The sequence below is a fragment of the Macrotis lagotis genome, chromosome 6 (genome assembly GCF_037893015.1).
Source record: "Macrotis lagotis isolate mMagLag1 chromosome 6, bilby.v1.9.chrom.fasta, whole genome shotgun sequence".
Taxonomy (NCBI): Eukaryota; Metazoa; Chordata; class Mammalia; order Peramelemorphia; family Peramelidae; genus Macrotis; species Macrotis lagotis.
This window is the reverse complement of record NC_133663.1, coordinates 26353176-26425264: the sequence shown is the minus strand read 5'-3', so window position 1 is coordinate 26425264 and position 72089 is coordinate 26353176.

Here is a 72089-nt window from a genome sequence, read left to right as displayed (position 1 = left end):
GAAACTTCATTCTGACTATGGTTACATTAAGAAGTGGAAATGTCAAATTAAATAATTCATTTTTTGATCATATCAAATTTGAGAATGCTAATTTTTCCTTATGTAGCCCCAATAGTTACTTTATGATTTGTACTTAGCCACGTATAATTCACATTCAGAGATTGGGTTCATAGTGGAAATGATTACAAAATGTTCATATAACTCTCTTGGTCCACACACGCTCTTATTGGTGTGTCTATTTTGATTCTAGTGAATCGGGGGATGTAATTAGTTAAAAGAACAGTATTCACTGAAATGACAGAGTACGTTTCTTATTATTACATGCCCCCAATACAGTGTTAATGGGATGGTAGGAGGGAAATGTAAATCTCAGAGTTCTGGGGGTGAAGCCAAGATGGTGACACAAAGCTAGGAAGTACATGGAACTTTTTCTTAACTCAAGATATCATGGAGGAACTATGTCAAAACATGTCAAAATGAGAGTTTAAGCTGGGGTAGGGGAGAGGCTCTTTGCCACTTTGTGGCACAGGTATAGGCTCAACAAGCTAGCAGTTCAGAAGACAAGCAGTCAGGGTCCCAACCACACATCAGAAGACAAAGTCTGAGCCCCAGGAATATTGGGACAACAGACTGAATTCTGTTGATCTACCCTAATGCAGGAAACAAACTTTTATTTCCAAAAATAAAATAGACAAGCAGTAAGGCAAGGGACCAGATCCCTGGGCCCAGCACAAAAGCCTAGAGCTATAGCCTTTTTAAATTTAATTCATTTTTTTCATCCATATGCACATGTATAATTTTAAGTTACATAATTTCCTTCCACCCTCCCTTCCCAACCCTTCCCCTCAGCAGCAAACCATCAGGTTAGCATTGTACATAAATATTTTTGATAAATATGTTTGCAGATTAGGATTTTCAGTATAAGGAATTATGATTAAGGGAAAGAGATACATAAGAGATAATTTTTATAAAGTGTTCATCAGATTCAGAAGGGTTGGTTTTTTCTTTCCTTTTTTTGGCTTTGTTTTGCTTTTTTTCTTCCTCTGGAGGGGGATAACATTTATCATAGACAATCTAATATGGTTGTCCTCGCTCTCTGAACTACTGAGAGGAACTGCTTCCATAAAGGTTGTTCATCTCATAATGTTGTTGTAAATGTGCATATTGTTCTCTTGGTTTTGCCCCCTTTGCTCAGCATCAGACCCTCCATGTCATTCCATGCTTCTCTAGATTTCGACCATTTATGGTTGCTATAGTACAACAATATTTCATAATATTCATGCATCATAGCTAGTTTAGCCATTCCCAAATTGATGGACATCACCTCAGTTTCCAATTCTTTGCCACTAAAAATGAGCTGCTATGAATATTTTGGATCAAGTGGGACTTTTTCCATTTTTTATGATTTCTTCTGGATGTGGGCCTAGAGTAGTAATTTTTTGATCAAAGGGAATGAACATTTTTTTTTTGCTTTTTGGGTATAGTTCGATATAGCTCCCCAGAATGGTTGGATTCATTCACAATTCGACCAGCAATGTATCAATGTCCTAAATCCCCTAACATATCCAACATTGCTCATTTTGCCTTTTTCCTATTTTGATCAATGTGATAGGTGAAAAGTGATAGCTCATTGTTATTTTAATTTGCATTTTTCTAATCCATAATTAATTGGAGCACTTTAATATGATTAGATATAACTTTAATTTTTGCTGCTTTCCAGAAAAGTTGGATAAGTTCACAACTCTACCAACAATGTATTAGTGTCTCAGATTTCCCACATGACCATTTATCATTTGAAGAATGACTTATCAATTTGATGTAATTCCCTATTATTTTAGAAATTGTCTGAAGATGGTTTCCCAGATTTCTGCTTTCCTTCTAATTTGGGCTGCACTGAGATTATTAGTGCAATTTTTTTAAATTTAATGTAGTCAAAATCATTCATTTTACATTTTATAATGTACTGTAACTTAACTGTGACCTTTTGTCATAGGACTAGTGCTCAACTATGAAAATGAGAATAAAAAATTAAAACAAATCTGTAGAAAATCCAAAAAGTTAGTATTCTGGAGGGACAAAAATACATCCATGTCAGAAGAGGGAAACAATGACAAAATGAATGCATGTAAAGCTTCAAAAGGGTTTTCAAATTGATCTCAAATTAAAAGAAAAAACTCATCAAAGAGGCCCAAAAGGATTTTAAAAATAATAGAGAAAAAGAAGAAAAATGGAAAAAAGAAATGAGTTATAGGAAAAATTATTTAAAAATTCATTGAAAAAAGCAAAAACATTAAAAGTAAAATTGGTCAAATGGATAAATAAATAAAATCTTTTAAAAGTTAAAATGAACCAGAAAATGAATTAATTCCTCAAAAAAATAAAATTTACCAGGAATATAACTTATCAAATAAAACTAACCAAATGAAAATGGAAAAGGATTCATGCAAAAGCAAAATTATCTAACTATAAAAGGAAACACAAAAACTAATTGAAAAATAATACCCTACTGCAAAGCCATGACAGAAAATTGCAATATATTTCAGGAAATTGTCATGGAAAACGTCCCTAATATCTAAGCACAAGAAAACAAAATAGTTCTTGAAAGAATACATTATTCACCTCCAAAAAGTGATCCTAGAAAATAAACTCCAAGTAATATTGTAGAAAATTTCAGGTAAAGCAGAAAATACCACATGTTCCAAAAAGAAGTAGTTTAAAGACCAGAGAGAGGCAATCAGGATTATACAGGATTTACTCATTTCAGCAATAAAGGGTCATTAGGACCTGGAATACAAAATGTGGAGGGAAAATGAACTTGAATGACAGCCAAGAACCAACTACTCTGCAAAATTCAGCATATTCTTTGGGGGAAACAGATGAATTTTCAATGAAATAGAAGACTTTCAAACTTACTTAGCAAAAAAGACCCGAATTGAACAGAAAATTTCTTCTTCAAATATAAGACTCAAAAGATATGTAAAAAGGTAAATGGGAAGGAAAAATTTGTTAAAGACTTTGGAAAAAAATGTTAGCCAATAAGACAAATTTGATCATTACATTTCTTTTATGACATTTGAAAGGAACATAAGTAGACAGAGAGTGTGGGTATAAATTGATCATGATCTGATGATTTATTGTAACTCATAGGGGTTGAATTTCTACTGGAATTGCTGAAGGAAGAGTACTTGTAAGGAGGGAACAGGTATGAATTGATTATGATGCATTGATGTTTATGAATCTTGAGACTCATAGATCTATTTTTTTATCCTTTTAAAGATTTTATTTATTTTGAGTTAAAGTTTTCCCCCTAATTTTGCTTCCTCCCTCCCTCCCACAGAAAGCAATTTTTCAGTCTTTACATTGTTTCCATGGTATACATTGATCCAAATTGAATGTGATGAGAGAGAAATCATATCCTAAAGGAAGAAGCATAAAGTATAAGAGAGAGCAATATTACATAATAAAAGATCAGTTTTTTCCCCTAAATTAAAGCTAATAGTCCTTGGTCTTTCTTCATACTACACAGTTTTTTCTCTGGATACAGATAATATTCTCCATTGCAGACAGTCCCAAAGTATCCGTGATTGTTACACTGAGGGAATGGGCAAGTCCATCAAGGTTGATCATCATCCCCATTTTGCTGTTAGGGTATGCAGTGATTTTCTGGTTCTGCTCATCTAACTCAGCATCAGTTCCTGCAAATCCCTCCAGGCTTCCCTGAATTCCCATCCTTCCTGGTTTCTAATAAAACAAAGTTTTCCATGACATACATATACCACAGTTTGTTAAGCCATTCCCCAATTGAAGGACATTTACTTGATTTTGAATTCTTTTCCACCAGAAACAGGACTGCTATGCATATTTTTGTAAAAGTGATGTTTTTACCATTTTTCATCATCTCTTCAGGGTATAGACCCAGTAGTAATATTGCTGTATTAAAGGGTATGCTCATTTTTGGACGTAGTTCCAAGCTGCTCTCCAGAAAGGTTGTATGAGTTCATAGCTCCACCAATAATGTGTTAGTGTCCCAGATTTCCCACAGCCCTTTGAGCATTGATCATTGTCTTTCCTGGCCATATTGGTCAGTCTGAGAGGTATGAGGTGGTTCCTCAGAGATACTTTAATTTGCATTTCTGTAATAAGTAATGATTTAGAGCAATTTTTCATATGACTATGGGTAACTTGATTTCCTCATCTGTAAATTGCCTTTGCATATCCTTTGACCATTTGTCAATTTTGGGATGAGACTCATATTTCTATCAGGAAAGTTGAAAGCATTATACAGTGACAAAGGGTTTGGTTATAAGCTGGGTATAAACAATTATAAAGTAAAAAAATGATCGTACCAGGAGAAAATGGTGTAGACATTAGAGGATAATGTCTACCACACTAAGGCAACAGACCTGTTAGAGTAGAGGGAAAAGTAGGGAGAGCGTAAATACTTAGAAAATCTTATTTCTGACAGATGTGGCTCAAAGAGGCAAAGATATACAATCCCAATTGGGTTTAAAAATTCATCCAACCCTATAGGAAAGTAGGAAGAAACAGAGGAAAGGACAGAGTGAGTCAGGTAGCAGTCAAAAGCAAAGCAGTGGTGAGGGGGGCTAAGGGGAAAAGAGAAAGAAAAGTATAAATAGGAGGAAGATAGGAGGGAGGGAAAGAAAATGTTTTGTGCAAATAAAATCAATGCAAGCAAGATTAGAAGGAATACAGAAACTGGGAAACAGTTTTCACAGCTAGTATTCCTGATAAAGGACTCATTTATAAAATATACAGAGAACTAAATCATATTTATGAAAAAATACATCTTTCCCCAATTAATGAATGGTCAAAGAGTACAAACAGGACATTTTCAGATAAGAAATTAAAGTTATCTATTGACATATAAAAACTGCTCCAAATCATCATGCAACTCTGAGATGCCACCTCATATGTATCAGATTGGCGAAAATTGCAAAAATTTTAAAATAAAGAAATGATCAGTATAGGATAGGATGTGGAAAAACGTGGACACTAAAGCTCTTTTTGTGGAGTTGTGACCTGAGTCAACTAATCTGAAGATCAGGGAACTATGCCCAAAGAGCAATAAAATTAATTAGGCTTGCATTTTTATCCAGCAAGGTAACTATTAGTTCTTTATCCCAAAGAAATTATAAAAAATAACAAGAAGTCTCCATATAAACATATTGAAAGGTTTGGAAATTGAGGAATGCCTCTTAGGTGAGGAATGGTTGAAAAAGACATGGTTTACAAATCTTGAGGAATACTATTGTTCTGTGAAGAAGGTGATGGACTTTGGAAAAAACTCAGAAAGACTGAAATGAACTGTTGCTGAATGAAGTAAGTAGAATCAGGAGATCGTTGTTCACATTAATAGCAATACTGTGAGATGATCACCTATGAAGGAACAAATCCCTTTAGCAGTTTAGTGATCAAATTAAACCTGAGAGATTCATTATGGAAAATGTCATTTATATTCACAAAAACATACTATATACCTCTCTAATATTGCTGCATTTCACCAGACCGAAAAGGAAAATGTGAAGAGAGAATAAGAAATACTTCCTTCTCAATAATTGTCTCTTTTCCACTGACTCCACAGCTCTGCTTTTCTTCTTTTAAATCTCACTAAAACAATCCAGGATTAAGGATAATATATTTGTTCATTCAATCAAACCATATGCAAATAGAAAATATGAATTCTGAAAGGTGCACATTCTTGATTCCCTTGATTTCCTTTGCTTGTCTTTTATATCCAGAAAATGCAGTCGCTAGACCTCTGAAAAAGGATTTCTATATATCTCTTTTTCTCTGTTATCTGCCTCTTCCATCCTATAATTTCACCATGTAGAGTGGAGATATTCCATTGTTCATATATTATCTGATCAATCTTCCTGCTTTAACTATATCTCAGCAAAATGTTCAATAAAGAATCTCATGGTATTTTTCTTTAAAAAGTTAGGAGATTGTGCTCTTGATGATGATAAAATGTGATAGATTAAATTTGTATGTCATTACACAAAAAAGCAGACTTTAATGGTTCACTGCTTGGAAAAAGGGGGACTCATTTCCATGGAATGGGGTGATTTAAATCAAAAGATTGCACATTGAAATTTTGTCTTGTTTATATCTTCTCATGATATGGATTACAATCCCAGCAATATCCTGAGGACATACTCTCCTTTTTCAATGTTATTTTTAAAATGTTACTCGCATAAGTGAACAGTGAAAGACAAAATTTCCATCAATGAAATTAAATGCTACAACCCCTTTGTTGTCCGTTCTCTCTAAATGCTTTCTGCGGCAAATTCTATTAAAGATCAGATACAAATTTATCACAGGAAAAATCATTATTTTTTCAAGGACAAAGCACGCTTTATTAGTTATTTTAATATCATGCCATTCAGAAAGCTGCTAATTGGCTTTAATTATCATTCTCCAAATCGCAAACTATTACTAATAAAATGGCATCCTCTCACACCTTTAATAAGCTACCCCAGTTGGTTACTCTATAACCTAATTTATGGAGATATTATGAAGTTTAATTGAGATCTGTGAGGCATTTCAAGTTTCCCTAACAAAAACATAACATTAATACACTTTATAGTTAAAAGAATGGAACTACTTAAGGAATACAGAAACTCTGATTATGCAGATATAGTCATTTTTTTTTTAGTTTTTTCAAGGCAATAGAGTTAAGTGGCTTGCCCAAGGCCACACAGCTAAGGTTATTATTATGTGACTGAGGCCAGATTTGAACTCAGGTACTCCTGACTCCAGGGCCGGAGGTCTATGCACTGTGCCACCTAGTTGCCCCAGATATGGTCATTTAAATAGCCTGTAGCAACAAGGAAACAAGTGAGTGATATGAAAGTAAGAACTAGAGATTTATGAATTACAAAATATCCTGAATTCTTGACTCACTGAACCACTCACTTTACTTTGGATTATAAGGATTCTATGATACTTGGAGGAGGATTAATGTGTAAACTGATACAAAAAAAAAGAATTAAGAAGATTAAAAATGAATTGAGCACAGATTAGTAGAGAGTTTGAATATCCAAAATTGATTTGCAAGGCAACTTCATAAAAAAAAAGTTTTAGATATATTTGTTACTCTTCAATTCATATTAATAGATTAGAAATCAACTCATCAGATCTCCTATAATTGAATATAAATTCAATTAAAAGTATTCTATTCTAGGGGAGTCATAGAAAATGTGACACAGGAAATTATCTTTTTAGTTTTATAAGAAGACAGAGGCAGATTTTGTTATAGATTGATAGCCTTAGAATCATGAAAACATGGATTCAAATCCAATCTCTGACATTTACTAGTTGTGTGTCCCCAGCCAAGTCATTTAATTTCTTGCAATTCAGCCACTTTTCTTGGACTTAGTTAATATAATAATGGATATGATATGCAAAAAGACAATTTTAAGGCCTAATGTAAGGCAGGGAGAAATTGGAGTTATCTAAATGTGAAGTGGGCTCAGAACCACATTACAAAGGCGGGTTGGACTAGTCTTGTCATTTACATTTTTTCTGGACAACGCAAAATTCCCAGAGTTTTCTTGTCACCATAGGAAGCCATTTATCACATTTCAATGAAAATTGAAGTTTTTGGGGTGGCTAGGGGGCACAGTGGATAAAGCATCAGCCCTGGAGTCAGGAGTACCCAGGTTCAAATCTGGTCTCAGACACTTAATAATTACCTAGCTGTGTGGCCTTGGGCAAGCCACTTAACCCCATTTGCCTTGCAAAAAAAACTAAAAAAAAAATTGAAGTTTCATAACTCTGCTGTTGAATTATTTTCCTGATATAATGGGAATGTTGGATAGATAAAAGCTACAACAACAGATCTTAGATAATGTATTATGTTGCTCTCTGTCAGTCATCTGGAGCTCATTTGATGTTACAAAATCATAGAAAAAAAAGCTTTTAGAAAACTTATCTATAAGAAAGCTCTCTCATGCTAGTGTCTTAAAAGGTGCCACCCATATAGCCAAGACCATGACTTGCTTGATAGATTAAAAAAATTATTCTCCCATGCATGCTTAGAATCACTCTCTACTTGCTAGCAACATTTTCATATTAAAGGTTAGTTTTACTAAACATCTTTGTTATTTAGCTATTTCAGTTATGTTAACCCTCTTAATTCCCCTATTTGGGGGATTTCCAGGCAAAGATACTAAAGTGGTTTCCCTTCTCCAGTTCATTTTAGAAATTAGAAAACTGAGGTAAATAGGCTTTAATGACTTATCCAAGGTCATACAGCTAGTATTTGAACACTGAATTGAATTCAGTTCTTGACTCTAGGCCTAATATTCTTTCATTTCACCACTTAAAAATTAGGGAAAAGAAAAACTGAATTATTTAAATTACCAGTCATTAACTCCCGCGATGTACATAAATACCTAGATTTTATGTTTGGAAATCTCTTACAGAAATCCAGTATTTTAATAATTTCCTAGTTTAATAAATACATTATTCTTTTATTCATAAACAATGCTGACATATCACAGCAAAGAACAAAAAGAATAAGACAAAGTTCAATATAGTCATATGTTACCTTCTAGATATTCATTTATTTCCTACTTTTACAGAAATTTAAAAATATGCATGTTATAATCTTGAAAAAATCCCGAATAGATTGTGAATGGAAATTGAAGTATAGAAACATTCAATCCTTTTTTTTTGGCTTTAAGGATCAAATCAAGTGTTAATTGAGTATATTAAACATTGAAAATGGGGGAAGCTAGGTGGAGCAGTGGATAGAGCACCTGCCCTGGAGTCAGGAGTACCTGAGTTCAAATCTGGCCTCAGACACTTAATAATTACCTAGCTGTGTGACCTAGGGCAAGCCACTTAACCCCATTGTCATGCACAAAAAAACTAAAAAACTAAAAAAATTGAAAATGAATTTCTGTTCAGAAGGGTTTTGTTCTAGCCTTCTGGATAAAGTTTTATTTCTTTTGTCACTGTTTTTAGTAAAGAACCTGGTGCAACACATCAAGAATTACATTTGCAATAAGGCACCTTTGCGTTTGAAATCCTGATAGTTGAGATTCTTTTATAGATACATCATTCTTTTTGAGTCTTTGTATCCTCATCAATATGATTCTGATTATAAATAACAATTACCTCCCAGGACTGGTTTTTGAGGATCAAATGAGATATGATTAAATATAAAGTTAAAGATTTTATAAATATAAAAGTTTTACATAAACACTAGATACTCTCATATGTCAAAACTTTCATGATATGATGGGTCAAGAAATATCCTTGTTTTGAGTCCAAGTTCTAACACAGCAACTAGTCATCCTGAGAAAGTCACTTTAATCTCTTATTAACAAAGGTGAGTTTCAAATAATATAGATTGCAAATTTGTTTTGATCTGAACTGTTGATTTCTTTCTTAGAGAGTTGTTAGAATAATGAGGTCATAACTAAGCTCAATCCCACTTCCAAAAGGAAATGGAGAGGGTTGCATTTCCATCATTTTCCTCTGAATCTTGGAGAGAAAATTAGGTGAAATCATGAAACTAAGAAAAGCAGAACCATCATTATATAAAGAACAGAAGTTATCTTTGAAAGGGGATACACAAGTTAAAACTATAATTCCATGAAAGGGTTTCCCATTGTTAAATACTGTCCATCAAAAATTGAACATTGCAGCTCACAAATGATGAGCTTAGATATTTTGAAAAGGATTATCTGAAGCTCAAATGAGCAGGAAATTCTTTCAACTCAAAGAGGCCCAACCTACTGTCTCTGAAAATTGTCTTTCCCTGTAAGATTATCATAGTGCAAACCTTCCGGTTGATGGTATTTATTGACTATGCTGATATTAGTTCCTATTTATAGATACATTCTCTAAGATAGAATCAGATTGGGGTATATGACAGAAAGTCACTTTGCTTATGAGAACTTTGTTGTCTTAAACTTTAGTTCCTTATTTTGATTTATTTATTGTGGGACTTGGGAGATTTTGCTTTTTGACATCACTTTCCCATTTGAATGACTGAGGAATACCAATGACCTATAACAAAAAAAAAAAACATATTCAACATAGTGATGCACCTAATAACCAGTAGAGATTGCTTTAAAAAGAAAGAAAGAAAAAAGTTTCAGAGAGTAAGAAGAATGAGAAAGAGGAGTTTGCAGAATTTTTCCTCCTATATCTTGGCAAAAATATTAGTAAATCAAGAGGAGTTGCTTCCATCAAGTTTGTTTATCTCATAATGTTGTGTGTACAATGTTCTCTTGGCTCTATTCCTTTCACTCAGTATCACATCCCATAATTCATTCCATGCTTCTCTAGAGTCTGACAATTTATGGCTTCTTAGAGAAGAGTAATATTCCATAGTATTCATGTATTATACTTGTTTAGCCATTCCTCAATTGATGGACATCCCCTAAATTTCAAATTCTTAGCCACTAAAAAAATATCTGCCATGAATATTTTGGGACATGTAGCACTTTTACCATGTTTTATAATTTCTTCTGGATATAGACCTAGAATTGGAATTGCTGAGTCAAAGGGTATGAGCAGCTTTGTACTACATTCCTTTTAATCTTATTTGCAGAGGTTTTGTTTGTGCAAAGGCTTTTTTAATTTAATGTAATGAAAATTATCCAGTTTGATTTTTATAATGTTCTCCATCCTGTATTTGGTCATAAACTGCTCCCACTTTCCATAGATCTGACAGGTAAACTACTCCTTATTCTCCTAATTGGCTCATAATATCACATTTTTTTGTCTAAACCATGCATCCATTTCAACCTTTTCTTGGTATAGGGTGTGAGATGTTATCTATTCCTAGTTTTTGCCCACAATATCTTCCAATTTTCCCAACAGTTTTTCATTAAAGAATGAGTTTTTATTCTAGTAGCTGGAATCTTTGGGTTTAGCCAACAGTTTACTGCTATAGTCACTTACTGTTGTCTCTTTTGCTCCTAATCTGTTTATTGATTCACCACTTTTTTATTAGTACCAAAAAGGTTTTATGATTGCTATTTTAAAATATAATTTTAAATCTGGAATCTCTAGGCTGTGTTTCTTTGCATTTTTTCCATTAAATCCCTTGATATTCTTGACATTTTTTTCTCCATATGCATTTAGTTACCATTTTTTCTAGTGCACTAAAGTAATTTTTTTGTAATTTTGATTGGTAGGGCACTAAACAGATAATTTAATTTTGGTAGAATTGTCATTTTTATTATACTAACTTGTGTGGGGAGCGACATGAGCCCCCACTACTTTGGTGAGAAACTGAACAGAGATAAGACACAGACAGGCGGGCGATGCAAGAGAGCAATCCATTTATTGCCCAGAGAATCAGAATATTTAAAGATAAATACTGCAAAAAGTACGTAATCAAAAATGCAAGCTTGTGAGAATAGTACCATTTGATCTGGTCACCGACCTCTGAGCACTATTTCCCCACATCCTGGGTATAGGATATGTGTTGTCTAACTCAGTACTGGTCTCTATACCTGCATTACTGTGTATAATATTTTCAGGCATATTTTCTTCTCAAGTTGAATACTCCCTCTGTTCTCAGGGTCCTTATTTAACATTGCATAAATCTTCAGGATTCATTGAGAACTGTAACAGGTTATCTCAGAGCATGTGTCACAAATACAGTTATCACCTAAGACATGGCCCAGCGTGCAGATTCACCCTCCTGCCCCAATCCTCACAAACTTGGCCTACCCATGACCTTTGCCCAATTATTAAGATTTGATTATATTTGCGTGAAAAATGTCTTATAGTTGTTTTCACAAAGTTTCTGAGTCTTCCTTGACAGGTAGACTCCCAAGTAGTTTATGTTTTCTGTATTTATTTTAAATGGCATTTCTCTTTCCATCTCTTGCTGCTAATTCTTGTTAGTAATACATAGAAATGCTGAGGAATTATGAAAGTTTACTTTTTATCCTGTGATTGCTAAAGTTGCTAATTGTTTAGATGACTCTCTAAGATTCTTTAGTTATACTGAGAGTTTTGTTTCTGGATAACTTATTCTAATTCCTTCAATTTCCTTTTCTTCTCTTATTGCTAAAGCTAACATTTCTAATGCAATAGTGAATAATAGTGATGAGAAATAGGCATACTTGCTTCACCCCCTGATCTTAATGGGAATATTTCTAGCTCATGTCCATTACATACAATGTTTGTTGATGGTTTTATATAGATACTATTTATCATTTTAAGGACCATTCCATTAATTGCTATGCTCTCTAGTACTTTTTAGTAGGAATGATTGCTGTATTTGGGCAAAAGCGTTTTCCACATCTATTGACATGATCATATACTTTCTGATAGGTGTCTTATTGATATAGTCAATTTCACCAATAATTTTTCTAATATTGTACCAATTCTGCATTGATTCAATTAGTAGAGATAACTCGCTGCAATTGTTTTGCTAATATTTTACTTAAAATGTTTGCATCCATATTCTTTAGAGAAATTATTCAACAAATTTGTTTCTCTTTTTTCGTTCTTCCTGGTTTAGGAATCAACATCATATTGGTGTCATGGAAAGAATTTGGAAAACCTTTCTCTTCAGCAATTTTTTTTCAGATTGTTTATATTGAATTGGGACTAATTGTTCCTTGAATGTCTTGCAGAATTCACTTGTGAATCCATCTGACCCTGGACATTTTGTCTTAGGGAGTTTATTGATGGCTTGTGGAATTTATGTTTCTGAGATAGGGTTAAGTATTTAAATTTCCTCTGTTTTTAACCTGGGTATTTTATATTTTTGTAAATATTCATCCATTTAGATTATCAAATTTACTTGCATACAGTTTGGAAAAATAGTTCCAAATTATTACTTTAATTTCTTCATCTTTGGTGTTGGATACACTGCTTTATTTTTAATATTAGTAATTTAGTTTTGTTTCTTTGTTTTTTAAAATTAGCTAAAGGTTTATCTATTTCATTGTTTTTCGTAAAACCAACTCTCAGTTTTATTACTTCCTTTTCTAGTTTTTGATTTTATTAATTTCATCTCTAATTTTCAGAATTTCCAATATGATATTCAGATGGGGATATTTAATTTGTTTGTTCTCTAACTTTTTTAGTTGAAAGCTCAGTTCATTGATCTCCACTTTCTCTATTTTATTCATGCAAGCATTTAGAAATATAATATTTCCCCTGATGAGTGCTTTGGCTGTATCCCAAAGGTTCTGGTGTGTTGTCTGTTTACTGTCATTATCTTGCATGAAATCATTAATTTTTTCTATAATTTGTTGTTTGATCCACTCCTTCTTCAAAATTGTGTTATTTAGGTTCCATTTAGTTTTATGTCTTTCTCTTCACGATCCCTTATTATATGTCATTTTTATTGCATCATGATCTGAAAAGGATACATTCAGTATTTCTACCTTTCTGCATTTGATCATGATGTTTTCATACACTAATTGATGCCCCAATTCATAAGCCTTTTTTGTACTGCAGAAAAAAAAGGTTATATTCCTAGTTATCTTCAATCAATTTTTTTTCCAGAGGTGCATCATATCTAAGATTTTCTGACATATTCACTTCCTTAATTTCCTTCTTTTTTATTTCATGGTCAGATTTATCTAATTCTGAGAGAATGAAGTTTTGGTCTCCCACCAATAAAGCTTTGCTTTCCGTGTCTTTCAGTAACTCCAGGAATTTGGATGCTACACTGCTTGATGCATGCATGCTTAGTATTGAAATTTCTTCATTGTCTATGGTACCTTTTTAGAAAGATGTCATTTCCTTTCTTATCTCTTTTAATGAGATCTATTTTTTCAACTGCTCTGTCTGAGATAAGGATTGTGGGAATAAGTTATTTCACATAAAAGAGACAAGAAAACCTTTTTCAGTCGAGTGGAAGAGGCTAGAGGTGAGAGGCAATGAGGGAGTCTTACCCTCATTGGAATTGGGTCAACGAGGGAAGAACATAAACACTTCATTGGGTGTAGAACTCTATCTTACCCTAGAGTAAATTAGGAAAGGAAAGGGATAAGAGAAACGGGGTGGGGAGTAGCTAGTGATAGAAGGGAGGGACACTTGTGGGAGGGAATGGCCAGATGTAAAACACTTTTCAGGAGAAATAGGGTGAAAAAAGAGATGGAATAGAATTAATGGGGCTAGGGGCCACTGGACCAAGGGATATGGAGTTAGCAATAGGAACTTCGGGGAAAATATTAATACCTCATTTCTCAGACATGGACAACTGGGTCAAACTTGTAGAAAAATAAGAGCCATTTTCTATTTGATATATGGTCAAAAGAGATGGACAGTATTGAGATGAAATTATTAATGCTATTTAAATCATTAAAACAATGTCTTAACTCACAATTGATAGGATAAATATGAGCTGGAACTACATTATATAACTATTGGATTGGCTATTAGGGCAGAAAGAGAAAAAGACAAATATAAAAGGGTTCTATGCAAAATGAGATACTCATTCACTGTTGGAAGAATTGTGTAAGGATTCAACATTTTTAGAGCAATTTGGAACTATGCCCACAGGACTATAAAACTACCCTTTGACCTAGCAGTGCTATTATCAGGTCAATATTCCAGAGAAGATGGAAAAATGGAAGGAAAAGGACCTCTCTATATAAATATATTTATAGTCACAATTTTCTGGTGACAAGTAATTGGAAATTGGGGGGATGCACATCAATTGGGAAATGACTGAAAAAATTGTGATATGTGATTTAGATGACATGCTATTCTGTTATAAGAAATAATGAATAAAATGCTCTTGGTAAAAACAAAAATAAAACCAAAAATTTACTTGAGCAAGTGCAATAGGGAATGTACTATTTACAAAATAGTAGCAATGCTGTAGGATCATCAGCTGTAAATGATTACCCTTTTCTCAGCAATGTGACCCATGAGAAGTCTGAAGGACTTATCATAAAGAATATATCTGTCCCAAAGGCAGAGTTGTCTGAATACAGATTGAACCATTCTTTTTTTTTTCTTTTTATTATTATTTTTTCTAGAGGTTTCTCTTTTTATGGAGAGGAGTGGCTATGTTTGCTTTTACAGCATGATTCTTGCAGTAATGTTACTATGTCTATACCTTTTGAACCTATATAAAATAGTTATCTTTGCCAGTGAATGGGATTAGGTGGGAAGAAGGGGAAGAATTTTGGACTCAAGGTTCTTTATTGTTATTTTGTTCTATTTTTCCAGTTAATATGCTATGAAAGTTTTTCACCATTCATCCACATGAATATTTGTAAATTGCATATTTTTCCCAACCACCCTTTCCACCCTTCTCCCCTCAGCAGCAAGCAGTATGGAAAAAGTTTTATAATTACATTTATGTTCAGTATTTTTACATATTAATCTTTTTTTGTGTATGAGGAATTAGAACTAAGGGAAGAGAAAGAAAACCACCAGAAGAAAACATAAGATAAGTTATTTTTAAAAAAAAGTGAACAAGAGAAGCTAGGTAGCATAGTAGATAAAGCACTGGCCCTGGAGTCAAGAAGACCTAAGTTCAAACCCAGCCTTAAACACTTAATAATTACCAAGCTGTGTGACCTTTGCAAGTCACATAACCCCCATTGCCTTAAATAAATATTTTTTTTGAAAAAGTGAACATAGCATCCATTCAGATTCTGTGGGACTTTTTTCTTCCCTCAGGAAGTAGATAGTATTGTCTTTTAACAAGTCTCTCCTAGCTCTCTGAACTGCTAAGAGACTCTGCATCCCTCAGTGTTGATCAACTCACACTATTGCTGTTAATGTATACAATGTTCTCTTGGTTCTGCTCCCTTTGCTCAGCATCAGTTCAGGTAATTCTTTCCATGCCTCTCTAAAGTCAGACTATTCATGATTTCTTATAGAGTACAATAGTACTCTATAACATTTGTTTATCATAACTTGTTCAGTCATTCCCAAATAAAGGACATTCCTTTAATTTCTAATTATTTTTTTAATTATTTATATATTTAAGGTAATTGGGTTAAGTGACTTGTCCAGGGTCACACAGTACCAGTTATTAAGTGGCTGAGGCCAAATTTGAACTCAGTTCCTCCTGACTCCAGGACTGCTACTCTATATCCACTGCACCACTTAGCTGCCCTCCAATTTCCAATTTTTTACCACTACAAAAAAAAATTATAATATTTGTGAACATGTGGGACTTTTCCAATTTTTTATGATTTCTTTTGAATATAAGCTAGTATTTGTATTGTTGATTCAAAAGTTATGATGAGTTTTATTATTCTTTGGGCACAGTTCCATATTGCTCTCAGTATGGTTAAATTAGTTCACAACTTCACCAGCAGAGCTTCAATGTCCCAATCTTCCCCATAATCTCTCCAACATTGATCATTTTACCTGTTTTTCATCTTAGCCAATCTGATAGGTATGAGATGATATCTCATTTCAATTTGCATTTCTCTAATCAACAATGATTAGGGGCATTTTTTATATGGATATATATATATATATATATATATATATATATATATATATATAACTTTAATTTCTTCATTTGGAATTTGCCTATTCATATCCTTTGATCATTCTTCAAATAGGAAAGACTAGTATCCTTGTTAATTTGATTTAATTCTCTATATATTTTAGAAATCAGACCTTTATTAGAACCATTATGAAATTTTTTCCCAGATTTCTGTTTTCCTTCTAATCTTGACTGCATTTGGTCTTATTAGTGCAATTTTTTTAAATTTCATTTTTTTAAAATCATCCATTTTGCAGATAACAAGGTACATTATTTCTTCTTTGATTTTAAATTTCACCCCTTTATCTAGATCTGGCAGATAAAGTATTTCTGTTCTCTTAATTGGTCTTAAGTCTAAATCCTGTACCCATGTTGATATTAATTTTGGTATAGTGTGAAATGTGTGTGTATTCCTAGTTTTTGCCACATTATTTTCCAGTTTCCAACAATTTTTGTCAAATACCGAGTTCTTATCCTAGAAGCTAATGTCTTTGGATTTGTGAAATAGATTGTTATAGTCATTTGCCACAGTTTCTTTTGAACCTCTCCTAATCCACTGATCCATTACTCCATTTCTTAACCAGTACCAGACAATTTTCATGACTACCACCTGATAATATGACTTTAGATCTGGTGCAGCTGGGCTACCTACCTTTGTCTTTTTTATTTCATCTATTAACTTGATAATGTTGATCTTTTGTTGTCCCAGTTCATTTTGTTACTATTTTTGTGGCTCTGTAAAAATAGCTCTTTAGTAATTTGATAGTTATGATACTGAATACGTAATTTAATTTGGGTTCAATTGTCATTTTCATTATATATTAGCTCAGTTTAATCCTGAGGAACATTTTTTCTAATTATTTAGATCTTATTTTATATGAGTGAAAAATATTTTGTAATTCTATTTATTGGTTTTCTGGATTTGTTGTGAAAGGTAGTTTCCAAAGTATTTTAAGGTGTCTATAATTTATTTAAATGGAATTTCTCTATCTCTCATCCTTGAACTATGCTGTTCATATATAAAAATGCTGATGATTTATGTGGGTTAATTTTGTATCCTGCTACTTTGCTGAAGTTGTTTATTGCTTCAAGTAGAGTTTTACTTCATTTCACAGGTTCACTAAGTATACCATCATATCGTCTTCAAAGAGTGAAAGTTTTGCTTCCTCATTGCTAATTCTATTTCCCTCAATTTCTCTCTTTTCTTATTTCTAAAGTTAACAGCTCTAATACTAAATTGGAAAATAATGGTAATATGAATTCTTGTTTCACCTTCATCTCACTGGAAATTCTACTAGATTATTCCTATTATATATATATATATATATATATATATATATATATATATATATATATATGTATATAATGTTAGCCATGGTTTTTTGATATATTTCTCTTATTATTTTAAGAAAAACTTCATTTTTTTCCTGTACTCTCAAGTATTTTAAATAGGAAAGGATGCTGTATTTTTCAGCATCTATTGATATAATCATGCATTATCTGTTGCTTTTGTAATGTTTTGTTCAGTTATGTTGAGTGTTTTACTAATTTTGAACCATCCCTGCCTACCTGCTATAAATCCTTCCTGATTATGTTGTATTATATGAGTATGAATCACTTTACTAAAATTTTATTTGATATTGTTGCATCAGTGTTCAATAGGACAATTGACTCATAATTTTTGTCTGTTTTGGCTATTCATGGTATAGGTATTCACACCATATTAGTGCCATACAATGGATTCAGGAGAACTTCTATTTTGAAGTAGTTTATGTAGAATTGGAATTAATATTTTTCCTTAAATATTTGGTAGACTTCACTTGTAAATTCATCTGAACCTGGAAATGTTTTCTTAGGGAATTTATTGATGGTTTCTCCAATATGATTTGTGAAATGGGGTTATTTATGTACTTCATTTTCTTTTCTGTTAATTTGGGTAGTTTATGGCTTTGAAAATATCCATTTCACTCAGATTGACACATTTATTGGCATACAATTGGGCAAAAATAGCTACAAATTATCTCTTTAGTATCCTTCCCTTTGGTGGTAAGTTTACCTTTTTCATTGTTGATTCTGTCAATTTAGATTTTTACGTTCTTGTTTTTAGCAGATTACCCAAAGGTTTATAAATTTCACTGGGTTTTTTCAGAAATACAACTCTTAGATTTATTTATTAGGTCAATGGTTTTCTTGCTTTCAATTTTATTAATCTCTCCTATGATTTTCAGAATTTCTAATTTGATATTTAATTGGGGATCTTTAATTTCTTCCTTTTTTAGTTTTTTTTTAAGTTACATGACCACTTCCTTGGTCACTTCTTTCTCTATTTTATTCATATAAACATTTAGAGATTTAAAATTTTCCCTAAAACCTGCTTTGGCTGTATCTCATAAATTTTGGTATGATGTTTCATTGTTGTGATTTTCTTGGATGAAATGATTGATTAATTCTATGATTTGTCATTTTATCCACTCATTTTAAAATTAGGTTGCTTAGTTTCCAATTAATTTTTGGTTTATCTTTCCATGGCCCTTTATTACATGTATTTTTTACTGCATTATCATCTAAAAAGCATGCATTTATTTTTTTTATTTTGTCATTTGATTGTAAGGTTTTTATGCCCTGGTACATAGTCAGTTTTAATAGAGGTGCCATATTCAGAGAAAAATGTTATTGTTTTCTATCCCCATTCAATTAACTCCAGAGATCTAGCGTATCTAAGATTTCCAATGTTTTATTCACCTCCTTAACTTCTGTCTTGTTTATTTTATGGCTATATTTATCTAATTTGAAGAGAGGGAGGCTGAAGTCCCCCAGTATTATACTTTTACTCTTCCTGTCTTTGTAATTCATTCAGCTCCCCTTGTAGGAATTTAGAAGCCATACCGCTTGGTATTTAATAATTATATAGCTTCATTGCCTATCGTGCCTTTTAAAACGATGAATTTCCTTCCTTATCACTATTAATGAGATCTATTTTTGGTTTTGCTGTGTCTGAGATCAGGATTGCTCTCTAGATTTTTTTTTTACTTCCACTGAAGCATAGTATATTTTGCTCTAACCTCCTTCCTTTATAGTTTGTATCTCTCTGCTTCAGATATGTTTCTTGTAAATAACATATTGCAGAATTCTTGTTTTTTATTCTATTCTGTTATCTGTTTCTATGTTTGGAAGTTCTCCGGTATGGGAGAATTCATCCCATTCACATTTACAATTTAGACTACCAAATCTGTATTTCTCTCCATTCTATCTTTCCTCATTTATACTTTTTTCTTTCCTCTTATTTCTCACACTTTAATTTCTTGTAAATTTTAGTTTTAACATTTACTTTTACCTTCCCATTCCCTTTCTTCAGTCCCTTCTTCCCCTTTCTTTCCCTTCCCTCCCTATTTCCTATAATTTTTAAACCCATTTGGCAATGAATGTTATTCTCTCCTGGGGCCAAATCTATTGAGAGTAAATTTACTAAATGTTCACGCTCTCCTTTCTTTTCTTCTACTATAAGTTTTTTGTGCCTCTTTACCGCTATTATTGATCCATTAATTTGTAGTCTTCTCCTTGTATAGTCCTTTTTATGTCTTTATTGTTTTAACTTTGTCTTGTCCCTACAACCTTTTTGTCAAAATATATTCCTATTATCTGTCCTGTTAAAAGTACAATTTAATCCATGCTTGATATTGCTTGATTGAATGATAAGCAACAATGCACTTCTCAAGAATCATAAATAACATCAAATTGTAATTGTCTGAAACCTTACCCTTTTTTTCAATTATACTCCATTGAAACTCAATTCTCATGAGCATCATGAAAAGCAAAATCTTTGCATGAACTATTAATATCTCCCCTCTCCCCCAACTGTAGCTAAAGCATCAAGCAAAGCAAGTTGCTTCACAATCTTTGCTTGTCCAGACCCTTTAAATACATTTTCTCCCATTTTCCCTTTACCACTCCAACCATAAGGCTATGTTAGTTAAAATATGGATTAAGGCCCACTACTCTAAGCATCCTATAAAACCCTACTTAATTAAAGAATCTAGAAAAGTAATGTCATTTCAAGATTTTATTTTGTTTAGAGTCTGGAAGTTCTCTCCCTCTCTTTTTTCTCTCTAGGAAATACCATTCATAATCAACACTACTTCATGTCTCATTTACAACCTTATCCTCAAAGTACAATCCCTTCATTATATTCAACCCTTTAACTATCTGAAGAGAAATACAATTCTCAAGAGTTACAAGCATTATCTTTCCTTATAGGGATGCATACCATTTAAATTCTTGTCTAGCATTTTCCCCCTTTCCATTTAACTTTTATTAATGCACCTTGAAGACCAAATTTTAAGTTCAATTCTGACCTTTCTTGTAACCCAAAGTCCTTTGCCCTCCAGAATATCACATTTCAGGTCCTGCGATCCTTTTATATTGAAGCTAAGACATGCTGTGTAATTCTGATTATGTCTCCTTTGTTTTTAAATTGTTTCTTTTTGATTGTTTGCAGTACTTTCTTCTTTAGTTGAAAATTCTGGAATTTGACTTCGATATTTTTTTGTAATTTAAATTCTAGGTGTCTTTCCAGAGGTATTCTATGCATTATTTCAAGAACTATTTTGTCTTCTTGATCTAGTATATTAGGGCAATTTTCCATGATCATTTCCTGAAGATTATTTTCCAAGCTCCTTTTTTTTTTGTTCTAGGCTTTGTGGTAGAACAGTAATTCACAAATCATTTCTCTTGGAGCTATTTTACAGGTCATTTATTTTTCAGCAAAAGCACTTTGTATTTTCTCCATTTTTCCCCAGCCTTTTGCTGTTCTGTGATGGAATCTTAGTGTCTCACAGAGTCATTAGTTTCTATTTCTTCAGTTTTAATTTTTATTTTCTTCAGTTATCTCTTGTGTTTCCTTTTCCAATTCTTTTTTAAATGAAATGTTTTCCTTTTCTAGCTTGTTAATTTTACTTTTTGATGAGTTTCATTACTTTTCCAATTGATCAATCTTATATCTTGATGAGTTATATTCTTTTTTGCAGTTGGTTATTTTTATGTATTTTTGATAGTTCAGCTCTGCCCCTGGGCTATAGGGACTATAGTTCAGAGCTTTTTGAGCTGGAGCTGGGGTCTGATCCTTGGTTTTTCAATTGCCACCGTATTACCTCGGTAGAGATTTATTTCTTCCTTTTGGTTTAGGCTTGGCTTATGTAGTGGTTGGTACCCTACTCACTCCTGTCTGTTGCCCCAATGTTCCCAGGTTTCAGACTATGTCTAGGATTGGGACCATCCCTGCTGGACTACTATCTAGTTGTTGGGATCTGGACTCTACTGTGGCTTGAAGTCTCTCTTGGCTATTCTGTTGTCCCACCAAGCTGGGCTATAATTCCTTTATTTCCCTTGAAATAACCTACCTTCATTGTAGATTCTCCATGATGTCTAGCGTTAAGAATTTGTTTTGCCCTTTTTTTTGGTGGGATTTGTAGCTTTAATGTCTGTGTAGTGACTTCATCTAAAGTTGTATATGGACAAAGAATGCTAGCTGCATACTGCTATCTTGATTCTGCCTTAGAAACCCTGAAACTCAAGGGTTTAAAACTAAAATGTGGTAATTTGTTTTTTCATGAAACAGGGCAAGAATAAAATTAAAAAATCACCAAAATATTGGAGACCCCTGGAGACCACTATTTGCTCTTTCCTTAGACTATTTCTTGATGGCAGAGCAGTTAATAAAAATAAAGTGTTCAGGAAATGGGAAATTCCTTTCACTTCCTCCTGGAACATGTCAGGTTAATGAAGTTAGATCTTATGTATAGAAAATCTCCTTTATTGTCATAGACGGAGTCATATTTTCATAACTGAATGTTATTAATTCTTCTTATTCTAGAAGGGTAAGGAAAACAAATTCATTAAAAGGCAAATCTTATTTGTCTTTGTTTTGCAACAATTTTGTCTTTTTTTATATTTAATTTTGTGTCTTGCCAATTTAGCTGTTTTTTAAAAAGCATAATAGATAATGGGTGAACAGAAATGCCAGGTCTCCTAAGGTACATACAATTATTTCTAAGGGTCAGACTAATCATGCTTTCCTTCCACTCTCCAACATGAATAGCTAATTCTCACTAAACCAGATATCTAGATAGCAAATATAGTTCAAAATCTCTAAAAGATGAAAGTCACATATTCCAGTAGGGTTTATTCAAAAAGATATTAAAATAAGCCTTTATGAATGCAAGTATAGGGAAGGTGAACTCTGACAAGACTTCTGTGGATTCTTCCATTGAATATTCCAGTTCCTAGTTTTCCTCTAACGTTTGATGCACTGCATCTTTGATGCAATGTTAGTCATGAGGCACATCTTTATCAACAATTCAGTTTGAGGTAGAATTTCTCTTCCTAAGAGGAAGAAGTTTCAAAATCTTTTATTAGTAAGCTTCACATAACAAAATAACCTTGAAAAGTTGAGTTAAGTAATTTGCCAAAATATATGTAAATTAGTCGGGATGCAGCAAATACTGAACTAATCATTGCTTTTTATATTAGCAACTCTGCTGTGACATATTAGCCTTCATAAAGGTGCAAGATAAATGTGACCCCTGAAGGATGCGGTAGGGAAGCTATAATAAACAGGTTTCCAAATTTAGTCTACGTTTTATAGGTAGTCCCAAGTGTTCTTGGGAGGTTTTTTTTTTAATTCAGGATTGGCAGCTTGCCCATTTCAGATACGAGCTATCATCTTATTTCTTTTCTCACCATCTTGATAAACCTTGAGTAGAACCTCACCTTGAAAATTATATCTAAGTTCCTCAATTTAATCTCATATTCTTCTAAACTGCATGAAGTTTTACTTCTGAATTTATCACTCAATTTTATACATTCTCTATACAGTTGACCCTGCTTGATTTACTGTGAAAACTTTTTTCTTTTTTCGTTAATATTCATCCTTATTGATTTCTCTTTAGCTTTGATAACATTTTTAAGATATCTCTTCATGATGAATCTATTTCCTCTCTGTTACAGTATTTCCTACTCTTGTTCTCCTACCTGTCTCACTGTTTCCCCTTTGTCTTATTTATTAGATCTTAATCCAAGTCACTATCAGTCATTGTGGGAATTTGATAAGGTTATTTTCCCTAACTTCTTTTAAGATTCAGTTGAAATGAGACCTTTGGTGAGAGCCATACTGTTTTTGCCTCCCATTCTCAATGGCTAATGCTTTCCCATTTCATATTGCTTTCAGCTATTCTCTCTTTATAAAATATGTTCCTAGTCATTTACATATTATCTCCCTCGTTATAATGTACATTCCTCTAAGGCAATGTCTATTATTTTTGTGGGGCTGAGTGAGTTGGAGAGAAAATTTATTTGTAGACTTAATATTTCCCATCATGCCTGGCATGTAGTAAATGCATAATAAATACATATTTATTTGATGAAGTGAATGCCCTGCCTGTACTTCTCTTTTCCCTTAGAGACCTGCTCATTTCAGGACCTTTTCAGTTCCCAAGAGTTCAAAACTCATCTCTATGAAGATGATTGACCAATCTCTTCATTTAACTGCATTTTTTTCTCCGAAAGTCAAACTCCACATCACTCAATTTTCAAGACCTAAGATCCGATGTCTTTCTATATCTCAACCATTACATATTCAGCCTAAAATGCATTGTATTTTAGCTCAAAAACTATACTTTTTTCAACTTTTCAATTAAATTCATTATGATACCCTTCTACTAGACACTAAATTTATCAAGTGTCACATTATTTTCTGATATGGGAGGATTCTTGACATATATGTATATATATATATATATATATATATATATATATATATATTCTTTATGATAAAATAGTGTTACAATGCATTCATACCTAACAATGATTTTAAATGGCAAACAGTCCCTGGTCCCATTGTTTCTTTCCAGTTTAATGAAAATGAAGTTCATGAGAGCTCCTTTATTGTAAATCTTACACCTCATCCTTCACTTAGAAAGCTGAAATTTCAAAAGATTTTAAGCTTCAGCCTTCCACTGTGCTTCCTTTTATATTTTTAGTGCCAAAATCCATAGTTTGCCACTTTTTGTTCTCTTGATTATCTTTAGAGAAGCTAGGGCATCAAAGGAATGATAGCCTTTTTCTCCCATTTCAGAAAGTATTGATTGGATCATCACCTGCTCTCTCAGAGTGAAAACTTGTTTCCTAAGAATCTTTTGTTGACTTCATTCTTATTTCAAAAACTTTACTTAAATATTATTTCTTTCAATGACTACCCAGGAATACATCAATTCAATCAAAAGAAAAGGCACCACAACCCTTATCCTTAAAGAATTATACTTTCCTTTGAAAAGTTGGATATCTGGTGCAAGTAAATTCCTTGATAAGAAATTCAAATTAATTATTTCATTTTTCATACATACCGAGAAGCTGTATTCCACTGACTAAAATATTTATTCCTGGATATTTATAACATTTTCTCTTTGATCTCATTGCTGGTGAGTTTGATGATCACATTTCTGAGTTATGAGTTCCTGCTTGTCATGTGAAGATTACGGCAATTGAATTTTCTTCTCTGATTTCAATACTTCTGAACAATTATATTTAGACATATCTTAAAATACTGCTTTCATGTTTTGTTTAACAATATTTTTTGGAAGAACAATGATTCTTTATCTATCTGTCAGCCTTTTCCTATTCATATTTGTAATAAAACCTTTTTTTCATGTCTTGCAAATTTTATTTTTTAATTCATCCTAATATATATTTTTAAATTACTGAAATTTTAATTTAGTCATCTTCTATTCCTCTTTTAACATTGTTTAATCCTTTACCTGATATTTTCTACCTAGGTTCAAAGATAAATTAGATACTACTTCTCAATAATGAGTTAAATTCCCTCCTCTATTTAACTATTACCTCATTAATTTTTTTTCATTTAGAACTCTAATTTTAATCTTTCTTACCTTTATTCAATTGATTATTAAAACTTTTGTGAATTTACAGGGTTAGTTGGAGAATTAATTATTTCTTGGAGTTCTTATTAGTGCAAAATTGGAATTTCGATGTCTTTTTCATTTCTTTTTATTTGCATTTTTTGTAGTACATTCCATTTTATTTACATAAGAAATATATAGGAAAAAATAAATATATAGGAGTAGGTGACAATAAAATGCTATAATCCTTTTTGTAAAATGGAATATTTGAATAAAAGATAGGGGTTTTCAGTTATTTTAGTTTTATCTTTCCATTATTGGTAAACTAAATAAATTATAAAGGTGATGGAATTTTTGTCATCAGTTATTGCCTTTGTATGTTCATATGCTCAGTTATATTTTTATTTCCAGTGCACCTCCAGGACCACTAACCTCATACTTAGATGGTCTATGTATAATTTCTTTCTTTGTCACCTACTATTTGAGATAAGTCACTCAACTTCCCTGTGATTCAGGTTCTCTGTCTATAATATGTAGGTAATGGTATTTATGCTACCTATTTCTAAGACTGGTTATGAAAAAAGCACTTTAATAACCTTTAAGGTAGTATAAAAGTTAGGTTGTGGTTATTATCACTATTATTGATACCATTTTGATCATAATACATTATTTTATTGAAAGGAAAAAATCATTCACATACAAATTTATTCCAGCCTGTTTCAAGTCTGCTTTTCAGCTAAACATCTGAGATACATTTATATAAGGTCCTTCCCTCTCAATATTCTAATTTATTAACAATATAGAAACAAAAATAAGAAGCAAATTGATATGTTATGGTGAACATGGGAGAAAAGTAAAGATTATTCTTTAAATATCTACAAAAACCTTGTCCAAAAATATTGTTTCTCACTTACTCATTATCAGTGCAAATTTTGATAGCCATACTCTGCTCACATTTGTATAAATTAATTTAATATCCCAAATCTTTTGATTTCAGATACATGTTCCAGGGAATAGATTAAGACACCTGGGAATAAGACTGATTTCAGTCAAAAAAAAAGACTCAACATCACTAATAAAATAGAACTCTCTTTATGGGAAAGAGAAAATAGAAAATAAGTTCTCATTTTAGAGAGAATCTAGATTTTAAAATTAAAGTTGTGCTGTTTATAAAAATTTCAAATAAATGAAAGGCATGATATCAACTTGATGGTACATAACTCTATTTTCAAAACCTATTTTTATTACACATGGGTATCATTTCATATAATTTCATCCATTGCTGAAATAATGTAATTATCCTGAGGGTAATGGCATCTGGTTAATAAAAATGGTACAAGAAAGGTTAAAATAAGCTGAAGTTCGACTCGTGATGATAATGATATTACATTTAATATATTGCTATTTTTTCTATTAGGATTTATACTTCTACAGCAAATGTACTCTACTGAAGGTTTAATCAGTGCTGATAGTGAGTACTTCATTTGTTATTTCAAAGAACATTAGCTTCTGGTGGAAGGCAGGCTCATTAGGACAGGAATAAGTAGTAAGAGAAGACAATATGGAGTTTAAGTTTCCTTAAACTAAATCCAGAACTAGAAGAAAGGACTTGGACTTTCCCCCCCACAGCCCCAGACTTAGAGGTCAGTCAATTAGGAAGTCATTGATAGCACTTCTAAGAATGTAGCAAGAATCAAATAGAATGAAAATAGCAAAATAATTGTTAATTTGGACAAAGTTGACATCCTCTCCTAAGAACTCAGTTTTCTTTCTCCATGTGACAGCTTTTCTATGCACATTCCTAAACTTGGGCTTCCATTTTTTTTCACAACAAGGTAATACCTCACCCAGAATTTGACTTTGTTTCATGACTCCTGAAATATGAAAGCTAAGTGATGCTTACTCTGAGTACAAAAAGCATAGTAACAACTCTACTTTAATCTAGCAAAAAGAATATAATTGTGCTTTTTTTCCCCCCATCATGAGAATGCTAAAATCAAATTATAAGGTCAAAAGAATGAAGATTTTTATGTTTTGAAAGACTTGAATCTCCACAAGTTTTGAATAGTATTGCTATTTTAACTGACTTTTATAAAGAATCTTTCCAAGAATCTCTGTTTTTTTATTTGAATTAAATCAGTTGTATTTGGTTTTAAAATAAATGATATAAGACAGGATAAAATAATATTTATTTTTAAACTAGGTTCTGGGACATGCTAGTACTTCAGGTAATAGGGCTTATTACTTATTCACCTATTCTCCAAACTTATCTTTGAGACTTCAAAACAGCCCAATAAAGCCATCTGGGCCATTGGGTTAAATAAGTTTGAGGGTAATCAATGGACCTCAGATCCCTTGATCATTTAAGGGGCTATCTACTCCAAGCACATAAAGACATTTTACTTTGTGACAAGTAACTGTACCAAGTCACGGAGCTATTCCTTTAAAATCATCAGTAGCTTCTGCTCTTTATTGAGAATTGGTGGTTGGGATAAGCAATAGACTCTTTCCAAAGTGTCCATACAAAGAAGGCTTAGAAACCCAGCAAAGACATCATTTCTCCCTAGCGATATACTTGAAGTTCCATTTCTCTTTCATAATTGCCCTGCACCAAATATCTTATCCCTATCACCTCACACTTTTAAACTGCCCATTGTGCATTATATTCACTATTGGATTATAAGTTCATGGAGGCATAGGTACTCTTTTTCTTTCTTATTTGTAGCCTTTAACTCTTTTTACTTTAGTTTTTTTTCAAGACAAATGGAGGTAAGTAGCTTGCCCATACAGCTAGGTAATTATTAAGTGTCTGAGGCTGTATTTGAACTCAGGTACTCCTGACTCCAGGGCCATTGCTTTATCCACTGTGCTAGCTAGATGCCCCATGCCTTAAATCTTAATGTATAGTGCATCCTTAATATATGTTTATTGCACTGCTATGACTACCTCTTTCTCTATTGCAGATCTTGAAATTTGAGACCAGCAAGATTTTATTGTTTTATCTTTTTTACAAAAAAGTTTTAAAATATTTAAAATATTTATAAAGGAAAAAGGATACAATCTCTGAAAATCTAATATAGATAAAATAATGACCAATCAAACATATTTATAATCAGATTATCAATTATTTTCATCTTACAAATATACCAGATCTATGCACCAAAATGTTTAAGAGTTCCTCTGTTTGAAGATTTTTATGGAATATCATATATATACTCATCATTTTAGTTCTATTAAAGCTCTGGAGATACTGATTTCTTCCTGCATTTTCTCTGAAACCATGGACACTCAATAATGCTCAATAGGCCATTTGATATTAATTTGATCAGATATTCCTGAGATGGCTCTGTCAAGGGTCAACATGATCCATCTAAGTCCCTCCTCATTGGTCTACAGCAGGATCATCATTAGAGCACTTGCAGCTCTGGCTTCTTCCCATTAAACAAAGATTGGATAAAATTCACTTCATGGACATGTATTCAAGATCAGGTTACTCTCCTTTAACATGGGAGAGCTGTCAAACTCTGCACAATATAGCAATGAATCTGAGAATTCCTGATTTCTTTTTTTTTCCAGGGCAGTGGGGTTAAGTGACTTGCCCAAGGTAACTATCAAGTGTCTGAGGCCAGATTTGAGCCCAGGTCCATCTTCCCACAAGGCCAGTGATCTATGCACTGCACCACCTAGCTGCCTGTCTGATTTCTCTTTCAAATTCTCAATCCACACATAAAATCCATAAAAATGGTATCATAATGATATACACTCTACTTCAACCATGTGGAAGAATTCACAAAAACTAGTAGTTAGGAAAAATCCTGACCATTCAGTTATAGCCTGCATTTAATCATTCATGGTAGAAACTATTTACATACCTTCTTGCCCATGTAAATCATCTTGCATTCATCCTCTCTCACTCTCCATTTCTTCTAAACATTAGACTTTGGGTTTTGAAAGAAATAATATTTGTCTTAAATGTGACTTTTTTATTTTTATCTCACCAATTTAAATCTCCTCTTACTAGGCATTGAAAGAATATGTGGATAGATCACTATCTTGCACGATCCATGTCAAGAAGACATGGATGGAGAATAAAGGCAGGGGCTCACCCAAGCTCTCCCCACCCCCCAAAAAAAACTCCAAATGCCTGTAAATAATGACTCTAAAGAAATTCTAGAATGGTAGAACCCAAAAGAGACTGAATGAATGACAAAATTTTCCATCCCAAAACTGTGGAAGATTGGGATGAAGGTTCTCTTATTGCACTGGGACCAGGACTTTGGAACCAACAGCCCAACCTGTGCAGGAGCTAGGTGGTGCCCAGCATTCTATGGGCAGAATCGGGGAGTTTTCCAGGCCTCTCAGTCCAAAGATTGTCAAGGACAACTCCGAAAGTCAAAAGGAACACTACCATATAGTGGTGAGAGTGGAGCCCAGACCAGCGCAAACCTTAGCAGCACAAACCTGACCCCAGAAGATCAGGAGTCACTGAATCAACAGAGGCATCCACTTCTAGCGACCCAGAGGCAGGACTGTTGCTTCACTCAAGCTCAGATCTGGGTCACAATCTGGGACCCCAGTCCCCGGAAGAGGGGCAGAGGCACAACAGAGCTCAGTGCCAGAGAGGAGCAGGGACCCTCCTCACAGCTCCAGGCAGAGAGGGGAGGCCAGGAGAGCAGTCAAAATCTCTCATAAGACTTTGCAAAAATGAAAACCTTGCATTTCCTTAGAAGTACCTCTGGAAACAGCTGCAAAGACCCTCAAAAACTTGAGACAGTGCACCCTCCCTCCTGGAAGCATATCCCCCACCTTAATAAAGAGTTAAAATCAAGTTATGGGCAAACAATGGAAGCAAAACAAACAGAAGCAAAGAACAAGAAGAACAAACAACTGAAGAAAAAAATCCAACTATAGACTTTACTATAATCATAAGGAAGATCAAAATACACACTCAGAAGACAAAATCAAGGCATTTACATCATTTGATACACTGAATAGCTCTATAATCCTGCTCTAATTAGCTTTTCTATCCTTTGCTTTCTTCGTCTGTAAAATAGAAAAAGTTTGACTAGGTGCTTTCTATCATCCTTTCCTATCTACAATCAGGATGTCCATATTACGCAAGGTTAATCTATTTATAAGTTAGGGTCTTAGTAAAGTACATTACACTGGATGTCTACCATTGCCTTCTTCCCAGAAAAATGGGGTGTTGAAAGCTTTATTATAATCCTTTGTACAACCAACCATCTATTTAAGTAGAACAAAAAACAAGAGAACCTTCAATAAGCCAGATATTCTAATGACAAAGGAATGAAGCTAACTGTGAATTCTGATGAACACATACTTTCAAAGAATCTCATGAGGCCAGAATTCTATGCAGTAACAGAATTGAAGAATAAAGAATACTTAACACATCACTGCCACGATAAAAAAGTAATGCCCATTTGATACACAATAATGCTGTGGTTTAACTTTTTAAAAAGATCTGTGAACTTTTCTCTAATTTGATATATGATCAAAGATGTGCAAAAATCTTAGCTAATGAGTGATAAAAAAGTTCATCATCAAGTTTCTTAGACACCATATTCTGCTGGGAAAAATATGAAAAATATAAACAAAAATTTGGTGTACAAAAACAAAAAGTGATTTAACTAGGTCACATAATTAAATTTGGCAAAGAAGAGACTGATTTGCAGTAACATTTTTTAGAATTGTGATATTCTAACTCTTGATTAACCTCAAAATACTCCTTCTTTCATTGCATTTATCATAATTAACTTTTTCAGTGCTGAAAAAAATTTCCTTTCATCCCAGTGCTAAAAATTCTGTGCCAAATTTGGGCTAAAATATGAATTTCACAAGGGATTAATATTTGCAGTTTATATTATTCTCTTCCTAATCACCCGATAAAGCCACTTAAAAATAACAAATAAAATTTGGAGAAAATAGGTATTTTTTCATCATAACATGCACCTGTGGGAACACAGGCTATTCTAACGGACTGCCACCTGGACAGTCTCAGGAGCTGGCATGCAGCCCTAAGAGATAAGCTGTGCCGGAGTCCTTGGGAGCTGGACACAGCTGTGTTTTACCACCTCTCCCCTAACATACCCCCTTATCCTGTAACGCAAGATGCTGCACACACACCCCACTTGTGCACCCCATTCCCTCAGTTTTCTTTGTTCTACCCTGGAAGACCTAACAGTATATATGTAGAAGCTAAGCAGTAATAAAATTGAGCTGGAAGCATAAGGCAGTGTGGCTGGACTCCTTATTCTCAGCTCCCCTCCAGAAGGGACCTCCTCGCTGTGGGCCCCAAGGTGAAGCAAGCCACAACATGCACCCTCACCAAAAGAGTTATTAGTCATTCAAATAAGTTTTGGGGGTGAGTTAAATGCAATTGCACTCCTCATTAAAGGTAAAGGACTAATAGATTTTTATTTCATGACCACAAAGGACATAAATAAAATAAAATTTGGCAGACAGAGGAAGGTGTTTGAGCAAAATAAGGGAAACCTTTCTCATAATTAGAGCTCAGGAAGAACTGAGTTTCTTCTCAATGCATATCGTCAAGGTAAAGCTAGATAATTCATTATTATGAGTGCTGTAGAAGAGATGCCAATTATATTATTCTATTGGTCTCTAAGTTCGTTTCAAACTCTGATTAAGCATGTCTCAAGGTAGCCTTAAGATGTTGGTTCAGACAACACAGAAAAGAGAGGATACTGGTGCATTCTAATAGTTATAATTTAGTTAGGTGATGCTGATAATAGCGAAAGGATTAATTTATTATCTTATTTTAATTTAATTATTCTGGCACCTAAAGCTTTTTGTGAATTATCCAGGAACTCAAACTGATCCTCTCCTCATTTCTCATTTCACTCTATCTGATCCATTCATTGAGGACATTTTTAGATGGAATCTATCTTTTTTTGAATTTTAATTATTCTTCCTAGCACCCTACTACCTTAATATCTTAGTCAATGTGTACATAGTACCACCCTTTTTGTCTTTTGCAATAAAATTATTTCATATTATTTTGATTTTGTGAAGTGATTCCAGTGAAGATCTGAGCAAGGAATTATTTATGTAGAAAATAAATATTGGTAAAAAAGAAAGAAGTTAAAATTGGAGAGAGAAGTAAAATAAAAAAAACATTTTTTCAGTGGTTATTATGTTTCAAGTACTATGCTAAGTTTTGTGCATATGCAGAAAAATAGCCTCTGACTATGAACCATTCAATTTATGTCTAGGTTCCTCAGGCAAAATTCTAAAAGCTAAATAGAGGGAGTTATTGAGATTTTCTCAGTGAAGGGAGTTCCTAACTCAAATACTCCTTGTAGCTTTACATGTGCAATTATGTGGAATCTATACTTATATTGAAACTGTAAATGCTTTCATTATATATGGTTAAAGAGGTTTGTTTGACTTATGAAATTATTCATTTTAATATTTCCTGAAGTTTAATCTTTGTGCATTACTTTAATATTAAAATTCATGTTCTTCATATCAACTTTTTAATGTTCTTTTTTCTTACCAGATTAGATTCTAGTAACCACTTCATGATTATTTCAGGAGAAAATTTTAAAATGCACCAAGCTGTTCTGACCTTGCACTATACAATATTAGGAATCAGGTGTTTTTTATGTCTTTATTAAAAAATTGACCTTCATATGATTTTTAAATACTTTAAGTTGCTCTTTTCCCTTATCCCACTTGAGAAAAGGTTTTACTATGTTTCTAAGCTACAATTCATCATACTGTTGCTTCTTATTCTCATTTATGTAAAATTTACCAATTAAATTCCTTCATTGGGTCTTTACAAAATGACATCTTATTTCAGTAATATTTGGCATAACTGACCAGGATGCTTATTTTTAATTTTTTTGTTTTTATTTATATTCTGAAATTAAATATGAGCTAAAAACAAGAATTTCCACACACACACACACACACACAAACACACACACACATAAATATATATATATATTAGCAAAAAAGGAGAGGATTTTTCATAAAATTTGGAAATGCCATTATGCAAGACTTGCTACATTTATTAAAGTTAATAATAAATAAATTTACCTTTAATCTTTAACATTACCATACCTGCCTATTTTTCCTGGCCTTCCTTTTTTTCCCATTACTCTCTCCTTTTAATAAAGTGATGAAATGAAACCCTGTCCCTATCTCTTCCTTTTTCTTCCTACCAATCACCATTGCAAAACAAAACAAAATAAAACAAAGTCAAACAAAGTAAAAGCATAAACAAGCAAAGGAAATTCATTATTTAGTCATGTTCCAAAATATTCAATTTATTATGTAGTTTAGCTTCCTTCATTTATAACACTTTTGTCAAAATTTAGCTAAAATGTATCAGTGACAGTATGTACTCATGGTTTGTTACTGAATTGATAGGAGTTATAGGGTTTTGAAAATTGATTTTCTTCACAAGGTTATTGTTATTATTTGTTATATTTTGTTATTAAATGACTCATTTTGTTATTAAATGACTCATTATTCAAATTTTACTCATTTCAGAATTTTGAATAATTCAGAATAATTTTACATTTTCTCTATAATTATTTTCATATATGTATGTACATATACATGTATAATAGAGCACTGTCCTTAGAGTAAGGAAGGAGTTCAAATCCAGTTTCAGATATTTGACTCTTCCTAGTTGTGTGACCTTGGGCAAGTCATTTAAACCTAATTTCCTCGTATCCAGAGTCATTTCTAGTTGTCCTGATTTATATCTGGCCACTGGATCCAGATGGCTCTGAAGGAAAAAAGTGAGGCTGGCAACTGATCCCTCCACTCCAATTCATATGGTTTTCATGGACATCACCTCCCTGATGTCAAGCTCGTCTTTGAGAATGAAGGACAAATATCACATTTAATGTATAAATATTTGAATTTCTGTCTAAATAATATATTTCATAAAAATAATATTCAATGATACTTGTATATAACAATTTATTTTTGCATTCTTCAATTATTGAGCTCACCCTTAGCTGTAACACACCACTACTTTGTACTATGAAAGAAGTGCAATAAATATTTTCATACACATGAGTTCTTTTTTATTTTCTTTTATCTCCTAAATGTTTAGTCCTAGTAAAGACTGGTTCTTTAAGTCAGTGTTTTACCTTCCCCCACACTGGACTAGAAGCCTAATTGAATGGTACACATGTTCCAGGTTGAGACTGATTTTTTTTTAATAATTGATTGGACAAAAGGATTAGAACATAATTTATTATAGTGAAAGCCGAACTACTAAGAAAATGGGAATATTATCTTGTATATATGTGTGTGAGAGAGACAGAGAGAGATAGAGACAGAGAGAGAGAGAGAGAGAGAGAGAGAGAGAGAGAGAGAGAGAGAGAGAGAGAGAGAGAGAGAGAGAGAGAGGGAGGGAGAGGGAAAGGGAAAGGGAAAGGGAAGGAGAGAGAGATTTAATAAAAGCATACAGAGGTAATATGGTGAAAGGTTCATAGAATATCCAGTTAGACAATAAAACTATATGTATGAGTTAACAATTAATTTTAGTGTTCCAAAGACTTTGCTAAGTTTTAGAAAGATAAGAGGAAGGCCAAAATATTCTTTGCCTCCAAGAAACTAGCATTCTAATGAAAGCTTCACCATGTGTGATCTTGTGTGTTTGTATGTATACATAGACATGCCTAGCTATATCCATATGTGTGTTATACACATGCCTACATAGAGGTATGCATACATCTATAAATATATGAGAGATACATATAAAGATCATAGTGAATAAATAATAAATTGAGCTTGTTTAAGAATAATAAGATAACTGTATCTTTTAAGTACAATGTGATTTGTTAGAAAGGCATTCATGATCTGTTTAGTTATACTTTCTTTCAGTTAAAGGTCCATATCATGATTTTAGAGTGTATTAAGAAAAACATGGTATCAAAACTGAAGAGATTATACTGATATGCTTTACTTTGCCCTCAGGAATATCTTTTTCAGGAATAAAAAAAAAGAACAAAAAATTTCTTCAGAATTGTTCATTCTACCAGAAATATTTTTTTCTGGCCTATAGATGAAATGGGTAAAAAATATTGAATATAATATCCATCACCTTCATTGATTTCAGCCTTAATTCATCTTTTGGGTATTCTCCTTGCTTCCAGTCTCTCCCATCCACAATCCATTTACTGAAAGTTGACAAACTGATATCCTTAAAACAGATATCTCAACCCACTACTAAAAAACATTCAAAATTCTCATATTTTTAAGGTTAAAGACAATTTCCATAGTTATCTATTTCCGTTTTTAAATGAACATTTTTGAAAACTCAATCACCAGGCCATATTAGAGAATATATTTATTTAAGCCAATCTCCAGTTTTGTTGTATATTCATAAAGAAAATTGGTATTTCTAATGGTAATCTTTGGCATGTTTATGCATTAAGAATCATTATAATAATATATTAGACATAAGGAGGAGAGTATAAGATAAATTCATGCTTTCTGAATTTTTTCCTAAAATCCACAATCTTTATACTTTTATTTCTATAATCTCATCTAGAATTTTAGGACTTAGAAATCGCTATTTCTGCCCCTTCTTGTAGTTGAGCTTTTATATATATAGTTTGTTGAGGTCATTTTAAACAGACAAGCAGTATTAAGAATGCAAGGCTGGTAAGTAATAGCATTTTAACTAAGTAGTTGACATAGTCAAATCATGAAATCTTGTCTCTTTTCAATATTCTTCACCTAAATTTGAGCAGAACAATTTACTGACTCATGTAAAAAAGTCACACTGCCATAGCACTTCCTATGACTATAAAGAAAGACTAATTATGGGTTATGGAATGCACTGGCCACATGATTGGTGTCAGTCTTGTTAATAATGCTTCGATTGTCAACAATTATTTATTCTGCACTGAAAATGACAAGATTGTTGTTATACTAATGAGCAAGAACAGCTACCTCTTTGAGCATGGGCAAAGGAGAATGTTGAAGACCTTGGGTTAAACCTTTAGAAGTAGGTGGGGCAGACCTGGCCTCAGAGTTTGATCAGGTGAGGCTAGGTCTTTTGTCTTGACTCACATACCTCCCCATAGGCAACAATATAGGCAGACCTCAATCTTTGTAATGTAAACTAACAATTCTCCTTTCACTTTCTCTTGGAACCCGAACAACCCATATGCCTCACACTTCCAATGTCTTTATCTTTCTTATTTCTCATGATTCTCCATACATTAATTATACCTGTGAAACTTCTCTTTTAGTTTTCTCTATATTGCATATCTTCCAGGTTCATAGCCTCTGCTCTATTTGACCCCCCAAGTCTAAATTTCTCTGCTCATCTCCATAGATATAGCATTGCAATAATTCAGAATCCTGAACTTTATCAAAGCCCAACTCTAGTGACCTTCCATATTTTATTCCTTTCTGTCTCTCTCTCATATTCTCTCCTTTCTAAATCTGTATTTATTTTTTCACACATTTTGAAGTGGTCTCCCAGTGTACATATTATAATCTGTCAGGAGCATGATTGCTCCTTTGGTGTAGGGAATTTGTGAGGATGTATGTGTGTGTGTGTTTGACTTTTTTGGTCTTAGTATCTCCCTTCTAATTGGAACCTGATAAGCAATTCTTGAACTGCATAAAAATGATCAGAAGTTAAGATGTTAACTACCTTCAAACCTTTATTTGAAATACTCATATTGTAAATTATTTTTTTTCAATTCATAGTTTGAAATATTCCTCACTACAATTCAAGTCAATCTCCTAGGAATTATGTGTTTTCTTAAAAAACAAATAAAAAATGGTCATAGTTATAGGCAGTTAGTTGACAGACTAGTTAGACTGCACGCTGAAGTCAGGAACATCTGAGTTCCCATCCTGCTTCAGACGCTTCCTCATTTGTAAACTAGAGGTATGAATAGGACCTATTCTGCCAGATTGTTATGTGAAAATGCATATGAAATGCATATCTTAAAAGAATAACAAATGCCAACTGTTAACTTCATTGTTATTTTCCTAACTGCTCCTACTGGTTGGTTGGTTGGTTGTGGTCCTTTGTCCTCCAAAATACCCTAAATGGCATCCCTATGGTAGAGGCAAGTTACGGTATATCTGACTGTGACTGATCCTACCAATATGAACTCACAATGTGGTAGCACAGCTTGAGTACAAATAGTTCATATGAACATATCAGGTAGATTTTCTAAATTTTCTTTTGGAACTACTTCATTTATACCATGCTCATAGAGCATAGCAGATTCTCTAATGAGGGCATGCCATGCTAGATGGTACTGTGCCAATGGCTTCCAAGTCATACAACTAGTGCTACCACTACTACTACTATTACTACTACCACTCCTCCTCCTCCTACTACTACTACTGTTGCTACTGCTACTACTACTTCTAATAGTAATAATAGAATACAGAAAAATAAAATATATACATCTTACATAAGCATACATACTGTAAAAAGGATCACATTTTTACTGGCTCCTCTTGGAAACAATACCCATTGACTTTTCTCTTAAGACTCAATGAAGCAGTTGGGATGCCCATTAAGGATGTGCTGACATATGGAACCTATGTCTTTTTGGTTATTAACAGTATTTGGTAAATTGATTTTTTAATATATATATTTTTGTAATATTATTGTTTTAAAAATCAAATAATGGTGTTCATGAATTAAATAAGAATTCCAGACAAATACAAAAGATATCAGTCCTGGAAAAAATATCCGTGGTCATTGAATAAAACTCCCTAATTTTTCAAAAGAAACAAATAAATTCCTAAGAGGTAAAATGATTGCTCACAGTCAGAAAAATGCTGCATTTCAGAGATAGCATTTGAATCTAGATACTCTGGCTATAGAGATTTTTTTTTCTTCTGTAAATCTTGAGCTGTTTATTGTTTTTGAAAAAAATATACATTTACTTTTTCAATATAGAATGTGGGTTTTTAAAGATTTTGTTTTTTGGTGTGAGTGTGTGTGTGTGTGTATGTTTGTGTCAATGTATTCTGGATCCATATATTAAAGTTTATGGATCTCCTGTCAGAATATTTAGATGCAAACACAAAATAGATAAGATTATAAAAGTAATATATGATTTTGAAATGATAAATATATAATTCTATGGGTAATGTATATGTATTGTGTATATAGACATATGTGTGTATATATATGTGTATACTACAAATTCAAGGACTTCAATTTAAAGACTTCTGCTTTAGAAATAGCTTCATTCTCTTAAAGAAGGTTAGCAACCATGATGGGAAAAATAGAAATAAAATAATGTAAAATAAAAGATCCCATTAAAACGAGATTTTATTTTTCCTTTTCAAGCTAGCATAATACACAGGAACCTATATTTTACACCCATTTGCATTCTCAAAATATTGTGCCATTGGCCAATTGTACCTTTTTAAATACACAATTTTCAAGAGAAATTTGCTCCATTTTCTTTCTAAATTATAATAGGAACCAAAATGACTAAAAGGAAAGGTGCTCTATAAAAAAAGCATCTTTTGATATCAGTCAAGATACTAAAAATAAAAAAAGTATTCTACATAAAATGTCAGGCTATCTATTATCTCCAAAGTCTTTTATTATCTTACCTTCCAAGCACTGTTCAGAAACATGAACTCCACCTTTAGAGAAGATCATGCCACTCTAATTGTGACTTCTCTAAGAATGGAAGATGGATAGGCATTTAATAAATACATTTCAGTGACTTAATCATTTTTTTACTCATTTTTAAGACTAAAAAAAAGATACCCAGAAGTCTTGGATTTGGATAATATATTCTTTTGGTCAGGTTCCTACTGAAGAATGAGATTTTGTAAGGCAATAAGCATTGATTTTCATGCATATTAGACAATATTTTACAGATATAACAAAATTTGTATCAACTTCTTGAATGATGAAGACATGTTCAATTATGGAGACCAGAATTGTCCAAGCCTTGCCATATCCTTAAAAGCACAGTTTAAGTTTTGGAGAACATTATTTTATATTTTGTTTAATTCCTCAGCATAAACTCATGGGATAAATATTAGAAATCTTGAGGCTCAGAGAGGTTAATGACTTGATTGTATAATTTTACAGATAGTTCCAGTAATGAGGTTTAAACATGAACTTTGTCTGACTTTAAGTCTAATCACTTTAGTTTGATTATAGAGATCTCATTAACAATTAAACACACATATCATTATTCCCAATGATACCATGCTCAGAGTAAGGAGAAATGACTCTACCAACTCTATATTTCTCTATAGAAAGTAGAATTTTTCTGGTATCCTTTTATTTATTATATATATATATATATATATATATATATATATATATATATATATATATATATATATATGAACAATTCATATGATTTGGATGTTTATGAAGCATGGTCACCCAACAATCTACTTTCAAATTATTTTACAGAATCATATAACTTCAAAGTTAGGAGCCTGCCTCAGGTTCAACTGGTCTGCATAAGATATTGTCTGCAACATTCTCATATATGGTGAATCTTGCCTTAAAGACCTCAAATGAGAATGTAATCCCACAACAACCATATATTTACAATTCCTTTATGATTTTTCTAATTATTTACTCTTTATCACAATAAAGTCAAATATTAGTGTCATACCTCACATAGCACGGCTACTCATCAAGTGGACTGGACATCAGAAGGCTAATTTCAGTGACTCCTCTAAAGAAGTCATGGTATATATGATTACAACTATTTTGGGTCATGGGTTTCATTCAGGAAACAATGATTTGGAAGGGGTAGCTAGGTTGCACAGTGGAGACAGCAATGGCCTTAGAATAAGGAGGATGGAAGCCTGAACACAGCCTCAGACATTTGACACTTACTAGTTGTGTGACCTTGGTCAAGTCATAACCTTGATGGCTTTGCATCCAGGACCATCCCAGTCTTCCTCTTTCTGATCTGGCCACTGACCCAGATGGCTCTGGAAGAGAAAGTGAAGCTGGTGACTTAGCACAGCACCCCCCCCACTCAAATTCAGTTCATGTATATAATCACCTCCATGATGCCATAGTCTTCTTCAAAAATGAAGGAAAAACATTAAAGAGTTGGATGATGCATATAGCTTTCATGAACAGGGTGATGAAGGGACAAATGGTGGGATAGGAAAGTAGGCTAATGAAAAAATGCTTGTCCAACTTAAGAATTAAAAAAAAAAACTTATCTGTATTAACACATTAGGAAGCATAGAAGTGACAAATCATCTTAGAATAATCTTTAAATTTGAATGGGATCAATGCTTGAAATGTTCTACTCATCTCTGTTTAAAATATTTTTTCAATAATGAGTTATTATCAATTCCACCTATTTGGGAAAAAATCACTTCACTGGTTAGGTAAAGAAAACACTTGGGTGTAAATATACAGAGAACTGAGTTAAATTTTTAAAAAAAGCCATTCCCAATTGACAAATAGTCAAAGGATATGCAAAGTCAATTTGCAGAAGAAGAAATCAAAGTGATAGATAATCATATGAAAAATTGCTCTAAATTATTATTTATTAGAGAAATGCAAATTAAACGCTTCTCTGAGGTACCACCTCACACCTCTCAGATAGGCCAAGATGACCAGAAAGGATAATGATCATTATTGGAAGGGTTGTGGGAAACCTGGGACACTAATACATTTTTGGTGGAGTTGTGAATTCATCCAACCTTTCTGGAGAGTAATTTAGAACTACCCCTGAAGGGCAACAAAAATGTGCATAGTCTTTGATCCAGCAATACAACTACTGGTTCTATACCCTGAAGAGATGATGAAAAAAGGTAAAAACATCACTTGTACAAAGATATTCATAGCAGCCCTGTTTGTGGTGGCAAAAGAACTGGAAATCAAGTAAATGTTCTTCAGTTGGGGAATGGCTTAGCAAACTGTGGTATACGTACGTCATGGAACACTATTGTTCTATTAGAAACCAGGAGGGAGGGTAATTCAGGGAAGCCTGGAGGGATTTGCATGAACTGATGCTGAGTGAGATGAGCAGAACCAGAAAAACACTGTCCACCCTAACAGCAACATCGGGGTGATGATCAGCCTTGATGGACTCACTCATTCCATCAGTGCAACAATCAGGCACAATTTGGGGCTGTCTGCAATGGAAAATACCATGTGTATCCAGATAAGGAGCTGTGGAGTTTGAACAAAGCCCAAGAACTATTACCTTTAATTTAGTAAAAAAAAATGATATCTTATTGTCTGATCTTGCTGTCTCTTATATTTTATGTTTCTTCCTTAAGGATATGATTTCTGTCTCATCACACTCAATTTGGATCAATGTATACCATGGAAACAATGTAAAGACTGACAAATTGTCTTCTATGGGGGGGTGGGGGGAGGGAAGTAAGATTAGGGGGAATATTGTAAGACTCAAAATAAATAAAATCTTTAAAAAAATAATAAAAAAAGAAAATACTTGGATGAAATGTTTCTGTGGATTGCCCTGGTATCAGCCAGGCACAGACTCCAGTAAAACAAGAAAGTCACTCCTCTGTGGATGAAATCTTTCCCTGTAAGACTTATGTTTACACAGCCTAAAAGCAGTTTGATTACAATTAGGGTCTCACTATAAGTAGACCTTTGAGAATTTAGGGGTGCTTAACTATGCAAAAGTACCAACATGACTGAACACACAAGTCCACTTTTAAAACAACACCTGCATTTTTATACTTGCTGAGATGAGGACCCAATTGAATTACCTCGACAAGAAGCCAGATTTTCCTGGTATAAGTGGCCAGATGTGTCTGTAAGTGCTGACTAGCAAATGCATTTAAGCAAAAGCAAAATATAAAAGCAGCCCTTTCTTTTTTTTCACTGAAAGCTGATTCCTTAAGAAACTCCTTATATAATATTCAGGTGCATTACCAATATAATTGTTTCTCAGAACCATTTTTTAATAAACAGCAGATTGTCAAAACTAGGAAATAATATAATGAAAATATTTTAAAATGTTTTAAACATCAAACGGTAGGAAATTCATTAGAATTTCCTGGATTTCCATAAATATGTCCCTAAAATCTGTATTTTTTTCCCTGATGAGCTTAATTGCTAAGACATTTTCTCCAGAATCATACATTTTCAGAATCAAAATGGAGTACCCTATTTAAAAGATGAGAAGACTGTAGTCCAGCATTCTTGTCACCTATTAAATGCTGTCTGATAGCAACTTAAGCAACTTTCCCAACGTTGTCTTGCCACAAGGCTAAATATGAGATCAAGGTTTCTTTATTCCATATTCAGTTTTCTTGTCCTCTTCTCAAACCATATCTTAGAAATAATAGCACAAATATTACATTATTTCCCAACTAACTAGATATATTAATATTACTTCTGGTTAAAATCATACATTTAGCAACTTTGAAGTCAGGAAAGTTTGAGGCCAAATCAAGCTGAAGACATTTCTTAGTTGTGTGATCCTGGACAAGATAAACTCTGACTTTCCTCAGTTTCCTCAACTGTAAAATTGAGATAATAACACCTCACAACATGCTTAAGAATATCAAATAAGATTGCATTGATAAAGATCTTAACACAGTACCTGGTGAATAATAGATCCTGAATATATGCTTATTCCATTCTTTTTTTTTCCTATTGTGAAGATATGAAATTAATGTTGTGATTAACAAAGCCAGTAGATGTTTTTAAATAAAATACAGTGAAGTGAAGTTTCCACATTTTGTCTCTAGTTTTAATCTGATTTTATCTAATAAGATTCTATCAATTTTATAAAGTCATGAGGAAAAAGAAGAGGGGGAAAAATAGAAAAAGAAGAGAGAGAAAACAAAGGAAAAATAATAGTAGCTCTTTCTGTCTTCTGTTTAAACTGGCAGTTTAGATTGCCAGAAAGCAGCTGCTACTGTTGTCAGTTTATATGGATATGTTTTCAAGTGCTGCAAGCCTGGACAATTCACTAATTTTCTCAGCAAACTTGGCCAATGATTTAAGAATCCAATAAAATAATATATTAACAGTAATTTACAAAAAATTATAATGGCTAGCAGTAATTAGTGTTGTCATTGTTATCATTTACAGGACAATGAGAAATCTGTTTCAATAGAGAGAGTTTTTACTGCAGAAGTTCTCTTTAATGAGGAAACCACCAAAAGAAAGAAAAAAAACCCAAACTATCTGAAATGAAAATTCCTCTTAAGTCAATGTATCAGTTACAGAGTATGGGGAAGTTATGAATAGTTAGTAGATGTTCTAATGAAATATTTCAACCACAAGAGAATTAAAATATCAAAAATAAAATCTCATATTAAAAACCCAGCATACTGAGGATGGTTTGCTCTGCTAAAAGAGAGGGCTCCCCAAAGAGTAGGGTGCAAGACCACCGATCTCAGAAAGTTTTCCTATTAAGAGAATCATTACCTCTTCAGAAATGGTGACTAAGAAAGTAGTATAACATTAGAACTCTACATATTTGGAGACCTTGGAGATTACAATAATTTGTTAGTGCAGTAAAGTGACAAAGACATTCATTTTTGGTTCTGGAAGAGTAGAGGTACAAATCTCTGAAGCTCTGCAATTGAAAGGAGTTCTCTGACAAGAATTACCATGTTATATTCTGCATATTTAAGTATATATATATATATATATATATATATAATATACATATATATATCAGTTCTGTGAAAAAATAAGTCTGATTGCTTAGATCAGGGAGCAATTTGCACTTGTGAAGTGATAAATATTTTGATTTTATTCTTTGAGCAATTACATAGTGAAATTCACTAATTAAAAACAATGTGATGCAGTGAAAAGAAAATAGGATGAAGAGTCAGTTCAAAGACTTTAGTGTGAATCCTTATGGAACCACTTACTACTGGCATGACACTGGATGTGCTTCTTAACCTAAATATTCTCCCCTTCAAATTAGTAATATTTCATATTTATATCAGTTTTCAATTTTACATAGTGACAGAAGCATAGATATATATGATTAAATACTTTTACTGTATCTATTATATTTATTATATGATGTATAATAGACATCTATACCTATCTATACATATACATAGAGATAATGCATGTGCATATTACATATACATATAAATACATGTGAGCACAAAGAATTTTAATACATGCATAGTTCAGGTATATAATGCTGTGTGCACATCATATAGATTTGTGTTTATGTTTGCACAAGAATATTTATATGCATCTCACTTTATAACATTTGAAGTGTGACATAAATGTGAAGTAGTATTTTCCTGGGCAACTAGGAATTTTAAAGTGTCGAGATTAAATACAAAAAGACTTCTTTCTTCAGTTTCAAATATGCCCTCAGATATAAATTAGCTAAGTAACCTTGGATCAGTCACTTAACCATTTTTTCCTCATTTTTCTCATCTGTACAATGAGCCAGAGAAGGACCTGACAAAATATTCCAATAACTTTGCCAAGGAAACCTCAAATGGAGTCATAAGTGTCAGACATCACTGAAAAAATAGCTAAACTGAATTATTTTCTAGAGAAAAAAATAAGAAGAATGATGTGGAAAGAAGTGACTTGCTCAGAATCTCACAGCTGAAAGGAGGTTTATTAAGCAGGATGCATATTCCCATTTGACTTACTCTAGGATCATTGCTGAAAGTGGTTCAATCCACTATGCCACTTTGCCAAAATTGCTTCCTAAATCCCTTCCACTTGAAATCTACATTCTTATGAAAATTAAAGAAAGAATGAAATAATTAGGAAAAATGCAAAGATTTACTAAGCTAAGTCTTTCTTTTCAATTGTAGTATATAAAACATAAGATATTTATATGATCTGATGTCTATTAGATTGGAAGTAAGTTGCACTAAAATTCTTATGAAGTACATGTAACTAATTTTAGAGAATAAAAAACAATTTTTCCTAAGATCACCTAACTTTGATTATATTACAGATTATGTCAAATAATTATATTAAGATTATAATATGATAGAATAAACAGGCATTTTAATCATTCAACATTTTAATTTTTGAATATATTTTATTCTTCCCCGAACAAGTAAAAACAATTTAAAAAATCTATCATTCTATCTATCTATCTATCTATCTATCTATCTATCTATCTATCTATCTATCTATCTGACTGTCTCTCTCTCTCTCTCTCTCTCTCTCTCTCTCTCTCTCTCTCTCTCTTTCTTGAGTTCTACATTCTCTTCTCCCCCATTATCCACACTCTTCACTCTATGAGATACTAAACAATTTGATATAGGTAATACTTGTGGAATCATGCAAAACATATTTCCATGTATGTCATACTGTGAAAGAAAGCCTAGAAAAAAGCCTAAAAGATAAAGTGAAAAATCATATGCTTCACTTAGATTTCAGACACCATCAGTTTTTTTTTTTCTCTGACTGCGGATAGCATTTTGCATCATGAGTACTTTTGGAATTAAAGTGCATCATTTTATTGCTATGAATAACTAAAATATTCACAGCTGAAAATCATACAATATTGTTGTTATTATGCAGAATGTTCTCTGGGTTATGATAACTTTAATTTGCCTCATCTCATGTGAGTCTTTCCAGGTTTTTCTGATTTCATCCTGCTGGTCATTACTAATACCAAAATACTACTATGATTTATACCATATGCTACAATTTGATCATTCCTCTGATGAACTTCCTTCAAATTTCAATTCTTTGTTACCACAAAAAGAGTCTCTATAAATATAAAGAAAATCTCTTTGGGATACAAACCTAGTAGTGTTATTACTGGGTCTAAATGTATGCACAGTACAGTAACTCTTTGGAAAGAATTCCTACTTGTTCTCCAGAATGATTAAAGTCAATTGGATCAGTTCAGAACTCAACCTAGAGTTTATGACTGTCCCAATTTCCCCACATCCCTTTCAATTTTTGCCAGTTTACCTTTTTTGTTCTATTAACCAATCTGGTAGATTGGAAGTGGTACTTAGAGATGCTTTATTTTGCCTTTCTCTAATCCAGAGAATGGGGAATGTCTCACCTAATAAAGCCAATGAAATAATTAGATCTGGCATTAACAAGACAATTTCAGGAATAACTTGAAATTCACTAAATGCAGGAACTTGTTAGGGATTAATTAATTAACTGTTTGACCAAATATATCAGACTAAGTTTTAAGTTGATAGCTTTATATGATCAATGAATGATGTTATAAATATCCAAAGGGCCCTTGACAGAAGAAAAGGTCCCCTAGTCCTGACCTTATCAATAGTGACTTTTTTTTAAAATAAGGCTCTCTCTCTCTCTCCATATATATATATATATATATATATATATATATATATATATATATATATATACACATATGTAGCATATATTAGATATATAGAAATAGAAATATAGATAGATTTGATTATTTTATGGAAGTCTGTTTTTATCCTTTGCTGATTTAATAATTGTAAGATGATTCATAGTCTTATAAATCTTGAAAATTTTCTATATATTTAGGATATGACACTTTGATTAGACAATTGCAGTTGCTGCATATTTTCCCCTAATCTTTTGTTTTCCTACTAATTTTGATTGCATTGGTTTTGTTTGTACAAACCATTTTTGATTTAATGTAATAAAAATTCTTCCCTTTAATTTTCATAATGTTCTCTGTTTCTTGTTTGAATGTAAATTTCCCCTTTTCCATTTGTTTATGGTGTCATCATTTATGTCTAAATCATGTATCCATTGTAATCTTATTTTGCTGTACTGTATAAGATGATAGTCTATACATAGTTTCTGTCATACTGTTCTCAATGTCATCAAATAGTGAGGTTTTTTTTTGTTTTTTTTTGTTTTTTTTTTAGGTTTTTGCAAGGCAATGGGGTTAAGTGGCTTGCCCAAGGCCAGCTAGGTGTCTGAGGCTAGATTTGAACTCAGGTACTCCTGACTCCAGGGCCAGTGCTCTATCTACTGCACCACCTTGCTGCCCCCAATAGTGAGTTTTATGCCAAAAGTTTCAGTCCTTGAATTTATTAAAGTCTAGATTGCAATGATCATTGGATACTATGTATTGCATACTTAATTTGTTCCATCTATCCTCCACTCTTTTTTCATAGCCAGTGCCAGATTTTTTTAATGATTATTGCTTTATTTTGCAGTTTGAAATATGATAGAGTTAGGCATCTTTCATCTTTTTACAATTAATTGCCTTGCTATTTTTTGACTCTTTTGTTTGACTCTTTGTTTTTTCAGATGAATTTTCCTATTATTTTTCCTAGTTCTATCAAATAAGTTTTGGTAGTCTGATAGTTATGCCACTGAATAAGTAAATTAATTTAGATATATTTGTTATTCTTGTATTGGCTTGACCTACACATGGAGCAATTGATGTGTTTCCAAATGTTTAGATCTGACTTTCTTTATTATGAAAAGTGTTTTGCATTTGGGTACATATTGTTCTTGGATTTGCATAGACAGGGATACCACCAAGCATTTTATGCAGTTTACAATTATGTTAAGTGGAATTTCTCTTTTCATCACTTGCTATTGGACTCTGTTGGTAATATATAGTGATGCTAATGATTTGTGTAAATTTATATCATATCTTGTAACTAATAATTTTTTTAAAGCAATTCTCTAGGATTTCCTAAGTATAGCACCGTATTATTTGTAAAGGGTGACAATTTTGTTTCCTCGTTGTCTTTCCTAATTTCTTCCTTTTTTCCTTCTCTCATTGCTATAGTAGTTCACATTTCTTTATAAAACTTCAATAATAGTGGTGTTATATTAGCAGTTCAGAGAACCAGGACGACCTTATTAGACTGGCTATGGACAATGTTATCCCCATTCGGAGAAAGAAAATCCCCTGTCAAAAAATAAAAAAGAAAAGAAATGAAAAGAAAAGAAAAGAAAAAAAGATAACCCTTCAGAATCTGAAGACCTCTTTATAAAAATTATCTCTTTCCCTTAATCCTAATACCTCATGGAAAATGACTAATATGTAAACATATTTTCCAAAATATATATTTACAATGCTAATTTGACTATTTGCCACTGAAGGGAAAGGGGTGAGAAGGGAGGCTGGAAGGAAATTTTGTAACTTAAAAATATACATGTGTATATGAATGAAATAAATAAATTAGTTAATTAAAAAAATTATAGCAATTATAATAGACAATCTCATTTTCACATATTAGGATGGGGTTCTACTTTATTTCCATTATAGATAATGCTTGCTAATTAACTGTTTTTGATAGATGCTATTTATCATTTTTAAGGGAAGTTCTCTCTGATGTTTTAATGAGAATGGTTGTTGTATTTTGCCAAAAGCTTTTTTTTTGCATTTGTTGGGATAATGAAATGTTTCTATTGATTTTGTTATTAATATGTTAATTATGTTGATAGTTTTCTATATAATGAACCAGACTTGAATTGCATGTACAAATCTCTTAATAACAACATAAAAGTCTTGTAGTAAATTGCTGTATTCTCCTTGCTAGTATTTTATTTAAATATTTTTGCACTATTATTTATTAGGAAAGAGTATGTGGTCTTTCTTTTTTTTGCTCTTCTTGATTTAGATATCAACACCATATTTCTGTCATAAAATAATTTTTGGTGCATCTATTTACTGAGTAAACAACATTTACATAGCATTGATATTAATTATTCTTTAAATTTTTGGCAGGAATTACTGGTGAATCGATGTTGCTCTGAGAATTTTGTCTTAATGGAGTCGTTGATGCCTTTATCAATTTCTTTTTCTAAAATAGGGGTATTTGAATATTCTATTTCCTCTTCTGTTAATCTGGGCAGTTTATATTTTGTTAAATATTCATCCATTTCACTTAGTCTGACAGATTTATTGGGATATAATTGGGCAAAGTAATTCCTAATAATTGCCTCAGTTTCATTTTCATTAGCAATGTGTTCACCCTTTTCACTTTTGATACTTTTAATTTTCTTTTCTTTTTTCTTTTCTTTTAAATTAAATTAACCAATTATTTATCTATTTTATTAGATTTGTATATAAATAGCTTGCTAGTATGATTTATTAGATCAATTATTTTCTTACTTTCAATTACATTAATTGCTCATTTGATTTTCAGGAGCTCTAATTTGGTGTTTGAGTGGGGATTTTTATTACTTTCTCTAGTTTTTTTTATTGTTATTTAGTCAATTTGTTGACCTGCTCTTTATTTTATTAATCTAAGTTTTAGAGGTATATTTTTTCTAAGTCCTGCTTAGGATATTTCCCATCTATTTTTGTAGGCTCTCTCATTGTCATTCTTTCTAATGAAATCATTGTTACTATGATGTGTTCCTTCATCCAATGATTCTTTAGTGCAAGATTATTTAGTTTCCAATTAGTTTTTAATTTATCTTTCCATGTTCCTTTATTGAATGTATGTTTTTTAACCTTTCTGCATTCAGTTGTGAGAATTGTATTTCTTAACACATGGTAAATTTTTGTGTAGGTTCCATATAATTCTGAGGAAAAAGAAAGTTATATATTCCTTTCTATCTAAATTTCTAAAATTCTATCATATTTTCTAAAATTTTTCTAAAATTCTAAAATTTCTAAGTTTTCTAAAATTCTATCATATTTAACTCTTCTAAAACTTCTTTATTTCTTTACTTTTTAGTCAGATTTAGCTAGTTAACATAGAGAACAGGGGGTTTTCCATTAGTATAGATTTATTGCTTATTTCTTCCTCTCATTTGGTTCTTTAAAAACTGAGATACTATGCAATTATGCATATTTTTAATATTGCTATTATGTGATTATGGTAACTTTTAGGAAGAAATTTTTGAAAAATTAAGATCTACTTTTACTGTTACTTTTTTCTGAAATCTAGATTATTGCCCATGCTGTGTTTTTTTTAATTCTGTTGAAGCATAATATATTCTCCTCCAACCTTTTACTTTTACACTATGTGTTCCTCTCAACTTCATATTTGTTTCTTTAATAGAACATATTTTAAAATTCTGATTTTTAATACACTTTGCTATCCAAATTTTTTGGGGGGAGAGTTAATCAAATTTAGATATATTGTTATGATTTACGAGTTGGGAATTTCCCTCCATTCTTTCTTTTTAATTTTTCCACTTTCTATCCTCTCCCCCCTCTTCCTTCTTTCCTTTCTTCCTTTCCTCAATAACTTTCTGTTTTCTCTCTCTCTCTCTCTCTCTCTCTCTCTCTCTCTCACACACACACACACACAGACCTTCTCTCTCTCTCTCACTCTCCTTTTACCCTGTTGTTGTTTGCCAGTATATTGTTTTTTTAACCCTACCTCCCCTAAACCATCTTTTCTTCAATCAGAATCCCCTTATCCCCAGTCCTTCTAATGTCACATTTTTTGTAGCTCTATATGAGCCATTTTGACACTATTTTGCTCTTCTGAGTTTTTGTTTTGATCTTCTCTGTAGTCATAGTTACCATGGTCAGATTCTCTTTTTTAATTGTTTTGCTCATTTTCTCATCCTGCTTTGTGACTTTTACATTTGGACTCTACTCCTAAGGTATGCACTGTCTCCATCCTCTTGAACCTGGGGGCATGGAGTCTATCTGATGCCCTGTTGATCTTGTAATACAGGAAATAATAGAATGAGAAAAGTTTATTTTATGACATCTGTTGCTTCTTTCTGGGGTGACCTTGCATGTCCAATGTGTATCTAATTCTCATCCCATTGTTCAAAGCTGCCATTGTTAGGGCTTTGGATAATGATGATGATGATGATGATGATGATGATGATGATGATGATGATGACAACAATATCTTCAGTCTGTAAGAAGGCCATGAGATTAGGGAGGTGATGCCAAGCAAATTGGAGTTGAGTTGGGGGTTCAGTGCTAAGTTACTAGTCTAACTTTCTCCTCCAAAGCCAACTGAATTTATTGATTAGTTATGCATCAGGACTACTGCAGATGACCCTAGATGTGCAGTAATCAGCGTTAAGTGACTTTCCCAAAATCCCAAAACTAATAAGTTTCAAGTATCTGATACCAGATTTGATCTCAGGCCAGGACCAGTGCTCTATCCACTACAACACCTAGTTTCCCTTACATAACATAAACTATTTTACTAGATATTCTTCCTTTCTGCTACAGTTTGATCTTCACATAAAGGTATTTGAAATTAGCATGCCAAAGACTATTCCATCCAAAGGAGATACTGAGATGAAAATACCCCCACCTCTTTCCCCAAACTCAACCCAAAGGTTATCTCATAAAAAATATTTACTGAGATGTAAATACCTTAAGTCTCACTTATCCCTTTCTCAGCATCTATTGTGCTGTTTCCCCTTTAGATTAACCATGCCCTTATCTCCTACTGTTTGCTGATTCAGACTGGTCACAATCAACTGGCAAATAATTTCTTTCTTCATGCTGCTATCTCCCTATGTTGCTTATTCCCTGATGACTGCTGCTGTTGAATAACCAACTGTTCTAAAAGTTCCTAATTACTTTATTAAAATTCCATTACTATTTCATCCTTTTACTTTGTTACCTTAACAGAATAAATCTTTATGTCCCCAAATGCTTTTGGATCAAAAGTATGTCCTTTCAGTGAATTTGTTCACATAATTTTGAACCCTAGACGACATACAATACCCCAACATTTTCCATCATCAGTCTGAGGGTCTTTCATTGACCCACATTGTACCAAATCCTCATATTTATCTCACTAGGTTATGGTCTACTGCTGACTTTCCCAGACACCACTTGAACTGGATAGTTCTCTCCATTTACCCAAATGAAAAAATGTTTTCTGCTAACCTTCTTGGTTTTTTTTTTTTTAGGTGGAATATTGGTTTTCCATGCCTTTTTGTTGGTTCTATCATTCCAGAATTTTTTTAAATCATTATTTTATTGTGGAAGATAAATTTGGGAGTTTAGGAGCATTTTGCCTCAGTCTGCCATCTTGGTTCCATCTCTCAATCAATATTTTTTAAGTACTCACTATAAGATTTTATTGTACTAGTCAGTATTCAGACAAATATGAATATAAAAGTAGTTCTTATCCTCAAGGACGTGTCAAATCAAGTCTACAAGTATTTGCTTAGTGCTAACTATTTGCCAGAGATTGTGCTAAGTGCAAAGCAAAAAGAAAGACAACCTTTCTCAAGTTTACATTCTGGCAAAAGAGTAAATGCAAAAGAAAACTGTAATTGTAGGGTGTGGACTCCTTGAGGGGACATGGTGGCAAAGACTGGAGAGTCAGAGAAAGAAAAATAGACACTGGATCTGTATGTTACTTTAGAATGAACATTTTGAAAGAGGCTCTCTATTGAGAATAAGGATTTTCAGGGACAGAAGTATGTTTCTTAAAACTTGGGTGAGAAGGCAGTTACAATTTGTTAAGAGAAACCATGAGTATAGAGGAAGAAATGTAAAATAGATATTAAATATTTCAGGACTGGAAGAATGCTGAACACTGAGAGGGAGGGAATAACCAAGAGGCAAGGCATATCAGTAAAGACCTTCTCATTGGAGAACTCTGGAGTTATTGCTTTTTTGTTTTTTTTTTTTTGTTTTTGCATTTTTGCAAGGAAATGGGATTAAGCTGCTTGCCCAAGGCCACACAGCTAGGTAATTATTAAGTGTCTGAGGCCGGACTTGAACTCAGGTACTCCTGACTCCGGGGCCAGTGCTCTATCCACTGCACTACCTAGCTGTTCCTGGAGTTATCTTTGTAAAAAAGAATTTCTTATCACATGCAAAGATAGTTTCAAACATTCACGTATTTGCAAGGTTAGGAGTTCCACATTATTCTAATATTATCCCTTCCTGGCCATGGTGGCAAACAGTTTGGTAAAAGTTGTATGTATGCAACGATGTTTAATATATTTTCATTTTAGTTATATTGTGAAAGAGGAACTAGAACTGGGGGAGACGATCATAAGTAAAAAGCATATATATATATGTATATATATGTGTGTGTGTGTGTGTGTGTGTGTGTGTGTGTGTGTGTGTGTGTGTATAAGAAGCTTTAGGGGCAGCTAGGTGGTGCAGTGGATAGAGCATCAGCCCCGGAGTCAGGAGTACCTGAGTTCAAATTCGGCCTCAGACACTTAATAATTACCTAGCTGTGTGGCCTTGGGTAAGCCACTTAACCCCATTGCTTTGCAAAATCCTAAAAAAATAGGCTTTAAAAAGTGAACATAGAAGCCATTCCCCAATTGACAAGTGGTCAAAGGCTATGCAAAGGCAATTTACAGAAGAGGAAATCAAAGTGATCCATAGTTATATGAAAAATCGCTCTAAATCATTACTTATTAGAGAAATGCAAATTAAAACATCGCTGAGGTATCACCTCACACCTCTCAGACTGGCCAATATTACCAGAAAGGACAAAGATCAATGTTAGAAGGGATGTGGGAAATCTGGGACACTAATACATTGTTGGTGGAGCTGTGAATTCATCCAACCTTTCTGGAGAGTGATTTGGAACTACACCCAAAGCACAACAAAAATGAGCATACCCTTTGGTCCAGCATTACCACTACTGGGTCTATACACAGAAAGAGATGATGAAAAAAGGGTAAAAGCATCACTTGTACAAAATTATTCATAGTGGCCCTGTTTGTGGTGGCAAAGAATTGTAAATCAAGTTAATGTACTTCAATTTGGAAATGGCTTAAACTGTAGTATATGTATGTCATGGAACACTATTGTTCTATTAGAAACTAGGAGGGATGGGATTTCAGAGAAGCCTGGAGGGATTTGTGTGAACTAATGCTGAGTGAGATGGGAAGAACCAGATAAACATTGTACATCCTAACAGCAACCTTGATGGATTTGCTCATTCCATCAGTGCAACAATCAGAGACAAATTGGGGCTGTCTGCTTTGGAGAATACCATCTGTATCCAGAGAAAGAATTGTGGATTTTGAACAAAGACCAAAGACTATTACCTTTAATTTAGGAAACAATAATATCTTATTATATAATCTTGCTCTCTCTTATACTTTATGTTTCTTTCTTAAGAATATGATTCCTTTCTCATCACATTCAATTTGGATCAATGTTTACCATGGAAACATTGTAAAGACTGGCAAAATGCCTTCTGTGGGGATGGGGGTGGGAAGCAAGATTAGGGGAAAAATTGTAAAACTCAAAATAAATAAATCTTTAAAAGGGAAAAAAAAGTGAACAGAGTATGTGTTGCTCTACATTGACTCCAAAGTTGTTAGTTCCCCCCCGCCCCCGGGATATGGATAACATTTTCCTTAACAAATCTCTGGGGGTTGTCCTAGATTATTGAACTGCTAAGAGTACTGTATATTGATCACAGTTTGCTGGTAATGTGTACAATGATCTGTTGATTCTGCTCACTTCACTGAGCATCAGTTCATGCAAGTCTTTCCATTCTTCTCTAAAGTTCAGCCACTTATGATTTTTTTCAGAACAATCTCCATGATATCCATATACAATAACTAAATTTATCATTCCCTAAATGATGGACAATGCATCAATTTACCATTCTTTGCCACTCCAAAAAGAGCAGCCATAAATATTTTTATGGTCTGTTTGGGATATAGAGCTAGTAGTGGCATTGTACGATCAACCAGACCCTTTGAGCATAGTTCTAAACTGTTCTCCAGGTTGGATCAGTTCACAATTTCACCAAAGATGTATTAGACTTCCAATTTCCCCACATCCTCTTCAACATTGATCATTTTCCTTTTTGCCATCTTAGCCAATTCATAGATATGAGGTGCCAGTTTACATTTCTTTAATTAATAATGAAGCATTTTTTCATATGAATAAAAATAACATTAAATTCTTCATCTGAGAACTGCATATTCATATTCCTTGACCATTTATCATTTGGAGAATGATTTGTAATCTTATCAATTTTATTTTGTTCCCATTTAGAAATGAATCTTTTTCAGAAATACTGGCTGTGAAAATTGTTTTCCAACATTCTGTATTCCTTCAAATCTTGGCTGCATTGGTTTTATTAGTGCAAAATCTTTTTAATTTAATATAAGCAAAATCACTCACTTTGCAATTTATAATGTTCTTTATCACTAGTTTAGTCATAAATTTCTCCCCTATCCCAAAATCCAACAGAGTATTTCTTCTTATGTTACTCAATTTATGGTCTCACCCTTTATGCCTAAATCCTGTACTCATTTTGACCTTATTTTGGTATAGCATATGATACATAGCTATGCCTAGCTTTTGTCATGCTATTTTCAGTTTTTCACAGCAGTTTTTTTTAAATGTGAATTCTTATTCCAGAAGCAAATGTTTTGGGGTTTAACAAACAGTAGATTACTATGGCATTCACTACTGTTTCTTTGGTACCTAATCTAATAAACTGAACAACTTTCTTGATCAGTACCAGAGAGTTTTGTTCCTTTTTATTTTTGGTTTTGGATCTGGAACAGCTAGGCCACCTTCTTTTATATTTATTTTCATTAATTCCCTCGGTACTTTGACATTTTGTTGTTTCAGATGGATCTTTTTACAACTTTTTTCCAAATGTGCAAAATATTTTTTGGGGAATTTGATTATTTTTATCTATGAATTTCATTTGGGTAGAACTGTCATTTTTATTATATTATCTGAGTCTATTTGCACAATGGATATCTTTCCAGTAGTTAAGATCTGACTTTATTGCTGTGAAAAGTCCTTTGAAAGTGTATGCAAATAACTTTTGGGGTTGTCTTGGGACTATTTTTTTGTTGGCAGCAGTTGTCTACAATCTACAATTTCTCTGAATGGAATTTTTCTTTCTATATCTTGCACTTGGTATTCTTTGGTCATATAACGAAATGCTGATGATTTAGATAGGTTTATTATATATATCCTGTGACTTTTCTAAAGCTATTTAATTGTTTTAACTGTTTTAGTTGAGTTTCTATGTTTTCTAAGCATACCATCTTATTATTTGCAAAGAAAGAAAATTTGGAGGGACAGCTAAGTGGCACAGTGGATAGAGCATGTACCCTGGAGTCATGTGAGTTCAAATCCAGGTTCAGATCCTCAGTAATTGACTAACTATGTGACCTTGGGCAAAGCAATTAATCCCATTGCCTTAAATAAATGAAATGAAATTTTAAAAAAAGAATGAAAATATGAATTTCCTTTTCCTTCTCCCTCTTCCCTTTTACTTTTCTTCTTAACTTTAAATTTAACTGTACCTTTACTTTTACTTTGCCCTCCCTTTTGTCAGTCCTCTCTTATCTTTTCTTTCCCCATTCTGTAGGGTAGGATAATTTTTTGAGCCCAATTGTGAATGTGTTATTTGTTCTTTTAGTCAAATATAGGGAGAATAAAAATGATTATATCCTCCCTTCTTTCTCTCTACTATAATAGGTCATTGTACCTCTTCATGTAATCCACTAATATCTCACTTTCTCCTTCTATAATCCCTTTTTTCACATCTTAATTTTTTTAAACCTGCTTTGTACCAATAACCTCTGACAAGATATACTCCATATTTCCTGAGAGGAATACAACTTTTTTTAACTTATTGAATGATTGATTATTTTTTAAGCCTCATTACCATATAGTCACTTCATACCCAGAGTTGCTGCATAAGTATAATTCCCTCAACTTGCCATTAAAAATACAGTTCTCAAGAGTCTTAAGCATCATCAAATTATAATCAATATCTTCCATGTCCACCCTTTCTAAGTACATTCCTTCCACAACTGTTGCTAAAGTATCAATAAAGCAAAATCACTTCATGATCTACCTATGTCTAGAACCTCTAACCAACCTCCCTTTCTGTCCCAATAGAATTACAGCCATTGTGAATGAATATATCATGTTAAAATCATTTCATGATCCAGTTATACTCACACCCTCCAAATAACTCCCTTCCTTTTGTTCCAATAGAAATACAACTTTCATGAGTAAAAGTATCCTGCAAAATAAAATCATTTCAAAATCTATTGACATTCCCTCCAATTTTGTTCAGTGCTCACTTCAGCTAAAGTATCATTACTTTCAAGATCAATCTATACTTATTCTCTGTCTCTGTATCTCTCTCTCTCTCTTTCTCTCAGTATCCTTCTTTTAACTATCCAAGAGAAATAGAATTATCAAGCATTACAATTTATGCACCTCTTGGGTTTTTGTATTTAAATTTAAAATTTTCTGTAATGATTTTTGTCTTTTTATCTGATAAGTATTTCTCTATTTTTGTGGAAAATTCACCTTTTCCCTTGAAGAATATGTTGAATTTTTCAGGTTGCTTGATTCTTGATGGTAATTCAACTGCACTCAGGAATATTTTATTCCAGACCCTCTAGTCCTTTCATTTTGAAACTGATAAATCTTGCATAATCCTGACGGTGGTCTCTTGCTATTTTAATTGCTTCCTTTGGCTACTTCTAATATGTTCTCCTTTACCTGAGAGTTCTGATATTTGATTGCAATATTCCTTGGAAATTTTATTTTGGAATCTCTTTTGGGAAGTGATCAGTGGATTTTTTTTTTTAGAGAGAGAGAAAAATGTACTTTGGTCTGTGTTCAGATTTCAATGGCTCTGTTTCTGGGGTGAGTTGCTTTCCCTATCATGAGTCCACCAGAGAAGTTGCTTCAATATTTTTCCCTCAGTTTCTATTACTACCTGTACCTCCACTCTATTTTTCTCCACTCTCATTTATTCTATTCTCTCTCTTCCTTTCATCCCAGCCCTGTCCAAAAGGGTGTTGAATCTGAGTACCCTATACCTCGATCTTCTCTCTCTTTTATGTCCTATTACACCCCCCCCCCCATTCCCTCCCTGCATTCTCCCTCATCCCGTCCCTTTCCTCCCATCCTTCTCCAGGACAAGGCAGATTTCCTCACCCTATTAAGTGTGTATGTCATTTCCTCCCTGAGACATTTCCGATGACAATGAAGGCTTACTCATGCCCTCTTGCCTACCCCCCTCCACTCCATTGAAAAAGCTTTTTTCTTGACTCTTATGTGAAATTTTTCAGCTTCTCCTTCATCTCCTTTTCCTTCCTCCCAATACTTTCCCCCATCACCCATCGACTCCATCCCTTTACTACATTATGCCATTATATTCCACTCCTTCCTATGTCCTGTCTATATATGCTCCTTCTAACAGCTCTTATAAATGAGAAAGCTCATATGAGTTATCAATATCTTCTTCCTGTGAAAGAATACGAAACAGTTCAACATCACAGGTAGTCCCTCTCTTCCACTCCCTCTATGGTTTACCAGTGTCCTGTACTTGGAGATCATAATTTTTGTTCACCTCTGGTTGTCTTCCTTGGAAAGTTTGAAAGTCCCCCATTTCATTGAAAGTCCATCTTTTTCCCTGAAAGAGGATGTTCCACTTTGCTGGGTAGCTGATTTTCAGTTGTAATCCAAGATCTTTTGCCTTCCAGAATATCAGATTCCAACCCCTAGGAGCCCTTAATGTAGATTCTGCCAGATCCTGTGTAATCTTGACTATGAAGCCATGGTAATTGAATTGTTAGTTTCTGGCAGATTTTAGAATTTTCTCTTTGATTTGGGAGTTTTGGAATTTGGCTATAATATTCCTGGAAGTTTTTCTTTTGGTATCCCTTTCAGGGGGTGACCGGTGAATTCTTCCAATTTCTATTTTACCCTCAGCTTCTAGTATTTCAGGGAAATTTTGCTGTATTATTTCTTGAAAAATGAAGTCTATGCTCTTCTCCTGGTTGTGGCTTTCAGATAGACCAATAATTTTTAAATTATTTCTTCTGGATCTGTTTTCAAGGTTGTTTGTTTTTCTAATGAGATATTTCACATTTTCTTCTAATTTTTGGCTTTTTTAGAAGAGTTTTATTTCTTCCTAATTTCTTGCAAATTCATCAGCTTCCCGGAGTTCCATTTTGCATTGAAGGAGTTTTCTTTTGGAGAGCTTTTTTACCTCCTTTTCCAGCTGGCCAGTTCTGCTTTTTAAGCCATCCTTCTCCTCATTTGCCTTTTGTTTTGCTTTTTTCCATTAGGCCTAAACTGGTTTTAACATATTATTTTCTTCAGTATTTTATTGTATATCTTTCCCCAAGCTTTTGATTTGGTTTTCATGATTTTTCTGTATTGCTGTCATTTCTCCTACCAATTTTCCTCCACCTCCTTTAATTGCTTTTCAAAGTCTTTTTTGAGCTCATCGATAGTCTGAACCCATTTTCTATTTTTCTCTTGGAGGTTTTGGATCCAGAAGCTTTGATTTTGCTGTCATCTGGGTATGTGTTTTGAGTTTCCATGAGACTGAAGTAATTCTCTAGGGTCAGATTCTTCTTTCTCTGTTGCTTACTCATTTCCAAGACTATTTTACAGCACTTCCAAGGCTTTGGGGTTATTTTTTTTTGGAGGGAACACCCCACTGGGACCTTTATTTCTCCAAGGTCTTCTGCTCTCTTGCCTGTGCTTTGATATTAGATGACCACAGCACTGTCCTATGCCCTGGGGCTATAAGGAGGGATCCAGCTATCTTAGTATGGAAGCCCAAACTACAATATGTGAATGTAGGGGAACAGGAGAGTCCTACCCCTGAGAGAGCAGAGAAATCTCTGCAGACTTCCCTTACAGTCTCTGGAGGTACAGGTTGCTTTTTCCCAATTCTCCCTGCAGATTCTGCTGCCATGCTCCTCACTCCATACTCATCCAGGTATAACAGAGTTCTCTCACTGCCCCTTCAAGCTGTTGCTGGTGATCTCTGGTCCATGCTGGACTGGGCTTGGCTGCACCATGGCTTTTTTTCCAATTCTGGGTCCTGGTGAAATACACATTTCCCTATGGAACTTTTAAGTGGTCTTGGACTGGGAAATGTATCACTCAGTCTTTCTGTGGATTCTGCCTTTCTAAATTTTGGCTAGAGCCATCCTTTGTTTGCTTTTTTGGGGTTTGGGGGGGTCAGAGTTCTCAGGAAATTCTTCCTTCATGACACCGTTTTAGCTCCACCCTGATTAGTGGATTTTATCAAATATTTTTTCCTTCTTCTAGAATATTTTGACAGTTTTCCATAATGATTACCTCCACGATATTTTCCAGACTTTTTTTTTATCAAGGCTTTCAGGTAGACATAATTCATAAATTATCTCTCTAGATCTGTTTTCCTGGTGAGCTGAAGAGATAGTTTGTATTTTCTTTCTACTTTCCAGACTTTTAGTTTTGTTTGATGAAATCTTTATGTCTCATAGTGTCATGAGCATTCATTAGTTAATCATCTTCCCTCTGCCATGATGCTTCCCCTTCCAACCCCGTGAAACATAGCCTTCAGAGGATTTTTCAGATTACCTTGGGCTGGAGAGTTGTCTGACTGGATCTTTCTGTGGGTTCTGTCTCTTGGAATTTTAGTCTTAAGGTTTTTGAAATATTTTGAAGAGAGCTCCTAGGGAAGGAGAATCCTGCCACCATCTTGACTCCACCCCTATATTTGCTTCTTAGTAACTGTACTAATAAATGAGAATATTTATATAAGTTATTGTTATGACCTTCCCATGCAAGAATATAAGAAGTTCAATATCATTAAGTCTCTTAAGTTTTGGTTTTCCTGTTTTCTTTTTCTATGCTTCACTTGAGTCTTGTATTTGAAGAACAAATTTTCTATTCAACTCCAGTCATTGGATAAGAAAAGTTTGAAAAGTGCCCTATTTCATTGAATATCCATCTTTTCCCCCTGTAAGAGTATAATATGGTAGTTGATTCATAGTTATAATTGAAGCACTTTTGCCCACCAGAATATTACTTTCCAAAACCTAGTATCCCTTTATGTAGAAGCTGCTAACTCTTGTATCATCCTGACTGTTATCCACAATATTTGCAACATTTTTTTCTGGGTACTTGTAATATTTTTTCCTTGACTTGAGAATTCTGAACTGCTATAATATTACTTGCAGTTTTCATTTTGAGATCTCTTTAACAAGGCAACTAGTGAATTCTTCTAATTTCTATTTTACCCTTTGCCTCTAGAATATTAGGGCAGTTTTCCTTAATATTTTTTTGGAAAAATGTCATTTAGTCTCCTCTCTGGTCATAGCTATCAGGTTGTCTAGTAATTTTTAAATTATCTCTTCTGAATCTGTTTTCCATATTTATTTCTTTTTTCAATGAGATATTTCACATTTTCTTCTAATTTTTCATTCTTTTGGTTTGGTTTTACTGTTTTTTGTCTTCTCACAAAAATCAACATCTTCCTTTACACCATTCTATATTTTAAGGAATAATTTTCTTCAGAGACCTTTTGCATCTCCTTTTTCATTTTGTTCAGTTCTTCTTTTTAAGGCAATCTTCTTCTCATTGACCTTTTCGGACTAATTTTTCCATTTGGTGCAGTCTGGTTTTTAAGATAATATTTTACTCTATAATTTTTTTTGTATCTCGTTCACCGAGCTGCTGACTCAGTTTTCATGATTTTCTTGCATCACTCCCAATATTTTTCCCAATTTTTCATCTACCTCTTGGTTTACTATTCAAGAACTTTTTTGAGCTCTTCCACAGCTAGGAAGAAATTCATATTTTTCTTAAAGACATTGAATGTAGAAACCTTGCCTTTTCTATCTTCTTCTGAGTATGTATTTTGATCTTCCATATGTCCAAAGAATTGCCTATGAATGGATTATTTTTCTGTGTTTACTAATTGCTCCATCCTATGTATTGATTTTAGTTTTTTGTTAAGATGGAACTCTGCTTCCAGAATGGAGCATACATTTTATCAAACTTTTCAGGGGTTTGGGGGATGTTTTCAGTTATCTCTAGGAACCTGAAAGTTTTCCTTTCCTCCTATGACTTATGAAAGGGTACAACTACTCACCTTCCCGGTGCTCTGGTTTGCAGGGGACCATAATCACTCCTTTCTTCCTGGGAACTATGAGGAGAGTCTCTATTCTTGCTTAGGTAGTAAGCTCTGATGTATTTCTGTCCCCCCTTCTTGAAATTTGGGGCCCAGATTGTGACCCAGACATGAGTATGAGTAAAGTGACAGAATCCTGCTTCAGGAAAAGCAACCCCTTCAATCTCCACTGAACCCCTACTGTTTCTGGACTCAGAGCTCTAGAAGTGAACCCCAGCCTATTCCTGGTTCACTGAGGCTCCACACTCTCATGATGCAGCAGTTTTCATGTTGACCTTCCAAGCTGACCTTGGCAACCCCTGCAAACTTCCACTGCTGCTATGGACCCAGGTCCCATGCAGTCTATTCTTGCAAGAATGCAGCAGGTTCATTAGGGCTGTACCATGGGATCTTTCTAATCTAGTACAATAGACATTTCCCTCAGATCTTCCACTTTTCATGATCTGGAAATGTGTTTCAATAAGGCTTGTTGTAGATTCTTTCAATTTAGAATGTTGTTATAGTCGTTATTTAAAGGTATTTAGAATGGCTTGGGGGAGCGCTTGGGGGTGTTCCTGCCTTTAGTGTGTCACCTTGATTCTACTTGGTTAATTTTTAAAAAATGTTTTTTTTCCTTTTCTAGTTGGTCAAGTTTTACCTTTTGATTAATTACATTATTTTTCTAGTTAGTCATTTTTACTTTTAAAGGAGCTGATTTCTTCAGTCAATTTTCATCATTCTCCTGCATGCCATGTATTCCCTTTCTCCATTTTTCTACTTCACTTCTTTGGTTTTTTAAAATTCCTTTTCAGCTTTTCCAAGAGGTCTTTTAGGTATGGAGGCCAATTAATGCATTCTTTTCAGTCCTCACACATAGACATCGTGTCACTGTTTCCTATATTGAAAAAGAGTTGTCTTGAAATGACAAAATCTAGAGGATGACATTTATCTAATTTTCTGAATTCTGCCTCCTTGGTACTTGGATTCCCTTGCCCCAGAAGCTTCTTAACCTTGGAAGCTCACATCAGCCTTAAACATTACAAAATTCAAATGCTAGCTAACTCTTCATTAGCATCTCTCAGAGTACCTTAATAACAGGCTCAGTATAATGTGATATCTGCTTCACTACTACATTTTTCAATATTGTCTCTGTAATATTGCCTTTTCTTCCTCCTTTTTAACTTTTTCCTAGTTGATTAATGCATTAAAGTATTGACTTGGTGATTTAGCATTATTGCTATAATGTTAAAACTATAAATTGATTTAAATAATGACAAATATTTCAGTATATTAGCATGATTTATTTATAAAAGTTGAATACACCTTTAGTTATTTAAGTGTTTTTTAAAACATGGTGCAATAATTGAATGTATTTAATTATATTAATCATGTTTTTAGGTTTATTCATTTGTCACAATTTTAAAGATATTTTTCTTTCTATCATTTCCTCAGCTTAATTAATTTACAGTAATGTTGGGGTTCTGTGAATATACTGTGATTTCTTCAAGTTTGCTATACCTATTTTTTTTAATTTCCTCATTGAATATCTTGATTTTTCTGAATAAGCCACCAAATCATTTGCAATTATGTATGCTTTTCTTGGGGGGGTTTGGCCAATACTTATTTTTTTAATTTGTATATTCTTATCTTAATATTACTCCAAAATTTATAGTATTAATATCATTGTCTTATTGAGAGAGAGAGAGAGAGAGAGAGAGAGAGAGTGTCCTGGTCTTATTGAGACACTGATTTTTTCTTGTTACAAATAAGCCTAGTTTATAGTTTTAGATAAATAATTTTGAACTTGAATATCAACTGTTTATTTTTTTTCTTTCATGAACAAAAATTATACCAAAAAGTTCCTTTCTACTCCTTTGCAAGATGTATTGCTATCAATAGATCTTGATCACCCATTCTGAAGCAAATCAAAATGAGTGTTTGCAGTGTTCAGATATAGAAAATAACTCACATTGATTTTGAAAGTAGCTAATAAATTTCACATCCCAGGAAAAGATTGAGTTTAGTTCTAACAATTTACACATAGATCAAGATAAGACTGGGTTAAAGTCAATATATATCATATTGTAATCCAAAATAATGTATTTTATTTGTCAGCATTGTCATTTCTTTTGGACATTTCTATAGATATCAAAGAAAAAAATCAATTTTTTGAGAATTCTTATGTGTTGATTAATTTTATCATTCATCTTTGACATATAATGAATGATATACATATATCTTATCAAAATAGAAAAGAGATAAAAATATAAAAATCTTGATATTTTAAAAATTCAGTGTATATAATTACTAATATTTATTATTGTTTTCAGTGCAGCACTGCATTAAATTTCAATAAGCAGTAAATTCACTTTTACAAATACCTATTATTTGCAAAGAACTCTGCAGGAAGAATAAGAAAGGATAACCTAATAACCTCAGGGAGCTCAGATTTCCCTGGGGATACAAGACATGTAAATGAGAGTTAAAGATTAGTCATAGAAGATAAAATTTCATTATAAATTGATGTCATTGGGTGCTCTATTGACACCATTGTGATGCTGTGAGAAAGTGATGGGCACATCTAGTATTTTAGGGAAATCCCTTATTAACTTTAGGGAGGGTCTTGGAAAAGGGTCTCAAAATGTGGACAGGTATGGATGAATAACATTCAGAGTCATCACTGAGTAATCTCATAACAAAGAGACCAGAAATCCATTTTAGTATTTGAGAGAGTAAACTACAGTCAAGCTCTTGGTTATTCTCTCACTTTTTTGCAGTAGCTTTTGGGAGCATAGTTTCATATTTATATGTTGAATTATATATTCATTGCAATTTAACCAGAATCAGAAAGATAAATCAACCAATAGCCTATGAGACTTATTGATCAAAGGAGCTCAAGGGAATTTAAAGGCTCCCAGGTGATCACAGGCTTATATTAATTTTTATGCATCATGAATATATATACAAATATATTTGTATTTATACATAAAACATGCATCCTACATATATATGCACATATGTATATGTACAAAGAGATGGATATGTACAAAGAGATGTGCACCTGTAACACACACATTTCTCTAATAAGTGGTCCTTGAAGACAACGACTTCTTTCATTTTTCTTTATTTTTTTCAATGAGTGCCTAGTCTTACGATTAGCACATATGAACAATTTCATATATTTCTGATAGAATGATACAATAATCTCATCCTGGGATTATGTCCAGCATGCTATAATGGTCTTAACCATTCCCTGGTACCTACATAAGCCTTTGATATTTGCCAACTTGTCTAAATGCTAATTTTATGAGATGAATTTCCTAGGGTTCATATTAGAATAATGGTTAATCTATATAGATTTATAATATGCAGATGTCCAAAATTCCAAAATAGGAATTCCTATCTCTGTGAAATAACTACAATATTCTCTCAGAATCAATGAATAATGCATCGACATTATCTACCTTTTGTTTACCTTTTAAGATCTCTTTGGTCTTCTCTAATGAACAATAGCAGTAGAGTATACAATTTACTATGAATGAACTGTTACCAATTTTTACCTGTCCAGAGAATAAATCATTCATTTTGGAGATCAGTATATGCAGCAGCAAATGAAAGGAGCACAAAATTCTTTGTTGGAAGGAAAGTGAATGTTAAAATCAATCTAAGCCACTGACTATAAAAGAATAACATCAATAGATACCAGAAAAAATGAACATTCCAGCATTTACTTGAGGCTCTCCATTAAAGAAAATAATCCTTTCTGAGACAGTCTTTTGCACTTAGGGAAGGAATCTTAAGATGATGCTTCCTGATAGTACATCAACATGTCATTATACTGGTACTTTTGTCCTATAAGATCAAACAGAAGGCTCATATAGAAACCAACATAAACAAAATAAATGTGGAAACCTTGCCAGTTAATTGGTCCAATAATAGCAGCATGGACAATTTTGTGGCCATTAAACAACTTTGTTATTTAGTCATTTCAGTTTTGTCTGCCACTTTTGACCATATTTAGGACTTGCTTGCAAAGAGAATGGAGTGGGTTGCCATTTCCTTCTCCAGATCATTTTACAAATGAGGAAACTCCGGAAAATCAGTGAAGTGATTTAAACAGTCACACAGCTAATAAATTTCTGAGACCAGATATGAATATAGAAAGAAGACTCTTCCAGATTCCAGGACCAGAACTCTATCACTTCACCAACTAATTTCCCTGAAAAAGAAACAAATAAACAAACACACTACTTTCTTAATAAACTTGTCAAGCACCAAGCCCAAGAAGCCTATCCTTAGCCCCAGTTGTTAGGAAATGGGTAATGCAAGCCTTCCTCAGTGCCATCTTAGCACTATAAGTAAGAAGAGAAAAACAATTACAATTATAATAGACAAAAATGAATTTGGAGTAGATTCAGGAGCGACAGAATTCGTAGAATTTGAGAGTTAGATGGGACATCAGTGGACTTCTAAACTATACTTGAAAGAATTTCTTATTATAAAATTCCCAATAGTAGATGGTCATCAAGCCTCTGCCTGTTTATCTTTATATGTGTCACTCAAGGCAATTTGCTATGTTTTCTAATCATTAGAACCTTTCCCCAAGCATGGGACAAAAATTGAATCTCTTTGCAACTTCTAATAATTGCTCTTCATTCAGTGATTTGTGAACCAAATGGCACAATTGAATTACCCCTCCCTATGACTACTCCATACAACTTGGACATCGCTATTATCATCTGTTTGTATCTTCCTTTGTTTCTTCAAGGTCAGTATTCACATAATTCTTGCAACATGCTGGCTCTGCCTTGAGTAAACTGTAATAATTCATGTTTTAAAATTTGACCTGACACTAACATTTCTGTTGACTTCAAAATTTCTGTTGTCTGAAGCCTGAAACCATATTTCCCTTTTGTGTGTTTAGATTCCTGTTTGTTTATAGCTCAGTCTCTGGTTCCTGACCTTTGAAAGTTCTCTGTGGACCCCAATATGCTATTGTAATGTTTTCCTATGAAGGTAAAAATATCCAGTATTTTTCTTCAAGGAGATTGAATTCTTTTTGAATATCTCAACATACAGACAGATTCATGAATAGATGCTGTATACCTATCCATCTCCAGCATCACATGGGGCCAGGACACCTCTACATTTTGGCTTCCATTGAGATCTTTACTCAATTTCAACTCCAACATTGGATACACGTGGAACTACCACCTCCTGCCACATACTTTGGATTACAGAACCTTTGTCTCATTCCTCCTCATAAGTCATGCAAATACCTCCTTAGATGAAGTAAAGCTTTCGACCATCTAAGAATATGTGTGGTAGCCTCAAAGGACCTCTCCTCAGAAAATGTCTTCAATTATCAATGATTAGAATGATTCTATTCTTTTCCTCCTTATGCCAGTAGAACCCAATTACCAAATGACAATGATCAAATGCATTTCTAAGAATGGGGTAAGAGAATTCTGAGATTTGTACAAATCGATGCAGAGAAGTGAGTAGATATTGGAGAATAATAAATACCTTGGTTTGAATCTGGAGTTATGCTCCAAGCTAGTAATTTGGCCTGAAATAAGTCATTACCATTTTGAACCCTACTATCCTCATTTGTAAAATAGAGATTATATCATCTGTCTCTCTGATGTGTAAGAATCAAATGAGATGAAGAAAGTAAACTGTTTTATGGATATTATACATACTAACAACATTGCAAGTGGATTAACTATGATGGACGCAACTCCTCTCATTAGTTCAGTGACCATGGACAATCCTATTGGAAATGTCATCCACAAGCAGAGAAAAGAGTATTGTATTTGAATGTAGAGCAAAGCATTCTATACTTACTTTTTAAAAGTTCTTTTATGGTTTTATTTTCTTTCCCATTTCCTCCTTATTTATAACTCTTTCACAACATGACTAATAGTTTGCACATTTAAAAAAATCTCCTGACAACTAATAATTCCTTTCCTTTAGATCTTTTGCTATTGGATAGCTACCAGTAGCCACATTTTTCCCTCCCTCCCTTTCTACTGCTTGCTCTTCTGCTATAGAATTGTAAGAGAAATGCTCTTTAGGCTAATCATACTCATAGCTAATTGTCTTGGATCCCAGACTGGCCAATGTCTTGAACTGTTAATGGGAAAGCAGAGAAATTGCCTTAGGAACTCAAATTGCTAGCAAGCCAAGAACATACACCATTTGTCCATGCAGGATTCTTTTTTTATGGGTGACTTACTCAGTTATTCCAGAAGGCAGTTGTCACATTATCTTGGCCACATGATTTGAGTCACATATGGGGATTGTTTGCATGAAAGCACTAGCCAGGAGCTATGTCTGGTGGCTGGGAACTGATCCTGTTACTGCTAAGAGGAGGTCTTTCCCAGTTACCGCTTCCTATGATTCTGTGAATATTGCATATGTAGCTTTGCTCTCTATAACCCCAAGTTCGATAAATGTGTGGACACAAAAATGACACTAATGATTGTTCCAGTAGTCACCAACCTTAACAAGCATTTACTCTTAGGGTGATAACTACAGAGAAAATAGAAAAATTTCCTCTTTTTGCTAGTATTTCTTTTCAATGATATATTTTATTCTTATATCACATTAATTTTGCAGTATACTTAACATCCCCTAATTTTACCCATACTCATAGAAAGGAAGAAAGGAAGGAAGAAGGGAGGGAGAAAGGAAGGAAAGAAGAAATTAAGGAAGGGGAAAAGACAAAAGGGAGGAAGGAAGAAAGGCAGGAAGGAACAAGGGAAGTAAAATGTGAAGGAAAGAGAATGGATAGTGAGAAAAGGAGCAAAAAGTGAAGGAAGGAAGGGGAGAGGGAGGGAAAGAATGAGTAAAGAATAAAAGTGAGGGAGGAAGGGAGGGAAGAGAGAAAGGAAAGAAGAGCCTGTTAAGAATATTCTATAATACAGGCACTTTGTTACATGCTTTTCAAATATCTCATTTGATCCTCTCAAGAACCCTTAGAGGCTGATGTCATTGTTATCTGATTTTTATAGTTTACAAAATTGAGACCAAGAGAAATTTAGAGAATATCCAAAGACAATGATCACAGAACTAGTAAATTGCATGAAGGTAGATTTAAATCCTCACGTTTCTGACAAAAGGCCCACTACACCACCTAGCTAGTTAACAAGGTTAAAGAATAAAGTTTCATGTTGAGGAATGACTCGTAAGTCAATAATATCCTATGCATCATAGGCACATTTTAGAAATAAAACCATTACATAAGCTTGAACTAGAATGTGAAGGCTTTGAGGGACAGAGGGATTTTTATTTTACTCAAGACAAGATAGAACTATGGGACTTTCTTTAACTGAAGAGTGACATGATCACGCTATTTTTAAAGAAATATCAATGAGGCAGCTCTGTGGAGTATGGCTTGAATAAATGAGAGATTGATTAAAGGAGGACTGAGCTTACCAAATCAGGATGAGTTGCAGTCAGTCAGTAAACTGTCCTTTATTAAGTGTCTTCTATATTCCAGGTCCTATATTTTAAATTCTAGGGATAGGAAAAAAGTCAAAAGATAGTCCCTGTTCTCAAGGAGCTTAGATTTTTATAGTTAAAAGGCAAAAATGATTGTGTACAAAAGGGCAAGTATCAAGTATGTCTTAGTAGATTTCTTACAAACAGTGAGATTTTATTTCATCTGTATTGGGAAACTAGACAACAAACACATTTGGTTGGGGGGAGAATTGCAGGCCAGTGAAAATAATATTCAGTACTTTGAGTGTCCCTTACAAGGCTAAGCCCAGGACCCAGACACTGGATTCCAAAGAATATGAAGGAGAAGAGTGAATATGGATACTTTGAAGGACAATGCAATAGTCCAGAAGAGAGTTTAATTAAAAGACTCGTCTTATAATTAGGGAGAAGCAGATCAGCTTTTAGGGATTCTGGTGTTAGAGAATCAATAAAATTTGGCAATTGACTATGCATGTGAATATACATTTATACACATGTAGATATGTGTATGTGTGTGTGTGTGTGTGTGTGTGTGTGTAAGAGAGTGAGAGAAAGACAGAGACAGAGACAGAGACAGAGAGAGAATAATACCAAGTCTGTAAAGTATGCAAACTCGAGTTGATGGATGTATGATCAAGTTTTGGACTGGATTTATATATCATGAAGAAAGGATTTTTGTAGAAGATTTAAAATAAGGAATTCCAAATTTATCTATGATGGATTTGAAATAATCTAAGAGATGAAATGGAAACAAAGACCCTCCTGGCAGTGCTTTTCTCATCTTGGCTATATATTCTCTTGCATATATCTTCAGTAGATACAAGAGAGACCACAATGATGAGATCACAACTTTCCTGTAAATATAGGTTCAGTTAATAATCTTAAATTTTCCAAGTATTTTTTTTTTGTCTTTCTTTCCTTAATGACAATAATTATCAGTAGACCTGGAACTTGGCAGGTACATGGAATAGTGATTAGTGTGCTGTACCCAGAATCAGAGGGATCTAATTTAAATCTGGCCTCAAACACTATTTGTGTAACCTTTGGCAAGTCATGAAACTCTGTTTGCCTCAGTTTTCTCATCTGTAAAATGAATTGGGGAAAAAAATTACAAAGCACTTCAGAATTTTTGCCTGGAAAATTCCAAATGGGGTTATGAAGAATAGGACAAGACTGAAGTAATTGTACAAAAACTGAATAGTATTTATTAAGGTAAGTAGTATATAAAAATATTTATAGGCTTTATTTCATATAAGAGCCTTATGCAATCTTCATGTCCTCACCTCATTTATCAGCATATATGGTCTCTGATATCTTCATTACTTTGATAATGTATTTATGACTTACAATTCTATACAACTGTGAATGACTTTATTAACATTTAACTTTAAGGTAGAAAATCAAAAGGTAAATGTTTTGTCCAATAAATTTACAACATGAAAGCAAAATTTTAATGAGACCCCAAACAGAAATTTAATGCTTCCATCCATTTTGGAAACATTCAACAACATATAAGACTTCTCTTTTTGAACTCACACCCTTAGTATTGTTCAGAAGGGAGAGGATTTTCTTCTAGCTTTATTAAATTGAGCTATTCTTTCTCTCTCCCCCGGAATGAATTTTGTTTTACTTAGAAACTGATCGAGCAATAGAAAGACTATTAGGGAGATCTGGATTTTAAAACCCCTTATGGTCTGGTATCTGGATAAATAATGTTGGCATTAAGGCCTAAGGTCTCATATCCCAGATATACCAATGAAGGCCCAGAATGGATGGAATTCTGATGATAAAAAATAAAAAGATCAACAAACTATGTAACTATAATAGACTCAAGGAAACAGGGACAAAACTAGGTCAAAATGGTTGGAGGTTTTAACCAAGGTGCAGATAGTTAGAGGTGACTTAGGGGCTTTCCTCTATCTCAGAAGCTGTATATCACACACAGACACACACAGACACACACGTGTGTGTGTATGTATGCCACCGACCCTACTGAATTCCTCATCGCACAATCTCTATTGTACCTAGCTTTGTTCTCTGATTTCAAAAATTTCACATAATGACTCTTGCTGTCATGAATAGAAATAGGGTCAAAGCTAAGGCTTCAAAATAAAAGCCAAGAAAAGGTGGATGAGAGGCAGTTTGGCTTTTTCAGACTCCAGTGCTATGCAAGATGAATGGGAGATGAAGATGACAAGATACTATACAATACTGGAATTATTTTCAGTTGCTACTCTATAAGCAAATGAGTTATCGCTCCTTTGAGAGCATCTTCCCAACTTGATGTGAACACAATAAGCCAAGAAAATCTTACATATATATCATGGTGTAACTAACAAACCACTGACTTTGGGGAGAGAAGACTTGATGTTGATTCTCACCTTTGATATTGGGTGATATTGGTCATGTTACTCTATTTCATTAAGTCAGTTTTAGCATATGTTAAACTGGAGGGGCTTGGACTATATCACTCATAATTTACCTTTATGAATCTATGA